At 47.2% G+C, this 70,025-nt stretch overlaps 5 protein-coding genes across 6 annotated transcripts; 3 read left to right on the top strand and 2 right to left on the bottom strand.

Annotated features, from left to right (window-relative positions):
• Window positions 1-2,089: 2,089 nt before the first annotated feature.
• zgc:194930 (uncharacterized protein LOC557813 homolog) lies at window positions 2,090-14,607 on the top strand. The gene is made up of 4 exons (XM_067261136.1): window positions 2,090-2,332; window positions 8,057-8,109; window positions 11,143-11,593; window positions 11,646-14,607. Exons 2-4 carry the CDS (start codon window positions 8,078-8,080, stop codon window positions 11,949-11,951), a joined length of 789 nt encoding a protein of 262 aa, XP_067117237.1. The 5' UTR covers window positions 2,090-2,332; window positions 8,057-8,077; the 3' UTR covers window positions 11,952-14,607.
• A 2,271-nt stretch (window positions 14,608-16,878) lies between these two features.
• rell1 (RELT like 1) lies at window positions 16,879-32,883 on the bottom strand. The gene is made up of 8 exons (XM_067261369.1): window positions 32,740-32,883; window positions 26,791-26,985; window positions 24,092-24,166; window positions 22,456-22,510; window positions 19,647-19,919; window positions 18,863-18,992; window positions 18,590-18,620; window positions 16,879-18,470 (listed from the first exon to the last, which is right to left on the bottom strand). Exons 1-7 carry the CDS (start codon window positions 32,768-32,770, stop codon window positions 18,597-18,599), a joined length of 783 nt encoding a protein of 260 aa, XP_067117470.1. The 5' UTR covers window positions 32,771-32,883; the 3' UTR covers window positions 16,879-18,470; window positions 18,590-18,596.
• Window positions 32,884-34,674: 1,791 nt separating this feature from the next.
• Window positions 34,675-50,748, top strand: per1b (period circadian clock 1b). Of its 2 annotated transcripts, XM_067261170.1 has the most exons (19): window positions 34,675-34,817; window positions 39,998-40,896; window positions 41,471-41,724; window positions 41,864-41,985; window positions 42,115-42,316; window positions 42,554-42,748; window positions 42,918-42,996; window positions 43,168-43,274; window positions 43,412-43,565; window positions 43,734-44,001; window positions 44,148-44,256; window positions 44,385-44,550; window positions 44,716-44,834; window positions 45,717-45,863; window positions 46,365-46,661; window positions 46,794-47,635; window positions 47,792-47,999; window positions 48,569-48,915; window positions 49,078-50,748. In XM_067261170.1, exons 2-19 carry the CDS (start codon window positions 40,559-40,561, stop codon window positions 49,327-49,329), a joined length of 4,206 nt encoding a protein of 1,401 aa, XP_067117271.1. In that variant the 5' UTR covers window positions 34,675-34,817; window positions 39,998-40,558; the 3' UTR covers window positions 49,330-50,748. The 2 variants fall into 2 exon arrangements, with proteins under 2 accessions (XP_067117271.1, XP_067117272.1); XM_067261171.1 differs by lacking the exon at window positions 45,717-45,863.
• Window positions 50,749-51,907: 1,159 nt separating this feature from the next.
• Window positions 51,908-57,501, top strand: pcolceb (procollagen C-endopeptidase enhancer b). Its single transcript, XM_067261583.1, has 9 exons — window positions 51,908-51,999; window positions 53,713-53,821; window positions 53,998-54,256; window positions 54,386-54,510; window positions 55,182-55,318; window positions 55,427-56,088; window positions 56,212-56,292; window positions 56,838-57,008; window positions 57,100-57,501. Exons 1-9 carry the CDS (start codon window positions 51,908-51,910, stop codon window positions 57,228-57,230), a joined length of 1,767 nt encoding a protein of 588 aa, XP_067117684.1. The 3' UTR covers window positions 57,231-57,501.
• Window positions 57,502-61,120: 3,619 nt separating this feature from the next.
• paqr9 (progestin and adipoQ receptor family member 9) lies at window positions 61,121-62,597 on the bottom strand. Its single transcript, XM_067261584.1, has one exon. It carries the CDS (start codon window positions 62,438-62,440, stop codon window positions 61,250-61,252), a length of 1,191 nt encoding a protein of 396 aa, XP_067117685.1. The 5' UTR covers window positions 62,441-62,597; the 3' UTR covers window positions 61,121-61,249.
• Window positions 62,598-70,025: the final 7,428 nt, after the last annotated feature.

Below are 70,025 nucleotides of genomic sequence, written 5' to 3'. Positions count from 1 at the left end.
ACCCTGGTAATTGAAAGATAACCGGAATGAAATCTGGCCCAATTCTTCCTCTGAAGTGAAGCAGGCTGAGGAAAAGGGAAAGTGATATCTGGTGCCTGTTGAGTTGCCTCTCTATAGAGCTTCATCAGTATTTGGTATATTGCTTTGATTCTAGGCAAGACATTGGAACTGGTTGTCTGTGATAGTTTAAGCACATTACTGGAGGTGGTATGTTGTGGAAATGTGAAAACAGTACCTAGAGACATTGAGATTTTTTTGCTATTTGAATTTTTTGTATAATAAATCACTCACTGTAGAAAAAATAAATGGATGTATCACATGCTGATTTTTCTCCTGATAAAATAAGCAAGAGTACACAGCCTATAAAAGTAGGATTGTTTGAAAAACAGATCAATATTAAGATATGATGATCATGGTCATGTACTATGGCCTAAGTGCTGATTACAAGACACGATGGCTTTCACCAACAAAGACTCCTGACAAAGTCAATTTGAACACCAAGGTTGGGTCGGGTGGAGGTAAAGTTGACAGACTTGTCATGAAACAATCAAATAACGTACAGTCGCGACATCACTGTGGGAGTAGGTGACTAAGCGTTCTATTGTGTTTTACGTGCATTCCATATTTACTTACTCCATCAGTCTCATAGCCCTCCCTTGCATGATTTGACTGCACATGCATGACTATAGTTTTTTGGGTCAGGCCTACGCTGAACATAATTGTCATACTTCTAATTTAAATTCATTTGAGGCTTGAAAAAAACTCAAATCGACTGCATTTGAGGAGGTCTTGTTTATTTTGAGCAGGGAACAAGATCACAGATGTAACTGGGTCAGAGGAGTCAGACAGTGCTATGGGACTAAGAAATCCTGGCCCACCCTATGTGGCTCTGACCCTGGTCTGGTTTTAGCCACAGGTCTGATGCACAGTAGACCCCTGGGGATCGTTGGATCCGTTTTCTGCTCAATATCTTTGATTTCTTTATTTTAATTTGGTCAAACAGAGGACGTTTATGGTACATTTTCTTTGCACTTCTATCTTTTTCTGTTTCTCCATCCCTCTCTCTCTCTCCCTCTCTCTCTCTATTTCTCCCTCTCTCTCTTTTTCCTCCTCCTCCTTTCTTTCTGGCGCTCTGACAGTCTTTGTTTTCATTCTCAGAGGAACCTTAGAACATGGCTCTGTGGGTAAAGTAACAGAACACAAGGAAGAGAGGAGAGGAGGTGAGAAGAAGGAGGCCCGCCATGTCTTTTTAAGATGCAGAAAGGGGTGCTGGTTTTGCATCTCACATGTCTGCTTGTTGTCATATCTTGTGTCTGGGCCAAGACACCCAGCCTCAGACTGCTGAGTCTGAGTGGAAAAAAACATCTCTGGTTTCACACTTTTCAGTTTAATGGTGTTTTATACGATTAAACACACACACACACATATTGTCACATTTATGCATATGTTCACATAATGTTCAACAATACACTCTCTCACACACACATAAACATGCACATAAAGCCACACACTCACCCAAACTGATTCCTAATGCCTCGTAATGCCTTTGGGTGCCTTGTAATTCCTTGGGTGTAACGCCTGGATGTAAGATGACTCGGGTAAAGTAAAATATATGTGCAAAACCTATCCAGATATAGGGCTATCATGTATCCTTATCAAAACAAAAGAACCGGTTCTGAGACAGGTGTATCGCTGTGCCAACTACAGTACTATATATCTCTTCTCTTGGTATGTCATATGTGACAAAAATATAATTATGTTCAACAGTAGGCTAGACGAACAAAAACTAAAAAAGTGTAAAGGCATAAAAGACATCGTTAATCTTTAGCCTATAGTTTTTATTTATATATGTGAAGATCATATAGCCTACACGTATTTAAAGTATTATCAAATCCACATAATCATTTTACTGAAGATCGGGAGTAAAGCAGTTAAACAGTGAGAGGTGTGTTCTCAAGTTCTCTGATCCCCAACTAAGGTCACATGATTAGTCATTAACGCCATGCAAACGGAGGGCAGCCCAGGCCCTGAAGCACATACTAGGCTAAACATCAGATATTCAAATAAACTAGGCAAACCCTGCCGGAGACATGGGACTCAGGAGTCACGGGGGACGTTCCCTTATCCACGACACACTGCCAACTGAGGGAAACGAGCTACTCTACTCTACTTCAAGATGAAACAAGATGCTTCCTTCAGTTTTCGCGATGGTTTTAACTGTTTAATGAGATTTGTTTCGCGTCTGATCTGCGAAATAAATGACAGCTGAAGTTATCCTGGAATTTCTAATACCAACGGCGAACAGGTGCCACACCTTCGTTTAGTGCAACAGGTAGGCGAAAAGCATCATTCTCCCTCTCCTTCTCTCTGTTTCTTATTAAAACGGTATCTTTAACACGGTGCCATGTATTCGAAAAGGGAAGTTGGCTAGACAACAAAGAATAAGGAATTAAATACCAAGCTGTATGTTTACAACTAACAAACTTGACTAATAACAACAGCATTTGTCTTGCCGAACAGGAGCGCCTTTCAGAGTAAACACACGTTATACAACTCGAGCATCTACTTCAGCATAATGATGACGACTTAAGAATGGATAACTTAAAGCCACAAACTTCCCTTGCTTTGATATGTCTACGGAAGATAGGTTGCTGCTCAAAATGTAAGAAGTTAGCCTTCTTACTGGAATGGGGATTAAATAAAATATTAAGTTGACAATATGTAGGCTTATATCTTAAGCATGGTTTTGTGAAATGTAACAGGCATCAAATGCACAATAAACACCTTTCCAACTGTAGCCTACGTCATTGCCTTTCGGGTGTAAACACAGAGGTAGACTTGTGACATATGGCTACCCGAACAAGCTTAAAGTTACCACTACTCACCACACCAACAGTTGGCAAATGGACAGCTCTTTTTTCTGCAGTTAATGAAGTTAATAAGTGAATGGTATTGGCTAGGTATATTCCCTACCTCCCAGGGGTGCAGTGTTTGTTCTTCCAACGTATCTTCAATCTTGGACTAGTCAACTGTTGCTCATTTCATACTTAGCCTTCACAATTTGGTAGATTTTGGCATAGGTTGTTTTGTGTATATTATGTAGGCCTAACCTTAGACAGCTAAGGTTTCAGTCAGTCTGATGGAGTGGCTAAAGTATTCAAATTGCCCTGAACTCTTCTGTTGTTGAAACGTGAAGACACTTTTGAGACGTGATGTCATGTGTGCTGTAGCTTGTCAACCCAGGGTCAATAAATACTTTGCCCTAACAGACAATTTGGCCCATAGAAGTATTGTTTGTGGGATGCAGGTTAAAGGAACTGTTTATCACATTTTGTGGGAAAACATACACTGGGTATGGAGTTTTTTAAAATGTACTACCTACCAGCCTCAGGCTATTTGAATTGTGTTTGGGGAATATACACACTTATACACAGATAATATCCCCATTGAGATGATATTTTACTTGAGCTTTTTGCATTCTCTGTCAGTACCAAAGGGTAGACTATTTGTTGTAACTTAGTGATAAACTGAGCAAATTGACATGCACTGTCAGTTCCTGTTTTCAATGTTGTGGAAGTTCAATATTTAAGTCTCTCTGTTGTGCACATGATGCCTAATGAGAGGATTATTGTATCTCATGGGGCCAAATTCTGTGTACTTTAGTCGTCATGACTAGTTGCCATGGTGAAAGGCACCAAGGCAACTCCTTCCGGCCTCACCTAGCTTATTCAAATCAACTTTGTATTGCAGTGTCATTGTATGCACATTGCTGACATCCTATCAAAGCAATCTGTTCAATTCACTGTCATTGATACCGAGTTAAAACTTGAGCACTCATTCTTAAGGCCACAGAAATGTATATTGGCCAACATAAAAAAAAAATTCCGCAAAGTATTTACCAAGTACAGTCATCTTACTGGAAATCGTTATAAAGATCGGATAAATCCATAAAAAATTATTTCCTGGAATTGCTACTACATCTGATAACAAAGTATTCTTATCTGGTTTACAGTGAAGGTTAATGGAGAAGCAGAAAGAAGGTTGATTGAAAACCACAGTGAGGGTCTTAAAATTACAGTAACTACTCCTCTGTTCATAAGATGTGTCCTAGATGTCTTGTCAAGGAGGTTCTGTTAAACTGTTTTATATAATACAGACTTGAAAGAAGTTTAAGAGGGAGAAATAGATAGAGAATTAAAAGATGGATGCACATGGATAAATACACAAAAATAGATAAGAATGAGAGAGGAGAGGGATGTTAGACCAGTTTTCCCACTCCTCCCAATCACCACACCCTTCCAAGTCACCAATATAAACCTGATCTCCCCTCTCACTGTCCCTTTGTACTCACATACACAAACACACACACCAGCTGTCAAAAAAGAATGTTGTCAGTACCTTACCATACCTTACATAAGCTGACCTTTCTTTAGATCTAAAGGTCTATAGAAGACACAAGGATGTACCAGTGAGATTGTTCACACTTTCTGTGTTAAACATGGGAGTCCCATCTCCACTTTAGGTGGCTTAGAACTAGCTTTGGCATTAGAGAAATTAATCTTAAAATTGACGTTTCTCAGTTTAGGTCCAGTGCAGTTTGACGATATTTAGGTTCAATTGTCTGTAGTCAACAAGGGTTGTATAAGAGAAAAGAATTACAGTATACGATTGTTGTGTATTGTATTGTGTAAAGAAATAAAGAAAACATAAACAATAACAGCAACGTTTTAGGGCCTCTGGTCTTGTTTTATACAGTTTGTCATGTACCTGTATCTGATGCTTGTTTGGTGTGGTTTTGTGTTTGGACCATCAACACTAACCTGCAGTGTGACATATGCTGACTGAATATCAGCTAGTCATGACAACTATAACAGAAAAACTTCATAGCTGACATTGCGGTTACAATACAGCCATTTTCAATATACAGTAGATGGCATCTGTGTCTTAACTTGCATTTACTACACTTTTTTTGTTAAGAGATTCTCAAGCCAAGCGGATTTTTCTATCTGAGAAGGCCCACCCTCATTTTTCATCTGTAGATTAACCAAATGGACATTCAGTGGAAAAAAAACCTTCACTTTTGAGTCCTTTATTCTTAGATTTATTTTAAAAAAACTCAACCACTCTCTGCTTTTTGTCCGAATGGATCTGATTAGGATTGCATTGTGTTTTCGCCTACTTCAGATGCTTAGGGAACAATGTGTAGCAATCCAACTTTCTTATTGCAATCCCCTCTCTTTCTTGGGGGAAACATTTCTATTTGCGCCTTCAGGGACTGAAAGTGACCAGGACCTGGTCCTGGAAGGGTTTCCTCCCTTTTCTACAATCTTGTTTCCATCTCTTTTTCAGGAGAAACAGTTGCTACATAATGGAATCGGGTTGGGACACGGTATAGTGTTATTACCTTGCTGTGAACAATAACCCCCATACATGGAATCAATGGTAGTCGTCTGACACGCAGATTGAATTCTCAACCCTGTTTTGTGATTTGAGATTCTCTCATCGAGGGAGATGATTGGTCATTTGGATGCTCAGATGCATCTCAGAATCTGATATTGTTGGTTACTGGGGAGCATATGTGGTAGGATATTTAAGTTTTGTGAAATTACTCTATTGACAAAATTGCTTTTATCTTAACTGACAGGTTACTTAGAATTCCCTTAATCATCCACTTTCTGATAGTCTCAACTGTGAAGATTTCTTAAAATAAATCTCTAAATGTCACCTTAGAGTAATCGTGGCCTGTTTTGAGTACCTTCATTAGGAAATCAACCTGATGACCTTGTTGAGAACAGCCAAAGCTGTCATCCAGTAAGCGTCCTCCAGCCTTCTTGGAGCCCAACTAACAACTTGAATCTTGAAACAAAGCTACTTAGGTTTCCTCGAAACACTTACTTCAGAATGTCATGAGAGTGGTCTGTCCTGTCCTATGCTAATGCTGTTTAACTAGCGGAGAGTTGGTCCAATTGCAATTTTCTTCCCCGAATCCCTCGTGCTCAGTGAAGCAACGTATCCCCGAGGCTAGTCTGGCTAATGCTAACATTCTGTCGTTACCCCCAGGAACAGACATGAACACAACAGACCCCCCATAGCGTCACAGCGTGACCCTGTGTTGTTCCAACTGACCCAAGGTAGAATGACGTGACTTGCGGCGCTCTCCTACAACACTGGAAACACATTGTCAGAGCTCACTCAACGAAAACAGTAGTTTTGATTTGCAAATGTCTCCAGGCCTGAACTAGTTTCCAATGTGAACCTGCTTACTTTCCTATACATTTTTTGTCAACCATTTGCAGGGTGTGGGTGATTGTCTAGCCGTTGGACCGTGCTCTTGGCTGGTGTGGCATACAGACATACGGTTTTAGCATGCTCTGATTAATGTAGTTTTGGTTCATGTTACCGAGAGCAATGACCCAACAGTGGACTGCACTTAGCATCGAGATGCAAAGAGAGGCCTGGATTGGTACTTGTCTCTTCTCAATTGGATGAAAAGTATTATAAAAAAATATAGGATTTCTTTTTTAAGTGATATCATTTTGGAAATAAGTTTTGACATAATTCACATTCAAGTGCAAAACTTTTTCCAATTGGGCATTAGTGAAATAATTCCCATGAGAGTAAAGAAATAGTCTCTCAAAATACACTCACCCCTCTCCTCTATCTATGCCTTTCTCCTGCTACTGTCTCTCTCTTTCTCTCTCTCACACACACACACACACACACACATATTAAAGTGTTCCAGTGCTTTTGATCCTAGCAACTGATGTGTTTTGTGGAATGTTTGTTCCAGCCCTGCTTGACTTTGCACTGTGGTCTAGCTGTGTGAAGATGGTATTTTTTCAATAAAAACATAGGCCTCTGGCTTTGGAGTCTACAGACTATTGATAGGGAAACACACAGCAGCCCTCCAGCAGCACAGAAAGCTCATCTCAACAACAGCATGAAGACTCAAATAAAAGTCGCTATTGTGTAGATATTGCCACTGTAAAATTATATATCTTGTCCCATGGTTGAATGTAATCGATACACCCTTTATCGATTCAGTGTGAAGTTGTGTTCAAGAATTTCTGAACTGTGTTTATCATCTCAGCTGTACCAAATAAAAGTTACGACTGAAATTCTATCAGTTACATCCAGACAACAACGGCAAAAGTTGAAAGTTCAGATGGTAGGAAAGTTTGGCTTGTCCTGAATGGTCTGTACTTTTTCCTCTGTCTACGTTTGCAGTTTGGAAGTCTCAGGGTCGTCTTACAGTCGGGACCTGCAATGTGTTTGTTGCTTGTGAGTGTGCATTTTCCCTCCGTCACTGTGTGAACACCAAAGTTAGGGAGAAAGAGACCGTGTCCTTGCCCTCTCCCACCTCGCTTTTCCTCCCCAGCAGACGAGCCCATTTGAGACCGGACGATTAATTATTTACTCAGGCAAAGACATGCCAAAGCCTGGGGAAACACAGTCAGGAGAGAAAAGGTCACCCTCATTCACTGACGCACACACACATTTACACACACACACACACTCACACACACCCAAGCATCCAAACAAGCATGCAGAAACAGACATATTGATATACTCCACACCTCATGCATTAATAGATCCCCAAGTACACAAACACATATACACACACTCATAGTGATGAATAAATAAAGATTTATCGGTGCTCCAGACAAGCTCTGGATCATCCTTAGAACATCACATTCAGGCGTCACCATGGAGACAGAGGCCAAGCCTGAGCAGACCAATGGGTTTAGAACAGAAAGGTCGCTCATATGTCACAGGTGTCGAGCAATTTGGATCAATAACAGAAAAAGACTGGTGTGTTTGTGTGTGTGCGTGTGTACATGTGCGATTAAGCATTTGTCGAGGAGACAGGTTTGAAGGGAGCGTTTTCATCATGGGGACAAGGGGTCTAATATGCACTAAAGTAAAATGCCATCCGGTCGGAGAAGTGCCAAGCTTGTTTCAGATTGTAGTGGCCAACTACTGTGTCAGACAAATGTCCGGAAGTTTCCGTTGTGAATAACGGCCACTCACTCTCTCTCTCTGTGTCTTCTCACAGCGTCAAAACACAACTGGCCAAATGGGGTGCCAATGCTGTCGGATGATAAAAAGGTAAGGATAGTGAGTATGTTATGCAGTGTGTGTGTGTGTGTGTGTGTGCCAATGTGTGTGTTGGCCTTTGTTTCTGAGGCTTTTTGCCAGATAACTCTAAGCATGGCTTGAGCTAACTCTATAGCACGTACTAAAACCTTGAATTTTCAAGGCCTGCATTTCCAATATCAGCATGTGCACCCATTGTACATTTCCAGCAGTCTCTTATCTATCAGCAGCCTATTGAATTAGGCTGCAGTTTTTCCTGAATGTCAGACTATACTCTTCTAGCTCCCATAATGATTTCCTGTTCTCTGGTTCATGTAGATAGGAAGAGGTACATTATAAGTGTCTGATCCCACAGTGCCCTAACATTGGCTTTCTGTATAAACAATGGGTCAATATGCCAATACTCATCACCTCTTGTTAGTGTGGGTCTTTAAAGACTGCTGTCTCCTTGCTTTTATCCACCCTGTCTCTTTTGCAAGTACTCTCTATCTGTCTATCTCTCTTGTATGCACACACCTATACATACACACAAGCAAACACTCACAGAAATGTGTACTATTTCTTTCTCTGTTCCTATCTCTTGCTCAGACACACACTGACCTACAGAAATACACACACCATTTTCACTCCCACATAACTCCCTGTAATTGTTCACATTTCCAAATTTTTTCCTTCTTCACATTTCTGAGCTTAGCCGTCTCTGGTCCCCGGAGATTACAGGAGATTTGGCAGTGTGACCGTTCTAGGTCACTGGGTCACTGCCCGGCAGGAAGTTACACCTTTTAAAATCTAGTGATCACACCTCCAGCTCAAGTTTCACACTACTTGTGAAACTTGACATGAGATGGATTTAAAGCCATATTTTGCTCTCTGAATCTCCAACGTTAAAAAAAAAACAATGATGAATGAAGGCATGAACAACGGAATGTACCGGAATCCGTTATTGAGCCAACTGCTGAAAGTTTTTTTAGCCTTACTGGTGGAAAAAGTATGAATACAATGTTTGTATACTGCGTTCCCATGAGCTCTTCCTAAAACTCCACTGTAGTCCCGTTTCTGTGTGGTGCCTGTGGTGTGCCAACTATGTCAATCTATCTGCCCCATCCAAGTCTGATCCCATCTTCCTTCACTCCTAGTTCAACTATTACCTACTAGTCCCTTGTGTCTTCCTACAGTGAAAATACTAGTTATGAAACAATCAAATAATCCATAATAGCATTTACAAATCACTCTTAAAAACACAGCGATCCACAGTGGCCAGTTGTTTTTTTTTTACGTTTTTTTTTAGAAAAACCACAGGGTGTAGGGTTTTGTTGAGGAAATCCAATCTTTCTTTTTACCCTAGTAAGCTTTTTGTCCTGGAATTTCCAACAACACTCTCCTCCATAAATGAGTGTTCTCGTTGGTAAACAGCTTGTGTCTAGCGCTCTTAGAAATAAGCCTGAAATTCTACCTTTGCAGACACAGCGGTGGGGCTGAGTGCCGGGTAGGGAGAAATAGAAAACATTCATTTTCCAGACTCAGCTAGGAGGTGGGTGAAGGAGAGGAAGAGAGACAGAGAGGGGAGCAATGATTGGAGGAAGCAAAGCAAGCACAAATATAGGAAGAAGGCAGGGGGAGATATAATGAGAGAGAGAGAGAGAGAGAGAGAGAGAGAGAGAGAGAGAGAGAGAGAGAGAGAGAGAGAGAGAGAGAGAGAGAGAGAGAGAGAGAGAGAGAGAGAGAGAGAGAGAGAGAGAGAGAGAGAGAGAGAGAGAGAGAGAGAGAGAGAGAGAGAGAGAGAGAGAGAGAGAGAGAGAGAGAGAGAGAGAGAGAGAGAGAGAGAGAGAGAGAGAGAGAGAGAGAGAGAGAGAGAGAGAGAGAGAGAGAGAGTAGGAAACAGTGTAGGTGTAAGGAGAGGAGGGGGAGAAAGGCATGGTTGAGAAAAGAGGGGAATCGGTCAAACAGGGCTCCGGTAGAGAGAGACCTTGAGAGGTGTGAAATGAGACAAGAGCAGAGGACGGAGCAAGACAGGGAAGGAGGGAAGAGGGGAAGAGTGTAAACCGCACGAGGTGCAGCGGGAAGTGTCTGACAGTGTGTTATACCGTCCATAAATAAAGGGTGGCCCTGCTGACAACCCAGGTGTGTGGGTGTGTACACTTTCTCATTTGTCTCACTCTCTCTTACTGTGTTCCCAAGCCTGTTTTCTAGAAAATTTGCAAACAGTCTGCATGCCTAACCACCCATTGACATCCTATACTTTGGAAAAGACTCAGTTTGTTCACCTTTCGAAGCGCACCCCCCCCCCCCCAACCAAAAGCCAACACAATCAGGAATCAGAAATCAGAATGGGATTTATTCGCCATTTGCACAGACAAGGAATTTGCTTTGGCAGGAAGGTGCATACAATAAACATATACCTAAAATGTAAATATGTGGACTAACTATACTAAGGGTACATAAACTAGCAGTACTAAGTGGGATTAGAATAGAATTAAATATACAATAAAATATAAGTTGCCGTAAATTACAATATAAAAATACAATAGCTGTCCAAAGAGAGTGCTCTGCACATGCAGCACCAGGTGCACCAGACACCTGGGGTGAGCATGTCGTTGTGTTGACGCTGCTCAGTTGGAGCTATTGATAGCAGAGTCTTCGATTTCCTGGGGAAATACATGACACCTGGAGTCTGTGTGTTCTAAGTACCTCAGTAGTCTGCGGCTCTCTCTCAGAAGCTCACTTTGGAGAAACAAAGAAAGTCAAGTGTGGCTCATCGCTGTTGTTTCTGCAAGTGTCGAAGGATACAAAAAGAACACTTTGAAATCCTAATGTCATATAAACTGTAGAAAAATGTGTTGCCCCTTGTAAAAATAAGAAGTTACATATTCATATGTATTCAGAAATAAGATGGTAAACATCAATTTCTGCAATTCCCATAGGGGTTGAATAAAGTATCTATTGATCTATCTATTGTATCTATCCATCTATGTATCTAGCTATCTATCAGCAATAATATATTACAATTCAATATGTGAACAAAAAAAATTTTCTCTGTGTCATCAGCTACATCTATGATCCCTCTGATCCGGTGGATGTCCAGAAGTCGGACCCAGCGGGCAGCACGCTGTACCAGTCTCACCCGCTCCCCGGCGATGTGGCGCCGCGCAGCGCCCACAACCCTGCCAAGAAGGGCTTCCACAACCTGGGCTACATCACCAGCAATGCCAAGCACAACGACGGCACCCTCAAACTGGAGGCGGACAACAACCACATCAACAGGCTGCGCGCCGCGGAGCCCGGCCCCCAGAACGTGCAGGGGTGGCAGGGTAAGGCTCGGTCCGGAGAGGGGGGACCCTACATCATCCAGCCCCAGGGTCCTGGTAACAGATGGGGGGTCCCGCTCGGGGGCACCCCCAGCCAGGTACCAGTGTACCCCAACATCCACTCCCTGGAGCACCAGAGGGAATCGGCGTACGAGAACTCGGACACGCTCGACGGGAGGGGCGGGGGGAGGGCGAGGCGCGCCTCGGAGCACTCGCTGGCGGAGGGGGGGGTGCGGCGGGGAGAGCTCCTCGGTGGACGAGGGGGTGGGGGGCACCCCGGACTACCCGTGCGACACGGGCGACGAGGAGGAGAGCGTGCTCTCCGGGGACGTGCACACCAGCACCACCAGCCTGTCGTCCGCCGACGGCAAAGACGAGCGGCGTCCCAGGACGGCCACGCCGGAGAGGGGCTTCGCCGGGACTAAGAGCGAGGACGAGGGGGAGGGAGGGGAGGAGGACGGGGGGGACGCGCAGAGCGTGACAGACTCCATGGTGGCGGAGGCGCTGGCGGCGTTGGATTCGGCAACCGCCGGGGAGGACTACGATTGACACATTCCAAAGAGTTCCCCCCCCCCCCCCAACAGTTCCCGGAGCGTCCCGTGAATTTATGACAGAAACATTGGTCACGGTCCCGCGCTGTCACGGTCCCCTAACAGACTTTTCGAACTTCCCAAATATGATTTCAGGAACCATGTGTGAGAGGCCTCCACCCAACTGAAATGGAACACAATGTGTTCTCACTATGATTTTGAATCCCATTGATCTTTAATGAACTGTAGGAAAGAAAGAAACTAGTTTACAAAAAGAATAGTTTTTTAACTGAAGTCACCAATATTTTTCTAATAAGGTCACGTGACACATCCTGTACCTGACTGGCTGAGGGAAGACATGATCCAGTGCCACAGAATGTGCAACATCACTGTAAACTCCCAGACGTGAGGGAAGATACTTCTGGTTTGTACTCGGTGAATCTCACAAATAAGTGAAATCCAGAATCCCAATCCACGTGACTGAATCATTGTGTCCTGCGCTCCACTTCCACCACCAAAGGCTCTATCGACAATATCTGTTTCTATATTATTTTCTGTGTTAGCTAGACTCAACTCGGTGGCTATGGCTGCAGTATGTGCCAGAGCTTTGAATCTTCAGGGAAGCTCGCTCCATGGTACGAACACACTAATGAGGTCATGTTGAGCTTCTTTTTTTTTTATTGTATCAACAATCTCACCTTTGTTTGTATTTTTATCTGTGTTCTGGTGTTATTTATATCTGAACTGGTTAAGCAGGATTGTGCTGGGTGAAGAGTTGTTATCTGTACTGGCCCAGAACTTGCTGGCATGAAGTAGTCAAGGAACCATTTAGTAGGACAGAATGGTATGGGGGGGGGGGGCATGCAAATGTTAGTGTTGTTGGTCAAACCAGTGACGTAAATCTAGTTTGCTTCCTCGTTCAGGAATAATCCAGTAATCCATGGTGAAGCTTGCTGGACATTCTGAGGATAGACAATACATGAAACATCAGTATACGACCACTACTGATACCGTAACAGGTATAACTACAAAACTGATATACTGGATCACCTGAGCCTGAACCAAGTGTAGAGCTACATTTGTATCGGCCTGTTTCAATGAAGGACTTGATAGAAGGAGTGCTTCTTACTATGACAGGGATGTGGCCTCAACTGAACACCTGAGTTTTGAGAGCGACTTTGCCTTGAGCATGATGAACTTTTTGTTCAGATGAAGAACACCTGAGTTATTTTAAGACTTACACATCATTTCCTACCTGGGCCAGATTAGCTTTATCCCACACCTAACCTGAGACTGTATCAGATTTGAGGTTCACAAGACTGTGACTTGGTCTTGAAACTGTACTGTGACTGTTCGTTTTAAGTCATTGTTTGTTTTGCCAAAATCATTTCTATTGTAATTTGTTTGTAACATTCAGAAAAGCATTAAGACATTTAATTTGCGATAATAATGTTCTGCCAAGTAGCCTTATAATGATTCTGAATCAATGCACATACCATTTCAGGGGCACACTGAAGAAATATATCAGCCAATTATATTTGCTTTCTAGTTTATAGTACAACAACTATTCTATTTTCCCTTTCAGGCACCCATCACTCTTTTTCTTTCATTTTGTTTTCCATGTTCTCCAGGATGTGCATACAACCGGTAAAACAAAGCATGTGACTGTATATTTGTTATGTGTGTGTTTACTTTCCCACAAGTGCTCTCAGGTACTCCCAGAATCTCCAGAGTGTGTGTTCTGGGAGCAGATGCTGAATCATAGCTGTGACAGCACACTGACAATCTTTACCACTAGAGGGTCCATGGGGAAGACTGCTTCACAACCTCTTCTACACACACACACACACAAATACACACATAAACTCTCTCTCACACACACACAAACACACAAACTCACACACCAGCATCATTCAGACCACAATACTTGCAAATACTTCTCACACATACACACCCCAGGCATCATTCAGAACACACTACACACACACACACACACGCACGCAAGGGCTGCAGACTCTCTAACTTTGGCTGGAACCACATGATGTCCATTAGGCTGTCTGTCCCACTGTCTCCTCACAGGGAGAGCGTGGCCCTGATGATACTTTTTAAGAAAAGACTGAAACACCCCCCTGTCTTGTGACCGTCCGTTATCGCTTCAGCTCTCTGTCTCTCCCTCCTCCTGCGTTTCTTCCCTCTCCCCCGGTTGGTCGTCCATCTTGGGCTGCTAATCTGCAGATCCCCTCAACAAGGTCGTTGTTTTCCCTTCGTTTGAAAGGAAGGTTTTTCTCAGCTCACCTCTGCCCTTCTGGTCAAGACAGGGTTGTGTGGCTTTCCTCAGGGGTCTCTGGCCTTTGTCCAGGTTTGACTCGTACAGATGACACGCGCACACACACACACAGTTATTTTTTCTTGAACCAAGAACATGCCTATGCTATTGCTTTCAAATGTTTTGTCGATACGTGAGAAGAAATGGACGCATACTGTAGGCTGAAACTGTACCTCAGCGTGCCTGTTCTATATAACGCAACACTGCATCTCGGGAAAGCACACACACACACACCTGAAAGCTCAACCAGACGCTAGCGGACGAAGGAAGATGTATTTTCATATGTGTGTACTTTATAGGAATATGTCACTGTTATTAATCCATGCAATTAAACGGCCATGAAAATGTTTGTCGCTGTCGGTGTATGTTTAATTTCCCTCCATTAGGTGGTGTGGGTTTGTGTACATTGCTAGGTGTGTTGGGGATTCATTTCAAACCAGTTTGTTTTAACTGTAGTTTGCCGGGAATTTGATGTCAAGGGTCTGTGTGTTTACTTCCTGGTGTTGTTCAAAAGTTAGACATATAATTATACAATAACTAGTTTCAACAGTCTTGACAGAGAAAAAGCAAAGCAAACAAAGCAATTCGTTCATGCTTAAGTTTGCATATGAACACCTTGCTCCTAGAATACCTTGCTCCAAAAACAACAGACGTAACAAAGAATTTCCTCCAATACCCTGTGCTAGAAATAAGAAAGACTGATGTATTGTAGTTCTTGAGTGGTATTAAACGTTATACACCGTTCATATCGCTGAGTGTATAGAATTCATCATTGGGAATGAGTCAATTACAAGTCCATAGACTAAATCGTTTATAGTATGTTGCATTGTTTTTCCAATAGAGATAAAAACATATGTTACATTCACTAAGGGTTTTGTCTCATTTAAGCACAAGTGCAGAAGTGTAAAGTAAAGCAAAGCAGTCTTATACCTTAGCATTACCATGGCACCATAGGGCAGAGGGAAGAAATTCATTGTTACGTCTGTTGCTTTGGCTCTTGGCCTATCCTCTGAACAACAGAAAACCTCAATGTGGTAGCAGGATAAAACAACCTTTATTTCGGGGCACAAGATCTTTTTCTCAGTGGACAGAACCGCAGGAGCCCAGTCAACAGAGAAGAAGAGACCGTGAGAGAGCAGGATACTCGGTCTGTGTTTCAAGAATGGCAAGAAGCCAGTCCACTGCAAGGTCACTGCGGTTACTGACGCTGTTGGACAGTTTTACAATATGTAAATCATTGACGCTTAGACTGTTAGGCCACGCCCACTCTCCACAGTGCTTTTGTAAAGCTCTGTCGTGTCAGGGCTTATGCATCCTTCCTCTTGGCTAAAGGCCAGCTACAGAGATGGAGGCAAGGAACCGAACATGGCCCTGACAAGCAAGGGTGGTGTCCACCTGTATAGCAACCAGGACAGGTCACAGCAACTGCCGTCTAGCGTACGGTCGATACACATACTAAATCAAAGACAGAGAGGAATGCATAGACATACTTGGGAAATAAAGGCAATTTCCATTTAATTGATGTGATGTCTTTCCATTATATATTATGGTGATTTTATGTTAAATATGTCATCCCATTTTATGCATTAAAATCTTATGGAATTGAGAGAGTGCACATCGCGTGGATGATGGGAAGGACAGGCAGAGAGATAGCCTATTAACAGACGAAGAGAAAGAACGAGAAAGGTTTATCTTACAAGCAATGACTGTGGGTGTCACCATTTTGTCCGTGGTATAGGCTACAGCAAACGCACAAAGACCTACGAAATAGTGTCAATATTTGCAGCATGTCATCCTGTTAGCTATAACGTTCTTTATCATCAGTCCTTTCTTTTCAAAGTGTTTATGTGTGTGAAAGAGAATCAGAGGCAGAGGCCAAGCACTGATGACATGGGCTAATATCAGGTAAATAGTCAGAGATCGGATGACATCATTTAGTGTTAAGAGAACTTTTTCCATCGCGTCCAAATGATCCGCTGCTGTCCACACCAGGACACGTGATCCTACCTCTGCCACCTTCACATGAGACGCGAGTAAACACGGGGAATGACAACCACCGGGAAACCGTGTTCACAACATCACCCCCTGTTGTTCAACTGGTGAATCTACCCTGGGTAGCGTACGTTACTTAATTATATAACAGTCATACTACATCAAATGGGATTCCCGTCTTTAAAATCAGCGGAATCGCAATGTGTGATCGAAACGGGTACTTAGGCCAACATCGTGTGTGTCTTAAGGCGGAGGCGAGTCTGATTGCATTTGTAAGGTCAGGACCAAAATTGCGGTCGAGGGTAATCTCTAATATTAAATGTCGGCGCCAAACACCTCTCCTTTCCACCTCTCATCCAGCTGACGTTAATAATGACATCAAGAGTAGAGAGGCAGAAAGAGAGAGAGAGAGATGTAGGGAGAGGAAATATTTGACTGACTGACTCCATATTCAAAATTAATATGATAGATCATCTCATTTTATTACTTCATATTAAAAAGAAAGGGAGGAGAGCAGGATATAGCCAGGACGGAACGAGGGGAAAGATGGAAATGAGAAAAAGAAGCTGCTGAATATTGAATAGTAAAGGAATGATAATGAAGAATGGATGGATGGACGGACAGGAGATTGTTTCCGAACACGGACTGTATCAATTTATTATAGAATCAATTCATTACACACTGCATAGATCTATAAAGAACTTGTTACAACACTGGCTATATAAACGTCCTCTCTTTGGACTTGAATTAAATACATCAAAATACTTTTATTAGTGTCAACATTCATTTCTTTTATGAAGTTAGGCATATTTTGTCTTTTTAAATACACCCCTGTAAAAAACATGACATTAAAAAATTGGGAAATGTGGAAAACTGATGTGATCATTCAGAGCTGAGGTTCGGAAAGCAATACAGTCAATATAATCATATGCATATCATAAATAGGCACATGGAATGAAATAAAGATCATGAACTCATACCAACACGTTTTTCTAAAATCTTTGTGAGATGGAACATAGCTTCAGTATGAGAGTCCAGGAAAGCTTAGAGAAATGTACTGACTAGAGGTATTTTGGTTTGGAAAGACCAAAATAGAATATTGTCATAGATATATGTACGTATGTTATACTTTGGAGTATGCAAGGACACTTTGTAGAGGTAACGTCCATGTTCTGGACATAAAAATAAAAATAATTTCAACATGAAACACGCATTTGGTGACGTGCATGTCACTAGTCTAATGAGACAAATACAGATGCGCACACACACACACACACATCATTCTGGGATGACACTGATCAAACTAAAGGCATTTTGGGTTCCCACATCCAGTAAAAACAAAATTCACAGAACTGAATCCACACAGTTAAAATGTAAATTTAGGCTGATCGTATCAATTTCCTTATATAAATACGTCTACAAGATAAGGCATTGGCACAGCTAATCAACAGATCCTCCGTAAAATGTGGGATCCAGAATCTTGCAAATAGGCACAGAGTCAGAGAAAAAAAAAAACATTTGTCTGTATGGGGTATAAATATCAAAACCTCATAGTAGGTTCCTGTTAAACATACAAAATCATCCATTCACCGTCACATCACCAGGGGGAATCAGAGATGTCTGCTTGTAGGGAGGACATGAAACCCATAGTCTGCAGGGCCGTCGCCATTAAAACTAGCTCGAGATTGTACCTGGGAAGGATGTGCTTTGGTATAAAGTTCGGACTCAAAGTGCACTTGGCTCTCATATGAACTACATTTACTAATGCAGCGTCGACACCCTGGACACAAGCCCAGGGAGTCACATGACCAGCCCAGGGAGTCACATGACCACCGAGGGATCCTCAGCGGAGTGTGGGAAAATGAACTCTAGTTTCCCAAAGATTTGGTCTGTTTTGATGACGGCTGCTTATTTGGGAAGGGTATATGGGCCCTCATGACACACACGCACGCACACACACCTCCTTAGGAAGGTATAACATTGGCAGAATGGCTAAGACTTTGACTTGGCTCTTCCTCCTCCCCATTGTCAACATCACCGTTCTCTCAACTCATCCGGCTGCAGAAGGGAAGGGGCGTGGAGGGGGGAGGGACCGACCCCCGGACTGACATGGCTGCCGTCCAATGACGACCCTCCGGCACGGACACGTCATTCTGCCACTTGGTTTTGAAAGTGTCTAATTTGATTCCCAATTTCTGTTGTTTCTGCCGACCTAGGAGACTAAGAGGACGTGATGAGGGTTTTGAACGAGAGAGAGAGAGAGAGAGAGAGAGAGAGAGAGAGAGAGAGAGAGAGAGAGAGAGAGAGAGAGAGAGAGAGTGAAGATAAATAGGTCTCACCTTGCCTTCACTTTGTGTTGGCTTCTTGCGCCTGAGACGGAGAGAGACGAGAAGAAAAAAAATAAAAATCAATGAACTTCAGTTTGATGAAAGACGAGCGTTAACCTACCAGCGCGCGCTGCCGACAAACACAGACCGGCTACTTAAAAATCGGGAGAATTTATATCAAATTCCTCCAAAAACATCAACAAATAACTCCAGTCGTCATGACATTCCAGAAATTCCCCTTTTTGGATTACCCAGTGTCGGACGGAAGAGCGCTCTAGGACTGACCTGTGACTCGGAGGTGGTCCTGCTGGGAGGCCCCGCCTCCACGGAGGACGGGGGCATGCTCCCATTGGAGTCCGCGATCAGCAGGGTCCGCCTCTCCCGGGCGGGCTTGTCACACTTGGTCACCCGAAACCTGAGGGCGACAGGCACCATCACACCGGTCACCAACACGACGATAACGGGGACCCAACACCCGAGGACACGCAACGCCCAATCAAACCATCAGTGGAAATAAGTGATGTTCATAAACGTTGATCTATATGGTCAGGTTGAATCAGGGAATCAGGGGGGGGGTTTGAAACACGACTAGGGGCATGCTGCTGAAACTCAGATGACCGGCGTCCTGCTCTTGGTTAATCAGTCTGGCGGGAGGATGGGAGATGGATTTCCCCTGGCACGGAGCCTGTGGTGCACTCAGGGAGGAACGCACACTTCACTCTGTACGACACGCGTACGTGCGCACGCATCACTCTCTCAATCTCTCTTAAACACTCCCGTATCACTCTCTCCTCCTATCACACACACACGCGCGCTCTCTCACCACACAGATGTAATTTAATCAGTGAATGAATATTCCCTCCTAGGTCGGGGCGACCCCAGACACCTCCATTCATCTGGATGAGCAAATTAAAACGGTGGCTCTCTGCATTCAGATCAGCCCTCCAGGGTTGGGGGGGGGGGGGGGGAGGACACACACTCACAGCGATAAGGTAGCATGGGCAAGCTGGGCCATCCCTTCCCACAATGCTCTCTCTCTCTCTCTCCGCCTCACACACACACACCTCACCTGCCCACCGCCAGCACCGTGACCTCCCCGTAGCTCCGGCGGTCTGCCTTCCTGTTGGAGGCTCTCCTCAGCAGCGGCCAGCCCTTCTTGAGGTTGCAGCGGTTACAGATGTTCTGGTTGGCGCCCACGCCCCCGATGGTGTGCAGGTGGTTACAGGTGTGCTTGGGCTTGTCTGCCGCCGCCGCCGGGGGCCGCCGGGGGACAGTGGGCGTCGCCTGGAAGGTGGGCATCGCCGGGGAGGTGGGCGTGACGGGGGAGGTGGGTGTGACCGGGCTGGAGGAGGATTATGGGAGTTGTGGTTAGAACTGCACACCGGGCTGGATGATACAGACCTGTAGGCAGGTCAATGCCACATTTTTCTATGAGATATCATGAACACACATTTGGGTTTACACGGCTAGATTTGGCTGCTTTAGAATAGTTCAAATGATGTGTGAATGTGTGTGTGTGCGTACATATGTAGGCCCAGGGCTAAGACGTGAGTGTTTATACACAGCAGCTACCTGGTCATGCTGTGTGTACAGTTTTCTCTGTGCCTGTGTGTGTGTGATAGAGAGAGAGACTGTCCTCATACAGTTCAGAGAGAAGTGGTGTAATGACTTAAGTGGTGGCAGGGCTGTATGCAGTGGCTCAGGGTGTGTGCGTGTGCGAATCAGAGCACTTTGCCTTTACTTGTCTCCATTACCCGCAGGGACACCATGGAAATGGGCTGGCAAGATTGGAGAGTGCGTGCATGTGTGTGTGTCGCAGTTAGGATAAGAGATGAAGAGAGGAATGAAAGATGCACGCACAGCAGTAGAAAGAAAGAAAAGTGATGAGTGGAAAAGCGGGCCCCGTAGATGAAGGGTGAAGAACAGAGCGTGCAGAGAGGGGGGCGGTAAGAGGCAGCCGAGAGGGGGGGATGAGCGCTTAAGGAGGAAACTGAGGTTATGGATTAATGGCGTGGACAGCCCCACTGCGGCGAGGAGGACTAAACTCCTGCATCCAGAGAGAGAGAGAGAGAGAGAGAGAGAGAGAGGAGATCCAACCAACACGCTAAACACACCCTGCCAAGTCTTATTCCAAACCCTGCGACACACACACACACGCAACCCCCTAGTGAGTCATAAATTACCCTCCACCCCCTCGGTCACCCCCTTTAGGGGCCGCTCCAGCACCCCTAAGTGTTCTACTGGCAGACTGCCCACCCAGGCTGAGAGAGAGAGAGAGAGAGAGAGAGAGAGAGAGAGAGAGAGAGAGAGAGGGAGAGAGGGGTTCAAGAAGTTGAAGTGAGAGAGAGAAAATTAGGGAGAGCGACAGAAATGCAGAAAGAGAGGGAGGAAAGGAGCAAGAAGGAGGGAGAGAGAGAGATATGTGGGAAAAACGATTGGCGCCGTGCAGACTTTTCCAGAATAACCAATGTCTTGCCATACCTCATCCTGCTTCGCCACCCAGCCCTCCGGCAGCGATTTATACCCTTACTCTTTGTCACTCGGGCCGATATGTAAAAATATCTCCACTCTCCCTTTTCCTCTCTTCCTGCCTCCCACCCACCCTCCCTCCCTCCCCTCACGGTCATTCCTCTTATGCCTCCTCAAGGTCGAGACGCCTCACCCCGCCCCTCTTCGGCTGAACGAAGGCAGCAAGTGAAGACGTCTCGTCACAGGTTCCTAGCCTTCATGTTCCGCACTTTGATGTAGCACCGCTGGCTGCCCTCAGTCACTGCCTCTCCCGCGAGGGGCGGCCGAGGTAAAGGCCAGGCCACGTCGCAAGCCAACCTTTTGTTCCGGCACCTCGCCTAGACTGTAGTCAGTGGTGATGAATACCACACTGCCACCCGTTAATCAATGCGATATCCGCATAATGGGCCAAGTGTTTCAACGTCTACCACTGACTGGCTAGCGAGAAGAAGAAACCTTTATTCATCTCACAATTGTGGAACACGCACACGTGCAGGGAGTCAGAACTCACACACAGGCATGCCAGTGGCGTGCGCCGGAGAAATATGCCTCTGCCTTTATCCCCATCCTGCTGTCCTTCCTCCAGGGAAGTCAGGAGGAGCGAGGAGCCATGGCAGCGAAGCCTAGCGGCCGATCCAAGTGCTCAACCATGTTCTATGCAGAGAAACCCCCCTTCCACGTGAACGTGGGGAGAACATGCACACTCCATGCAGAAAGGTCCAGTAGAAAGCCCACCTCAGCACCGATCAGTGCCCCATGGGGAATCGAAACCAGGACCTTCTTGCCGTGAGGCGTGGCCACTGTGCCGCACTAAAGTAAAGTGGTTAGGGCGTTTGAGGGATGAAAAAGTTAAATTTGTTCGTCGGCAGTGACTCGGGGGCGTTCGAAGCACGCCAATATGGCCAGGAAACTGGACAGGACTGCAATAGGACCTGAAAACTTTTTGTTTCAGGTCAAATCCAAACAAACTTGGATGTTTCATTTGATCAATGTCAGAGACAACACTGCCATCTAGTGGCTAGAAAGAGGATCACACCCAGGTCACTCCCAACAACTTTGATGTTCAGTTACTGATCCATACTACATCAAGGCCGTAAACATAATACATATTGGCGGACACACATCCCCCCCCCCCCCCCCCCCCCCCCCACGCTACGACAGGCAACCACCAATGCTGTCCAAAATTATCATACACACTTAAAAGCCTAGTAAACTATTAAAACCTGCCGTTTTAAACTGGATGCAAGGCTTACAGGTTTAGTGTAGCTAGACTTTGATTCGAGAGATCATTTCACATTAGTGCGTGTTTGTAGGAGGGCAGGGGTGTCATTAGAGCTGGCGAGCATGAACCGTAAACAAAGTCTACTTACCCATCTGAGTCAATGCTGTTTTCATGAACCATGGCTTTGAGAGCATCTGAATTTGCTGAAGACAAGAAGGGAGAAGGAACAAAGTCAGAGGAGGAGAGCTCAAACTGAGGCAGGAGCACAGGGAGAGAGAGGATTGACACTTCATAGAGGCAGCCTTTATTGAAAGATGGGGGCTGCTGATAAGTCCCCCTAACACACTGAACTGCCGCATGCCATTACTGTGACCACTACAGCATAACCTGGGCTGATATGATATCTCAATGTGGGGGGGGGGGGGGGGGGGGGGGGCTATAAAATTAAAACTATAAATAACATCCATTTCCATTGGTTAGACAAAAAAGATAACAAACATGGTAGGCTAAATTCAAAGTGAGTTTTTTCACATTTGTGCTTTGAGGTGAGGCATTCTAACAAAGAAGCGTTTACTCTGTTATACCCACATGACCACTCCCCTGACCTCCAATTGAGAACACTAATGTTTTCTAACGCACTAACCCCAAACAACGGAATCGAATCGGTATCGAAGGCAGTAAAAGGTATTGTGCTGGTTTACGACACCTCGTAAATCCACTGAATGGAACCAACCCCATGTGCCCTTCCCTGAGTGCAATTATTTTCCACGTCCAGTTATCATCCGTATTAACACGTCAGGTCTGATTATCACTACAATGACTCCTCCTCCTCTTCTTACCCTTCAGACAGAGCACACTCAGCATGTGTGTGACCAACAGGTGTTTATGACAAACATGTTAAGCTGGGGGGGGGGGGAAGAGAGACAGGAAGAGAGAGAGACAGAGGGAAGAGCGCTTAAGGAGGAAACTGAGGTTATGGATTAATGGCGTGGACAGCCCCACTGCGGCGAGGAGGACTAGACTCCTGCATCGAGAGAGAGAGAGAGAGAGAGAGAGAGAGAGAGAGAGAGAGAGAAAAAAGAAGAAGGTGCATTTCATGGAGGACATTATGCTCGGGTCGGGTGTATGGCCGTGTCTGCCTATTCGTCAGTCTTCTCCACAACACACTACACAGCGTCAGCTCGACTCCCAGGTCACCTGAGTCGTGGCCTCAATAGAGGAAACGAGGCCACACTACTAAGCACTGTGACTCACCCTCCTGAGTAGGAAACTTCACAGTCAATAAGATCATGACAGGAAATGTTTACTACAGTAGGCTAATCTGGGGAACCTGACAAGGCGAGGGAGGGTAGGGAGCTAGGGCTAAATCATTGACAGCATGGAGGTGAGGAACATAATCGGTCACCGTGTGTGTGTGTCACTAGAGTCTCTATCCAGGAATACAAGGTTTACATAACGAGGATGAGTTTACTAGTTAAATATATTCGCTATCCAAGGACTCAATTCTCTGGATGTTGTCACTGGTATTTTTAGTGTAGGACGGCCACAATGAGAATGTTCTAATTAAAGTCCTCGAAGCATGGGAATTGAGCAGAGGGATACAGTAGAGGGAGCAGAGGGTTTGCTTTCAGTGGCAGCAATTTGAGTATAGCCAGCAAGGGTCTGACATGGGGAAACCCCACTTTAGATTTTCTTTTCTTGATGTGTAAAAGGCCATTCAAATTCTTCACTTGCTTGATCTCCCGCGCACACACACACACACCTAAAGGGGTTTGACGTCTTACCTTCATTCTTCATGATATAATGAACAATCTGTCCAACGGTGTCATTGTTGCTTTCGCTGTAGGTATCGTTTAAGTCTGAAAAACACACACGCATGATAGAATTCAAACACAAACCAACCACATTCCCCAATTGTTTCCGTGAAAGGTAGGGTCAATCCTAAGAAAGCTTGAACAAAAAAAAACAAAGAAAATACTTGTCTGTCCAGTTTTGGTTCAGCCAACATGCATTTTTATCTGAGCATTTCCATTCAGACACAGACAAACACTATGTTGCCCGACCTGGGTTCAGATGGCTGAGCAGTTAGGGAATCGGGCTAGTAATCAGAAGGTTGCTGGTTCGACTCCTGCCCATACCAAATGACGTTGTGTCCTTGGGCAAGGCACCTCGGGGGATGTCCCTGTACTCACTGTAAGTCACTCTGGATAAGAGCGTCTGCTAAATGAATACATGGAAATGTTAAAGATACAAATGGAGGCTATGGATGGCCTGTTAACCCTCTTAACTAAGAATACCTCCTGTTAGAATGCTGATGTGTGAAAGCTGTAATGTATACACAACTACAGTCTCACAAAAAGTTTCAATTAACCCAACCTGGAGGTTCATTCTATTCTTTGCTGTGTAATGGCCTTTAATTAGATGGTCGAACTAGTTTTCAAAAGAGGTATTCTGGAATGCCTGCCCCTCCTTACACACACACACACACACACACCTCCTTCCTCCCACACACACCTCCTTCCTCCCAAAGTTATGCAACCTCCGGGCATCTGAGACACACTTCCTAGTACTTCCTGTGGGCTTCTGGTTTTGTTAACTTCTGGTAAGTGAGTAACTACAAGCAGTCTGGTTCTCATTAATACTATTGTAGCAAAGTCTCAATTTGTGCAATGCCCATACAATATATTTCAGACTGTGCCTGGTTGATAGTTTTTCCTAGTTAAACAGACAGAATGTGCTTTCTCCTGTACATTTCCCTATTTCTAATCAAATAATTAGCTGAATAGTGCCAACATCCCCCTTCGTACAGTGCCCGGTTCTCGAGATAATCCCTGACGCATTCGACACACAAAGATTCCAGGAATCCACTGAAACTGTTCAACCAGCCAGGGTAGCTCAATAACTGGGCTGGAAAGGTCCTCCAGGAAGACAAAATGAAGAGGGACTAGCTAAACAATGTAGGGGGAGATGGCAACATGATAGCGCTGAATAGAAGGGCAGCCCGATTCGGGTGAACCAGCGCACAAACAGCGTGCTATTCAAATCCTTTCATCTCAACACAATACAGGATTGGAGGGATGGAGAGAGGGGAGAGACATTAGACAGGACACACACAGTTAGGTCTCTGCAAGGAGAACCCAAATGGAGACTCCACTCTTGGAGGGGTAGAATAACCTCCCTTCTTTCTCTGATGGCGAGATAAACAAGAGTTTACAAACAGGAGACATAATGCTACACGTCTGTCCTGCCATGTTGGGAACACGGTAGGTCACTATTCGGTTCCTAATTTTGTTTTCTTTTTGAAGGAGAGCAATATAGGGGGAGAGAGAGCAACAACGAAGTGCGGAGAGAGAGAGTGAGTACGAGACAGCATTCCACCCAAGTGCTCCATAGCATGTCCAAGTTCAGAACGAGCATGCAGCAAGCTGTGACATAACCACAGGAAACCGAGCTCAAGTTCAAACATGAGGATCCCTCCGTGTTCTGACACCGCCATCGCAGCAGACAAACCGTGCACGATCACGGTCAATCCGGTTCGAATCAGCTGCCGCGATTTCCGCTGTGAGACTTGGATTTGGAATACTTGAATGTTGAACTTTTAACGTTACAGCTAGGCAGTTTACAGAGCGACGGTATTTGTTTTTATACAAGCATGTCAAACCCTGCTCTGAAGATTATTTGGTTGTTTTGGTTTCGTAGTGAGTTATACACAGTTAAGAGCTACAGAGATGGTGTAGTAGGTTTATTAAGCACCCATAAAGAACTTCTTTAGCTCCCTTTCCATTTCCTTTTTTCTTCAGTATTCCCTGGTCCGCCTTCTCCTGCTTCTCTGTACTTCCCCAAACAGTCTTTGAGTATAGCAGAACATGGCCTTTGACCTACCTATTCTTATCAGAGAAATGGTCGCAAAACTGATATTTCTTGTTTATCAGCAGCTTAAAGTCGTTCCAAGCAGTGGCAGGAAATGCTGTTAAGTTAAGAAAGCTGTTCTTATCTTTAATTATATGATGTGGCTTAGGGTCAGATGACCTCATGTTGGTCAAGTACGGAAAGAACATGTCAATTGATTACATATAGGCTAGACTCACAGTAACAGACTATAACAAGCCTAAATTGACAACTTGTTAGACTGTGGAGAATGAGTAGTTTGTTGAGGCATTTGTGAGAAAGCAAAATCCGAAGCGTGCACTCTCCAATCAACCCTTGTTCTGGAGGTTTAAAGCACAAAAACATCCAAATATAACATAATAGAACACTCATGTCAGGAGAGAAAAAAAAAGACAAAAAAAAGAAAGTATTTCCTTCTCTCAACAGGGCCCAATTCCTATTCCAACACGTGCCCTCCCTCCCTCCCTCTCCTGTGCGCTCTACCAGGTACAACACTTCAAGTTCATGACCTTATCCCATCCTCTTACATTCCTTCTCTCTTACCTCCCCCTCCATTTCCTCCTTCACCCCCCCCCCCCTACTCCTCCTGGCTCACCTGCTCCTTGTTCCAGGTCTTTCTCCTCCTCCTTCACCTCCTCTTCCTCCGCCTCGGTGGTGCAGCGGTAGCCCTTCCTCTGCAGCACGTGACAGATGAGCACTCCCAGAAGGCCGAGCAGGAAGAAGACAGGCACCAGGACGTAGGCTATGTACAACGGGTTGCTTTCCCCCGCCGGGCCAGGGGTCTGACTCGCTGAAGAGAGGGGGGGAAGAGACAGAAGGGGGGGGGGGGCGCAAAGGGATATGGGGTGAGGATGAGCAAAGATAGAGGGGGGAGGGGGATGTGAGTGAAAGATGAGGTTAAGGGTGGACATAAAAGGCCAAGAGGAAGTGGAGAGAAGGGGGTGGGGGGGGGGGAGTACAGGAAGAGTAAGAACATTAGTGGACTGACCATGACATGTTATGCGTGTGGTTAAGAACACAGCAAGTACCGACGGCATTGTTTCAATCGCGAGGCAACGGAGGCAACTGTACGGCACGCAACTAAGTGCAGTCTTGATACCCTGAAGTGGAAGGAGATGAGCCATCAAAAGCCCCAGGATGCACGAGCGAGAGAGAGAGAGAGAGAGAGAGAGAGAGAGAGAAGGGAGAAAAGGAGCTTGGTAATTGACATGGGTCGTGTCTCTGCGAGAGAGGCCATACACTGGAGCAACTGTCAAGCTGGGCAGGAGCAGACTGGAGGGAAATATAGCAAGTCTGTCATGTCTCCTTGGCAACTACCAAGCGTGGTCCCATGACTCCCTCCTTTTCTTCACCACAGTCTCCAGCGACTGCTGGCAAGGAGAGAGGGTAAGAGAGAGAGAGAGAGAGAGGACTGTCATTTGCACTGACAGGCCCTTGAAAGAGCCAAGAGAAGAGAGAGAGGAGGGAGGAGAGAGGGAGAGCGTGAGGAAGCAGGCAGCCTAGAGATGCAAAACAGGGACAGGGAGAGAAAGCGAGACAGCAACTGTCATTGTCATCACACAGAGCCAAGCTGACTCATACGTGATTGTCGTCCCCTTTAATGTTCCATGCTCCATCCCCTCCCTCTCTCTCTCTCTCTCTAATAATTAGGACTGTCTCCCCCTCCTTCACCTGCTCCTCCTTTCTCTCCCTCCTTCTCTCTCACCCTCCTTCTCCCTCACCCTCCTTTCCCCTCACCCTCCTTGTCCCTCACCCTCCTTCTCCCTCACCCTCCTTCTCCCTCACCCTCCTTGTCCCTCACCCTCCTTGTCCCTCACCCTCCTTGTCCCTCACCCTCCTTCTCCCTCACCCTCCTTCTCCCTCACCCTCCTTGTCCCTCACCCTCCTTCTCCCTCACCCTCCTTGTCCCTCACCCTCCTTGTCCCTCACCCTCCTTGTCCCTCACCCTCCTTCTCCCTCACCCTCCTTCTCCCTCACCCTCCTTCTCCCTCACCCTCCTTGTCCCTCACCCTCCTTGTCCCTCACCCTCCTTGTCCCTCACCCTCCTTCTCCCTCACCCTCCTTGTCCCTCACCCTCCTTGTCCCTCACCCTCCTTGTCCCTCACCCTCTGGAAGCTTTTGGAGAAGGACATGAGAGAGGATGGGGTCTGGGGGCAATGAGGTTAGTTGATGGCTTTAGTTCAATTTAATGGGTCCCCAAATGGCTGTTGTCCTTGACAACGGAGGCCATCCTTGTGCCACCAGGAGGAGTGACTCATGCACTTACCAACGAACAAGCACAATACACATGCGCAAAAAAAAAAAACACACAAAAACGGCTTCTACGCTGCTAAAAGCATTTAACGCTAGGTCTGGTCGGCGTCACAGAGAGTTAGTACCACTCAGCCCCCTGTTCCCTCCATTTCCCAACACACCCCACTGGCAGGCTCCTGCCCAATAACAGAGTGCAGTACTCAATTCCATTCCCATTTACTCATATTGAAACCCTTGATCGCTGCACTGCTCGAACACAAACAAAGCACTCCCACTGATATAAACATAAATACGGCTACTTGAGCCCGACTCCTTGTTCACACACAGGACTTTAGATCCATTCGTGTACAGAACAAAAAGGAAAACATTAGACTCGTTAGCCTTCATCTCCAGCGTCACAGTCCTAGGACAATATCAGAGGGGGGATGGGGGTAGCTGGGATAGGTAGGGGGAAGGTCAACGGTCACTGTCAAAGTCCACAGTTTGCTCTGTCAGACCCGACTCCTGATGCACCCTCACCACGTGAGGCATTCCAGCCAGAGTCTACGCAACCAGACAATGAGGCTTTTGTCTGTCGTCCCCCCGTCCCCCCGTCCCCCGCGCGGGTGACCAGAGACACATAAGGCATGCCTATGTGTCTGCTGTATGTGTAGTAGTGGACAAGCCTGCCTATGTCCGCATAGCTATTTCCCTCCATGTCGGTGCCTTTCTCTGCTGTTTGCATTGTCCCACGCCTGGCATGCGTGGGGCTGGCCACGGTCATTAACGCCATTGACCGCTTTCTGACCGCTCTCGGACAAGCCAATCACCAGCCAAGCTGCACCTCAAGTCTAGCCAATGACAAAAAGACAGGAATTTGGACAAGCCCTCCTCCAGTGAACCATGGTTAATGACAGGCCAATTAATATTTTGGTGTTGGCACACATCCACCAGAGAAACGAGTGTCTGCTTTGGGCCCATCCTGCTGCTCTTCCTCCCAGAGCAGCCAGGAGCAGTGGGCAGCCACGCCTGGGGCCAAGTCCAAGTGCTCTGGGCCAGGTACATGGGCAGGAGAGCAGTCTTATGTTAGGGTGTTGTGCGGCCAAAAATGCGAGCACGAGGAGAACATGCAAACTCCATACAAGGTAGGCCCGAGAGATAGCCCACCTGAGCAACGATCAGTTCCCCATGTGGGAATTGAACCCAGGACCTACTTGGTGGGAGCAAGGCAGCTTTTACCATGACTTTAAACTGCCTTGGAAATCTGCTAATTCCCATAAATGGATGACGAATACCTACGAGTCAGCAAAATGAAGTGGACACCTCATTAACTAATTACAAAAGGCCAAGGTTATTTCCTAAAACCTATTTGGGAGTCATTGGGTGAAACGCTAGCAAAATGGTCAGTGTCAGCACTTTTCTGAGGGATTCATTTTCCGACTGAGTAACACAAGCCCCCCCTACATAATGATTTTTGCTCCAGAATAGAAACGTCTCCTGCACCACATGAATAGGTACGGTTTCCGAGATGACGTGAAATCAATTTTTTTGTACCCCACTCTGATATTTCACTCAGAAAAACACCTCAGTGAGTTTTAATTTCACAAAAGAGCACCTAACATTATGGGTGCAGCTCATTGCTGGGTAGTTGTCCATTGTTGTAGAATCTCTGTCTTCTCTCCAACATCTCTGCCCCAACTGGTTCTTTGCATTCCTTCTTTGGAATTGTGACTCAAAGATGAGCCATCAAGCAACACAAGGCAGGTGACAATGTCTTTTGTTAGCAATGAAGAAGCCAGCACGTCACCCTTATCTCATCTGAGGTTTATAGAATACACTTACATTTAGTCATTTAGCAGACGCTCTTATCCAGAGCGACTTACAGTAAGTACAGGGACATTCCCCCGAGGCAAGTAGGGTGAAGTGCCTTGCCCAAGGACACAACGTCAGTTGGCATGACCGGGAATCGAACTGGCAACCTTCGGATTACTAGCCCGATTCCCTCACCGCTCAGCCACCTGACTCCTGAATACCTTCCTCCCTTCTGTCTAAGATAGAAAGAGAGCGCGAGATTGCGCAAGAGTTTGAGAAAGAGACAATCAGAGAGGACGAGTAAAGATCAAGATCGCAAGAGAACGTGTCGAAACGAGCACCTCTGATCGCGACCAATAAGAAGGACTCCTGTCCAATGTCAGAGGGATTTAATGATGACCTGAATAAACGTTTGTGTTGTGCTGCGCAGCCCGATTCAGTATGACCTTCCATGTTAGACTTGCTGCACTATGACACTGGCTCCATGAAAGGAATGTCCTTTCATGTAATTGCAAGTAGATGGCAGATTCATTGGAAGGACTCCCAAGCTTCAGTGTGAATATTAAGATTGGTAAAAGGTACTGGATATCTAGACACTGGCAATTCCACCAGGCTTGTCATTAGAAGAGATTCAGAACTCCTCAAATAAGGTCTGATCAAATCTATGTAACCTGGCCACATCTTGTATATTGTACACAAAAGGAGTCACTAAGATACCAGTTGGATATGCCTACTGTAAATAAGGAAGAGGAACTGAGAAAGTGACGCACAGGAATCCTTCCTAAATGATCCAAGACATGGTGTGTCAACATGGAGCAATTGAATCATTTCCAAATGGACATAAAGGAAATTACTGAGCAAGGTCCAAACCTACTTGTTTCAGACACTATAGGATACATCCTAGCCAAAGCCAGAAAGGAGCTTCCTGCAAAACCAGGAGAGAGGATGTTTAGAAAGGATGTTCCCCTGAATAATGCTGCTAGCCTTTACATAATCCAGACTCATCTCTTATTTATTAGGCTGGTTGTAACAAAGGCTAAATCTTAGCATAGCTTGTTTCAACAAATTCTAAATTGAGGCTAAACGTGGCACTTCCACAAAACCTGAACTAAGGCCATAGTGTGCCAAGAGCCTATTCCTCCTGGGGAAAGAAGTCTGTTGCCTTTATACCAATGTCTGCAACAAGGAAGGAGCGACCAGACATGCTGTCTTTGAATCCACACTGTGTGTGTGTGTGTGTGTGTGTGTGTGTGTGTGTGTGTGTGTGTGTGTGTGTGTGTGTGTGTGTGTGTGTGTGTGTGTGTGTGTGTGTGTGTGTGTGTGTGTGTGTGTGTGTGTGTGTGTGTGTGTGTGTGTGTGTGTGTGTGAACACAGACATTCTTCAGTCTGTGCTTCCGTATGTATTTTAAAACCTGGAATAATTGAATTACATTTGGGCCTTTTGCTGAGACCAGGCAGCAGCTGGCATGACAGGGGAAGGGAGGGGAGGGGCAGGGCGGGACAGTCACAGGGAGAGATACCCGCCAAATTATAAAAGGTCAACTCTCGCTTGTTGTTGTACACCAGAAAGCCTGACAGTGAAGGCACACAATGTTAAACTGAAACAGGAAACTACTGTTATTAGAGCGAATTCTTGGCAACGGCTTGATGGCTTCTCCCTGTTATAACCGGACTTGTGATTTTACATTGGAATGTAGGCTACTTTGTTTAAAACTTGTGGAAATTCTTCTTTTTTTCAACAACAGAATGTATGTGTGTTTTTGTGTGTGAAGCTGCAACATCATATACTAAATGGGCTATATTGCCGCGATAATATCAAATAGTTCCAAATCAGATCAAAAGACAACACGTGTTGCAGTACTGTCAAGAAACATATCTTGATAATTGGTGTTCCGTATGAAAGGTGCTTTCACAATGGGTGACAACGTTTATCGACTGCATACTGTTGTCTGTTCATACCGTCTGTCAAAGCACTGGGGTCCATTCTTGTGCTCGATGTCAGAGTTTGTCTACACTAAATAAGACTACCAACTAAAAAGACAGAAGACAGCACGAGCAGGGGAGCGTCAGTGAGAAGGGAGCACTGGAAAGGCTGTCACAGGTGAGCGACTGATGAATACCCTAATGGTTATTCAGTTGAAGGACAAAATATCAAGTTTAGACTTGTGTTTCTATCAATGCATCCATGTATAGCTTGCATTCTATTGCTGAGTGAAAATAATTTGCATTTTAACTTCAGTTAAGCGTCTCACAACTAAATACACAACGAAAACTTTCTGGGAAAATACAACTTGGCACCGTATTAACAAATCGACAGAGAAACTTTGCAGAAAGTCAACTTTCAAACTAACGTTATAAGTAGGCTGCAAGCGCTAACACCTACAAAAAATACTACATAATCATAAAAATTGATTACTGATTACTTCAATGTGACCAGTGGAAAGTGTAAATACAGAGAAAATGCTCATCAAACAAACAAACTCAACGTTCATCAACTTACGCGTAACTCGGTTCCCCGTTGTGTCTGCCATTGAAGGTCAGTCCTTCAGTCGTCCGGTCAACTAAAGGTTTATTACTTCTAACTATGTCTAACCTCAACTACTGAGTTCCAAATCGAAATAAATACCCGTTGAGAGGTACGTTTAGTATATTTCCTCATGCTGTGGGCTTGGATGGAATAAGGAACACCCTTCTCTTAAAGGCACACTCTATAATATGTGCACAGCGTCTACCGACATGAATAGGCTATGCGATCCATAACGTTTATTTTACAACATTTGTGATATGTAATGCGTTAAGTTTTCGACGGAAAGTCAGCTCTTCTTCTGCCAGGTTATCTTTGGAAATGACCTTAATTGTCTTCATTGTTTATATTTATCGAATCCATATTTTAAACATGGTATTCCTGAGGATTAAGAAGACATTTTCTCCCGTGAGAATATCGCTGAACACACAACAGTGGCCTAAACGAACTCTACAGTGCAACACTGTGCCCTAGTCCACCACTAGACATTGGCCGGGTTACCCAGATTCGTCTTAACGAATCTGGGAAACCCGGCCATTGTCTGAATTAGGCATGATCCCACATATTTCAACAAACCCCTACTCTTCGGGCACAGAAGCATAGGCATATATCTCGTGATAAAACTACGGAGACCAAATTCTAGCATTCTTCACAACCAGTTGTGAGACCACCATCTAGTGGAGGTTTATATAGAATATATCCACAAGACTCATTTTGACAGCTACGCTCTAAACTTTTCCTCCACACCTAGAAAGTTAACTACCGCCTATCTACAATTAAACACTGTCACGAATGTCATCTTTTATGAAATATTATTTTATAGAACTGTGTGTTCAGATTATGAGGATTCATTCCATAACTCATTAGATGGCCAGCAAGACTAGCAAGAAACTCACATACACAGAGAAAGAGAGAGAGGAAGGGAGAGAGAGAATGAGGTGTGAGAACTATCATGCAGACTCCATCCAGCAACTCCAGTCTTTTGCATATGAGAGGTAGTAGCAGGGGTGTCTGCCAGCCAAGCCTACACTTCTATCATTTCAATATGCACATGGTATTCTTGCATATTTTCCACAAATTATTCGAATCATTGCAGTGGTTTACATTAAATGTCCTTTTTTTTAAATCTCAGAACACCTATACAATTTTGCATATTTTTCTTTGAATGTATGCTTGGTTTAATTAAGCGATATTATGGTAATAATAACGTGCATTTTTTTCCCTTCACATATATGCCATGCCCTACTCGAATTGCCCTAGATTCAGCTATGTTTACCAGGTCTCTATCAACCACTCCGCCAGCCGCGTGAGATTTCAGTGGGCTGGCCTAGGAAGAACAATCAACGTCACCAGCTCAGTCCTGCAGAGGCACGTTGAATTGTGCATGCAGTCTTGCTGCAGCCGAAATCTTTCATGTATAGGCATAACACAAATTGAGAGTGCACCCATTTCAGGCTTCAGACCAATAACAGTATGTGGTTTGATATCGTATGATACCATCGTATGATACCATCGTATGATACCTTCGCATGATACTTTAATATTTGCAGTTAATTGATGTATTAAATGTTGTCAAACGGTCGAAAGCTTCGTTTGTGCGTGTGTACTATGGGGATTACGGTTGATAGACCTACCAATAGTACACTGCGTCCCTATGTTGCCTTCTGGTTTGAGCTCAGGAGCAGGCATGTTGCAACGTGACAGCAGGGCCCCGTGCAGCACATCCACGCCCCCCTCGACCAATGAGAGTATTTGTGGGCGGACCCAGGTGGAGTTGTTGTTCACTGCCAGCCAATGGGATTGGTTACTTACAAATTCAGAGGAGAAGAGACAGAGGCACGTGTACCTCTCCGTGTTGACTGGGGTGCGGAGAACCGAAATGTGTGTCATAGAATAGATCTGAAACGGACCCACTGTTGACGGTCGACAATCGTGCTTTGGGTAGTCCTTGATGTGAAACATTTACTTTTAAATCTTAACTTTAATATAGATTCATATCGTTCGTTTGGTCGGAATATCAGCAATCCCAAGCGTCAACGCGAAAGAATTCTGAGGTAATTGTCGTCTCTTGAGTGATATGTATTTGTCTGACTGTTAGGATTTTTGATGCATTTGTTTAGGAAGTTCATACAAATGTGTTTGTACATTCTGTAATAGTTATCCATAACATTGGAATCGCCTAGCTTTGTTCCTTAGCTTCGTGCATTTGCTTCAGTCACGGCAAACCTGAGCCTAAACTTGACATGTTAGTAACAACGTTTTTAGGAAAATAATGTGAAGTCCGATACATGTAATAGGCCTAAGTTATATACTTGTTGTTACATGGAAAGTACTTGGAAAATACACACGACGGTTCACGAGGCAAATGTGCAGCCATAGTATTTTAGTATTTCACCATTAATGCATGACGTATTCGTTCGAAAGATTACTGTATGTGCGGAAATAACATTTTATTCAGCAAGTCTGCTGTACAGCAGGACTTTATAACTGTAATGGATGGACTAAAAATATTTTATTAGGAGAAACTTGAGATTGACCTTCGCAGTGTAGGCTATCTACAATCATGACAAGCTATGAGGAATTCATCATTAAACTGGTTAAGCACTTGCACTACTGTACACGCCCACATGAGAGGGCTGTTAAGTTACTGCTAAATTATGCTCAACGATATAAAATGTAAATACAAAAAATGACTTTGCAGTTTTAGATTGTTGTCATATAATGTGTAGCAGAGGAGTGCCTTGATCATGTAAACTAATATACTCTTTTGCATACAAATTAGCAGATACCATTGCGTGCATAGACACCTTTCAAGTTAATTGGCCATTCTTGAGTTGGTCACAAGTAAAAAATTCCAGTTCCCTAAGTGATTTTGGTAATCTGAGCAAAGTGTGCTAGTTTGTCCATTGGTAATTGTTGGCAGTCTTCTGTCAAACTAATGTGAGATCATTGGAACAGGGCAGCTGACAGGGCTGTAGACCAAGGGAGGTAGGCAGGCAATTGTCCCTTAAGTGACAGACATCCACATGCATCAAGAGAATGTGTCAGGCTCAATGTGTCTCATGGTGAGGTGACTCAAGGTATTGCAGTTTCGCTTCACACTCTGCTTCGCACTCGCATACACACATGCACAATCACACACACTCACTGAGTGTGAAAGGCAGAGGGCTTGAAAGCAGTAGCATGGATGCTAAACCCATGATAACCTGTCGTGACTTGAACTACCTGCCTGACCCATACTGAGCAGACAAAGGGGCAGCAAATCAAGCGTCTGGAAGTAAAAAGAAAAAGGACAATAAGTATTCGTGAGAGCTCGGGGAAAGAGCTGACGTACACAGAGATAACCATCCTCTCGTCACAGTAAAAAAAAAAAAAACATACAAAGGCAATTTCCTCAGACTGTTACCTGTAATAGCCAACCAGCTTTGGAAGGGCCTTGGGTTTCATTTAGAATCCCTAGGTGTATTTTAAAATGGGAAAGGTCCTATTGGTCAGGGCACCGTTTCCGGAAAGACCATGACGGAAATATCATGCTGGTATTATGTAAGAGAGAGGTGAGTTATTGGGGTTAAGCAGTGTGACGCCAGGAAACACATGTTTGTCCATGTTCATACTACATCAAGGCTGTGTACATTTGGACCACATGGAGCAAGTGAGTGGCATATCTTTGGCTAATGATCAAAAGATCTAATAAAGGTCTGTGCTAGGTATCGAACAGAAATGTTAGCAAGGTCTTCTAGACTCAAATCAGACTTATCTGCTCCAGTTAGCAGTAGTTTCTGAGTTGGAGGCAGCTACATGTTTGGTTCCCAACTGAGGTATTAGAGTTAGTAAGTCATTGTTCCCAAATTAAATGAATCCTCTGTTATTATTAAAAGGCCTCATAGGATGAGGGCGTAGAAGGAAACACGCAGTTACGTTCTAGGGAAATGGCATTGACGTTAACCATAATTGCACTCAACATGGGCCCTAGATAAGCTCAACTAGTTGTTTTACAAATGTCCAATATGCATGTGTAACACATGTGTAGCACCTACTGCTGCATGAGACTATTGTCACACTAATACCTGCAATGCTGTAGACTCATTCACTCTACTGCTAAGTACAGACGGCCCAAAGTTGGAAACCGTGTCAAGGGATCCACACAGTCTACATTTTGCTCTGACTTCACCCATGTGGATTTCTTTATCTCAAGGTAGCTTGTAGACAGGCCTATTATAGGCTACTTTTTCCCTACCAGACTATGACGTGGGCTGTCTTGGCGTTGTGTTGTTACTGAATTTAGTGGGTTACTTGGTATCAGCTTTTTTCGTCCCCACTTGGTTACAACTGATATATTGGTCATCTTAAGGTAGCCTGCTCATTTGTCAAGTCTTAAATAATTTGAGTAGAATGGATACATCAGAGATCAACAACCTATTGGATTTCATTTTGGTGCCCAAACAAATGAAATTTATGCATACACATAGCCTATATATGAATTAGAGTGCTGTGTCCCTGTCGGACCAGCCCAGCCCCTAGCATGCTGCTAGCAGTAGGAAGCGTCCTTCATTGGCCAGAAGGTTTGTCCAATGAGGGGCCGAGAAGGCTTGCGGGAAGCACATCCTAGAACACGTGCATCATCTGAGCAGAGAGCTGAGATTGGGAAGGGACTGCAATGAGCCAGCTCCACGCAGGTTTTTTACGCAGTAAACACATTTTTTCTGTCGTTGCGGACGTGAGAAAAACTGATGAACATTCTTAACTACAACGGAAAGTGATGTTCAAGCTGGCTGGCATCTCATAAAAGCTACTGATAAACGGATCGCAGTGCTTTTGTTGCAACCCGAGACTTTGCTCTTTGCATCGTCCCATCTGTAAATCGCGGTAGGGAATGCATTTGTCAGCGTTAACTTATTCGCAGTGATGTATTTAGCAGATGCTTTTCTCCAAAGCAACATAAATGGGGGATTTGAACATGCGATCCTTAGATATGCAGCCAAATTATCTACCACTGAGCTAAACTCAATGCCCGATTGTATTTTAACGATCCTGTCTTCTCTATTCCCTACGACAAAATCGAATGGTTTTGCGTGAAGCATACTGTTACTGTCAAGTTTTATTATGTCAACAAAAAATGCACATAGAAGTTTTAAATTGTATTTGTTTAAACACAAATAACAAGTCAGTTTCTCTGAATAACTACATGTTGCAAGACTGTATGACTGTCAAAAACGTGTTTGGAAAGGTCGGCTACAACGTAGCCATGCTTTAATGTGGTGTGCATGCTGGCTGTTTTCATTACTCAGATTGACACTGTTTTTCGATATGGCAACGCCTCGTTTACTAATAGGTGTGTTCGACTTTATGCAGCACCGGCGGCGCCGACAGCCGCCTGCAGCCGTCTGCCTTGAAGTTGAGAATGCCATTGGCTGCTTCAAGTCAGCCGGGCTGCAGGCGACGCCGGCGCTGCATGAAGTCGAACGCACCTAATAATTCCTCCTCCTCTCTGGCAGTTCTGTGTCATTACACTGCATGAGCTTATCATGTTCAATATATATTTTTTTTGCCAACTCGGCCTACAGGCAAGCCCTTTAACCATACCTAACCCAAGATGGGCCAGCTCCATATTGAATATTTGAAGCAACGAAGGTTAATTACTTCACGCTCACCAGTTTCATTGTGGTCTTAGCAGAGGATACATGTGACTTTGTTAGATTTACTCCTATTTGAATGAAGTTGCTTTTTTTATTCCATGTTTGTCCATTTGCAGAGATTTTTTTTTTTATTGTATTTTTTTTTTTAACCAGTTTAAACACAAACCGTCTTGCCAAATTAGAATGACTTGATAATTGACGAAGGCTGCATCTCAGTGACCTGTCATTGTAATCTGCACCATAAAGCAGGCTTTCTAAATTGTTATTCCCCCCGCAAATAGATTTTGCTTTAAATGCCTGTCTATGCTCGTCATCCAGCACACTTAGACAGCACACGCGTATTTCGTTCAAGTCTTAAGGATTGGCCTCTGCAGTGTCCAGCTAGGGCCCAACTGGCAAGCAGTCTTCTGCCTGACCCTGAGCCTCATCAGCCTTAGAGACTCAGGCTTCAACCCCCCCCACACACACACACACACACACACACACACACACACACACACTAACACACCACCACCCCACGTCAGACAAAGTTGTTTTAGTCCACCTCCAGCTGCCTAAGGCCTCTGGCACTGTGTCCATGTATGTGCACTTACTGTGGGATTACTGGATTACCGGTGAGTAACTCCAGGGCGTAAATAGGGAAGGACACTACCTGCGTAGATGGGTGACCTGTTGGGTCACTTGAAATAACCCAGGCAGCCTTAATTGTCCCAACGGGTCTGCGCTTAAGGGCAGTTTGGGGCGAGTGTTTGCTGGGCTTATCAGTGTTTTGGACTGCTTGTCTGCTGGAGTCTTACCTATGACGAGGGTTGCATTTGGGCTGTGCATGCAAATGGCCCATTTGGGGATTTTCGGTTAATCCACCCCGTGCACAGTTTACCTAGGCACTTGTTGCATGTAGCTGGACTGGGAGTTGTTTTTCTTTGAGAAGGTTTCTGGAGGAGGAGGACTGGTTTGAACCAGATCTCCGGGAACTGGACCAATAGTTGGGTGCATGAACACACACAAACACAGATGCGCGCACACACACACATCTACAAACCCTGTTCCCCGCTGAGCGATCGTGCACCGAAATAAAGTCCATGTTGCTGAGAGTCAGTCACAGCGGAGTCCGGGGAGGAGAGGAGCTACGGGCCGCCACAGATGGAGGGAGACGGGCACTGACAGAAGGGAGAGAGGGGGGAGAGAGGGGGGAGAGAGGGGGAGACGATAGATTGGAAACAAACTCCTACAAAGATGCGCAGTAAACAACCGAGCAGTCGCAGGTGTATGTGTGAGGGTGCACGTGTGCCGGTGCACACACACACACACACACACACTTTATAATAATTCCCTTTGGCTTTCAACTTCAAAGGTTGCCTCCCTTTGAGGTGTTTAGGGGCAAATGAGTGGGCCATGAACCCCTTTGAGGTCCGGCAAGGGGGGGGGAGACTGGGGGGGGGGGGGGGTAATACTAAGTTGGTTTGCAAAAGAAAAGTGCAACAAATTGCAGGGAAGATAAATGTCATAGAAGATATGCCACACTGGAGAAAGCAGGATGCATTGTAACTCTTTGTTCTGTCTCCCCCCCCCCCCCCTTCTCTCTCTCTCTCCTCCAGGTGGTTCGACACCCAGCAGCACGGCCCCAGAGAGCAAGAAGACGCAGCGCAGATTGAGAAGAATAAATGAGTTCACACTCTTTTTTTCTCTCATTTTTCCTCTCTCTCCTCCGAGCAGCAGGCAGAGACACTGTCACAGCCCATCTGTCACAGTGCCACCAGCCAAGGCTGTTTCATAACACGTCGTTTTCCTTTGTCCCTAAGATTACCACAGAGTAATACTTGTTTACGTGACTGGACTTTCGAAGATACGCGTTAAGTGTTGGAGCTGGAGTTTTTTTGTTCTCACTCTCTCTTTCCACACCTCCGTTTCTCAACCCAGAAGGCGGGTTTGCATAAGCAGCACCTTGTCTGTTTTCGGAGCTGTTCTCCCAGGGGAAACCATGGTCTTCTCTCCTAAGTGTTAACCAACCAACATCAACCATGATTCACATGTGCTGTCATAGTAGTCCAACCTAAAAGCTGGAAAAAGACACGCACGCACAAAAGTTTCTCCATTATTTTCACTTGGCTGAGAGCGCGCGTCTCAACCAAGCTTTACCAGCCTCGTCCTAAACTAGCATGAGTTATGACAACTCAAACTCCGCCCCAGGAAGTGACAGTCGGGGGCGGCTGGGCAGGTCAGAGGAAGTGGAGGAGCGGGAGGCGGGACCAGGAGGCAACCCCCTGAACAACAACGGCGACGCGTCCGCTTCGGAGGGAACCAACCGGGAGCGAGGATCGTCGCCCGGCAGCGGGGGGTCCTCCGGTGGGGACCCGAGGGGCCCAAACTCAGACGACACGGACGGGCTGTCGAGCGGGAACGACTCCCGGGGGCGCCCGTCCACCCGGAGCTCCCACGGCTCCTCCAATGGCAAGGACTCGGCCATGCTGCTGGAGACCACAGACAGCAACAAGAGGTAAACCACTCCCATGCATTATGATTCAAAGCCACATGCAAACGGTGCGGCCGAGAACCGAGGCACCAGAAGTTCACAGTTCTAACAGCATTACAGTGGTTAGTGCCAAGTGGTGTGTTATTTAGACGGGTTAACTGCAGCATCAATCCGTGGATAAGAAATCGAAGCTTATTATTTACTGGGGCAGAATTCTCCCAAACTTAGTTCGTAACCGGGCGCTAAACCTTTGACATGGGATTACGGTGACAATTGTGTGTGTTTATTAATAGTTGGGAGCGAGGGGGTCCAGGTGGAGGTCCAAGGTCCCTCTGGCAGACGGTTATGCATTGTGCAGATTGGGCGACAATATGGCTGCCATTCTTGAAACAAAAGGGCTGTGGAAGGGTGGGGGGCCTACAGATGGCCAAGACCACATAACGGGTCAGGTCAGAAGAAGGTCGTCGTGTTAGCTCATAGCCTTCAGACTTGGCCGGCAGCACCGGAAAGTGATCTTGCCCCAACTCATCCCTCTCTCTCTCTCCCTCCCATCTCCTCCGCCCTCCCCCTTCGACGTCGTCTCCGCGGTTCCTCGCAGCTCCACCTCCCAGATCCCCTCCCCCCCCAGCAGCTCGCTGGCGTACAGCCTGCTGAGCGGCAGCTCCGAGCAGGACCCCCCCTCCACCTCCGGCTGCAGCAGCGACCAGTCGGCGCGCGTCCGCACCCAGAAGGAGCTGATGAAGGCCCTTCGGGAGCTGAAGATCCGCCTGCCGGCCGAGCGCCGCGGCAAGGGCCACTCGAGCACGCTGGAGGCCCTGAAGTACGCCCTCAACTGCGTCAAACAAGTCCGAGGTGAGTCCAGGGGGAGGCTGCGAGAGGGGAGGGGGGGGGAGGATGTTCCGGGTGACACCCCGTTTTGAGGGACGACAGCCTGTTGGGGCGCGATTGGCTTTTAGTTTTGTGACTTGACCTCTGACCCTGACCTCCTCAGCCAACCAGGAGTACTACCACCAGTGGAGCGTGGAGGAGTGTCACGACTGCAGCCTGGACCTGTCCACCTTCACCATTGAGGAGCTGGACAACATCACCTCCGAGTACACACTCAAAAACACTGTAAGTCTCACACACACACATCAACGAAAATACAAAAAGAATGTCAATAAAGAAGAGACTAATCCTGTTGTCCCACTCGCTCACTTTTCTTTCTGTCATCCTTCCCTCCTCGCCCCTCCTCGCCCACAGGACACGTTCTCCATGGCGGTGTCGTTCCTGTCGGGGAAGGTGGTGTACATCTCCCCGCAGGGCTCGTCCCTGCTGCGCTGCAAGCCCGAGCGGCTCCAGAGCACCATCTTCTCTGAGCTGCTGGCCCCCCAGGACGTGTCCACCTTCTACAGCAGCACGGCCCCCTGCCGCCTGCCCGCCTGGGCCGCCTGCATCGGCTCCGGTGAGGAGAGGGAGAGGGGAACCGTGGAAGAACCTGAGGGGGGAGGAATGGGTTGGAGGGAGGAGGGGAGGAAATGGAACATTTGAGGTCTGGGGGGAGGGGTGTTCAGATTGAGGAAGGAATAGAGGGAATGTTGGAAGTTAGGAAAGCATGGGGTCTGTTTTTCACTGGGAATCTGAATTAAGTGCACAAGTGCTCCTTCGGCCCTCTAACCCCTTCTCTCTCCCCCCCCCCCAGTGTCCCCCTCGGTGGAGTGCACCCAGGAGAAGTCCATGTTCTGCCGGATCAGTGCCGACCGGGCGCACGGCGGCGAGATGCGCTACTACCCCTTCCGGCTCACGCCCTACCAGCTGACCCTGAGGGACTCGGACTCCTCCGAGCCCCAGCCCTGCTGCCTGCTCATCGCCGAGAGGGTCCACTCTGGATACGAGGGTACGGGGTCCCGCGCAACACATTTCAAATGTCTTAAATAACATTTAAAAAAAAAACATCTTTCATTTATAACAGACTCATTTGCGAGCACGTGCAAAGTCATGGCGTCATTAGAATCTAACCTCTTATTTTGACTTGGTTTTTTTCTCCCCATCTTCCCTCCCCTCAGCTCCCCGCATCCCCACAGACAAGAGGATCTTCACCACCAGTCACACTCCCAGCTGTCTGTTCCAGGAGGTGGATGAGAGGTCAGTACCCCAGCATTCCGAATCACCACCAGGCTTCCCGATGATGTAACCTCTTGGGGCTGCTGTCACACTGAGGATGTCGAGTTAACATTGCGTGGACGTCAAGAGGGTCAGGGTTGGGTGACCTGGGCATCGCGATAACGTTGCATTGTGGTTGTTGTTGTTGTGCAGGGCGGTGCCTCTGCTGGGCTACCTGCCCCAGGACCTGGTGGGGACCCCAGTCCTGCTTTACCTGCACCCAGAGGACAGGCCCATCATGGTGGCCATCCACAAAAAGAGTGAGTTTCCCATATTTGGTTTATCCTCTCTCTCTCTCTCTCTCTCTCTCTCTCTCTCTCTCTCCATAATATTCATGTACAGAAGACTGCGTTCTAACCCAGGGACGCCCCCCCCCCCTTTTCTCCCCTCCCTCCAGTCCTCCAGTTTGCAGGCCAGCCGTTCGACCACGCTCCCCTGAGGATGTGCGCCCGCAGCGGGGAGTACCTGACCATCGACACCTCCTGGTCGTCCTTCGTCAACCCCTGGAGCAGGAAGGTGGCCTTCATCGTGGGCCGTCACAAAGTCAGGACGTAAGTCACAACTCCACACGCATCTCTCTCTCTCCGGTTTAGTCATTTTTCGACTTCGACATGAACTATTATTTCACAATTCTTTTTCTTAATACTATAAATGATATGTAAACCCAGAAAGCATGCCGACCACCCCTCCTCACTCCCTCCCCCCGTCCCTCCCTCCAGGAGCCCCCTGAACGAGGACGTGTTCACCCCACCGCGCGGCTGCGACCCGCGGGCCGTCACCCCGGAGGTGGTGCAGCTGAGCGAGCAGATCCACCGCCTGCTGGTGCAGCCGGTGCACAGCGGCAGCTCCCAGGGCTACAGCAGCCTGGGCTCCAGCGCGTCCCGGGGCTCCCGCTCTCACGAGCGCCCGCACCTCAGCGCCGCCTCCTCCAGCGACAGCAACGGCCCCGCCGACGCCAAGGTCGCCGCGGTCGCCGCGCACAACCCCGTGAGTCGGAGCTGGACGGGTTTAACCCCTCGCACGCCTGCCATTGTGGCTATTGCGGCCGCGCTTTGAAGACGCAGGGATCTAAAAAAGTGTGGGAAGGAAGGAGAGCGTGCCGATGACTAAAACCCTCCCTGTCTCTCCTCCAGATGACGTTTCAGCAGATCTGCAAGGACGTGCACATGGTCAAGACCAACGGGCAGCAGGTCTTCATCGAGTCCCGCAACCGAGCGCCACTACGAAAGCACGCCGCCACAGGTGAGAACCAACCACGTCCCGAGAGGTCTAGTACCTGACTAGAAAGGAGGGACCAGTGTCGCCTCCCATGCACCGACAGGAAGTCAAAACAGTGTCTGACAATCCCCCCCCTCCTTTCTTCCCCTCAGGAGCGGTCGGCGGTCTCAGAGCCATCGGGGGCACTGACCCCATCAAGGACCTGATAGCAGATGTAGCTGGGCTTCCCAAGAACCCCCCCCCCACCGAGCAGGTCCGGAAAGAGCCCCCCAGCAACTACTCCTACCAGCAGATCAACTGTCTGGACAGCATCATAAGGTGTGTGTGTGTGTGTGTGTGTCCTGGGTCAAACAGCTCCACTTTCAGAAGCCAAGTACACGTGTTCAAAGCGTGACATCTGAACCTAGAACGTTGGTGTCCTGCCCTGATGCCGCCATGCCAGCTGGTACGCCTTCTCATGACATCACTTCCTGCCCCTCTCAGGTACCTAGACAGCTGCAACGTTCCCAACACGGTCAAGAGGAAGTGCGGCTCGTCCTCCTGCACCGCCTCGTCCACGTCGGACGACGACAAGAAGCAGGAGACTTCCAGCACCGCCAAAGGTACACACTCACACACACTCACACACACACTCACTTTTGGAGAAAAACAGTGGGCATGTAAAATAAAAAGTAAAAATAAATGGTAAAAAATAGAATTTCTGGTCACATTTCTGCCGTAGTCCAAGCGTGGATACTAATTAAAGACAGCAGTGGAGGACTGGGGAGTAGGACAGACTCATCGCAGTCTGCCATGAGCTTATTGCAGTTCCCCTGTTTTACCACAAGCTGCTAGAATCCATCTGCCAGTGAAAGCAGGGGGCTGAGGTCTCCGGACAAACAAACAAAATTGAGACCAAATCACTGAAATGACGCTCCTAACTTTTGAAAGATCAAAGGTTTTTCACTAGTTTGGGTCACTGATTGCACAGGGACTATGTACAATTTATATTGAATTATGATGTATTAACTTGGAAAAATATTTTGAAGAGGAACTATTGGATGATTTTGCCAATTGGAACGAGCACCCCCCCCCCCATTTCTGTGTATATATATCCAGCTTGTCCCTGCAGTACCACACACAAACCAGCACCAGAGGCAGTCTGTTCACTTGCCAACGAAGGAGCGAGTGTGTGTGTGTGTGTGTGTGAGTGCGTGCGAGAAAGTGAGAGAGCTAGGATAAGCCCCTCCAAAGAAGCCCGTCCCTCAAATCCGTTTCCAGTTGGCTGACTCTTCCAGGACTGCTTGTTGACATACTTGTGTTGAAAGGGGCGGGGTTTCTGAGATCATTCCGAACAATGACTCACCGAGGTCTGTCTGTGTCTGTGTGTGTGTGTGTGTGTTGCGTGCGTGGCGTGCAAACGGGTGTGTGTACGTACCTCCGGTACTCGCACACGTGTGAATTGCGTCGTGCGTGCGTGCGTGTGTGTGTGTGTGGCGCTGCAGGTCCGGCTGTCTCCTTGGTAGGGGACTCGGCTCCGATGCCGCCCCTGGCCATGCACAGTAAGGCCGCGAGCGTAGCGTCAGTCACCTCCCAGTGTAGCTTCAGCAGCACCATCGTCCACGTGGGAGACAAGAAGCCCCCCGAGTCAGGTGACAAAACACACAAAACTCTCGAGCCCACTCTGGGGGGGGCAGGGGGGGGGCGCGCACTCGCTTAACTGTCTGTCGGGGCATCTCTCGCTCTCTTCCTCCTGCTCTCGCTCGCCTCGCTCACTCCCTCTCCCGTCTCTACCTCTCTTTTTCTCTGTCCGTTTGTGACTTGACCTCTCTGTCTTCCGTGTCGCTTTATCTCTCTGTGTCCACGCATACTTTCTATCACCGTGTCCTCACGTCCAGTTGTCCATCTAGTCACCGTTCAGCTGAAGTCGGTGTCGTGTAGTGGCTTTTGTTGTCCGTGTTTGCCCTTCGTCCTAATCGTTGTCTTTTTCCCCTCCCTCTTTATTAACCTCTTTCTCTCCACCCCGTCTCTCGTTAGTCCTCAAGTGTTTTCTTAACCAAGCGTCTTCACTTATCAAAACCCTTCTGTCTGTGTTATCTTCATATAAGTCTCCCTTTGATAACACCCCCTCCCCTTCTGTTTCTCTTCTGCAGACATCGTCATGGAGGAAGCCCCGCCCACTCCGACGCCAGCCCCTCCCCCCGCCGCCCCAGCCCCCCCGGCTCCGCCCGCCGTGGCCGTGGCCCCGCCCAGCCCGGCGGCCCAGCCCGAGAGGGAGGGCGCTCGGCGAGGGGGCCGCTTCGGCCTGACCAAGGAGGTGCTGTCGGCCCACACGCAGCAGGAGGAGCAGGCCTTCCTCTGCCGCTTCCGAGACCTCAGCCAGCTGAGGGTGTTCGACCCCGCCTCCGCCCTGCGCTGCCCGCCCACCGCCACCAGTCCCTTAGCCAGAGGTGAGACGCCCGACGGCACCCCTCTTGATGTATCGAAGTTGTATTTTTCAGTTATAAAAAAGGGTCTTATGTTCATTCCATGTTAACTCTCCCTCCTCCTCTCCCTCCTCCTCCTCCCGTTGTCTCCTCCAGGGGCACGTTGTTCCCGTGACTACCCAGCAGCAGGGGGCAGTAGTGGCCGGCGGCGTGGCCGGGGAGGCAAGAGGCTGAAGCACCAGGAGAGCAGCGACCAGAGAACCCCCCTCCGGGGCCCCAGCGCCGCCAACGCATGCCCCTCCACCTACCCCCTGCCCATGCCCCTGGGCGCCCCCACCACCTCCTCCTCCTGGCCCACCTCAGTGGCCTCCCAGGCCAGCCTTCCCTCGGTGCCCTACCCCCCCGGCATGCTGCCCATCTACCCCATTTACCCCCCGCTCTCCCAGCCCGTCCCAGTCCCCGACCCCTCCCTGGCCGTGGGGCTCCGCTTCCCCGCCCTCCAGACCCCCCAAATAATGCCCCCCATGATGACCCTGGTGCTGCCCAACTACATGTTCCCCCAGCTCAACCCCTCCATACCCCAGATGGCGGGGCCCATGGCCCAGCCCGGCGCCGCCGTCATGCCCCCGGGCCACCAGCACTTCTACAACCCCAACGCCGCCTTCCCCTTCGCCGCCCCCATGGCCCAGCCCCTCCCCATGCCGGCCGGCGTGCCCGTCCAGGGCCCGCGGGCCCCGTCCCGCTCCAGCACGCCGCAGTCCTGCGGGCAGGCGCAGGCCGAGCGCGAGGGCGCCGACTCGCCCCTCTTCCAATCGCGCTGCTCCTCCCCCCTCAACCTGCTGCAGCTGGAGGAGTCGCCGAGCAACCGGCTGGAGGTCGCCACGGCACTGGTCGCCACGGCGCTGGCCGCCGCGCCCTCCGCGCAAGGGGCCGGGGCCGGAAGCGAAGGCTCCTCCAACCAGAGGAGCTCCGAAGACCACTCCAAGGAGAACGAGAATGTAAGTTCAGAGAGAGAGAGAGAGAGAGAGAGAGAGAGAGAGAGAGTTACACCCACACCCAGTTGAGGTTGTCAAAACACGACCAGCTCTCATCCATTTCTCTGGACGAGGACAAAAAGAGGTTCTCCCTCTCATCCCTTCCCTCCGACTCTCCAGGGGGAGACCAACGAGTCCAACCAGGACGTCATGTCCACTTCCAGCGACCTGCTGGACCTGCTCCTCCAGGAGGACTCTCGCTCTGGCTCCGGCTCCCTGGGGACGGGGTCCTCGGGGTCCGGCTCGGGGTCCGGCTCGGGGTCCTCCGGGTCCGGCTCGGGGTCCGGCTCGGGTTCCAACGGCTGCAGCTCCTCGGGCAGTGGCACCAGTAAGTAGCGCTCCCCACACACACACCCACACCTCCTGGCTGGAGTTATCGACAGATAGGGGAATCCAGTGGGAGTCGCTGATGTTGTAGCCAATACCGCCTACACAAACCATCAACTGCAGCCTGGCTGACAGACATAAATGCAACTTGGTTGCCAACAAATTGCTGTTTCGTGTTAGTATGTTTGGTGGGTCAACCAGAGAGAGAAGCCCATTAACCCCTTAGATGAGCGTGAGTTCTAAATATTTCCGCTCCCACCAGACTGAGTTATTTTTCCGAAACGGAAGCTAGCCAGCTTTAGTTAGCTTCCGTTACCTAGCAAGCTAGCATAATACTCGTAGCAATGCTACTACCTGCTAGGGTTACTTGTTAGCTTCTTCATTGTACATGTTGAAGCCGTACTATAGCGCTTGTCACGTAGTTTTTGTCTATCGGAAAATAGTCAGTTGGAATGTTCGAAATCACATATGTGCGACGCTACTCCTTAATGGGTTAAGAGAACTTAGAAAGCATAGCGAGGATCTAACCTTCGACCCCCCCCCCCCCTCCCCCCCCCCCCCCTTCCCCAGGGAGCAGCCAGAGCAGCCACACCAGCAAGTACTTCGGCAGCATCGACTCGTCGGAGAACGACCACTCCCGCAAGCCGCCTGCGGGGGGCGCCAGCGGCGACGAGCAGTTCATCAAGTCGGTCCTGCAGGACCCCATCTGGCTGCTGATGGCCAACACCAACGACACGGTCATGATGACCTACCAGATGCCCGTCAGGGACATGGAGGCGGTGCTCCGGCAGGACCGCGAGGCCCTGCGGCCCATGCAGAAGCACCAGCCTCGCTTCACCGAGGAGCAGAAGAGAGAGCTGAGCCAGGTGCACCCCTGGATCCGCACGGGGCGCCTGCCCCGCACCATCAACGTCTCGGTCAGTTTCCCGCAGGCGCACACACATGCACGCACACCGATAAAGCCAGACACAAACTTAAGATATAGCTTTACCTGTAGCTATATATATCGCAGACACTCATGAGCCACGGTTGCGCTTCTGTTTCTAACCCCGTCCGCCTTTCTTCCGCCCGTCCTCCAGGCCTGTATGGGGTGCAAGTCTCCCCCCCTGGCCGCCCCTTACGACGTGGAGACCCACGAGATGGAGCTGGGCGGCGTCCTGGAGGCGACCGAAGAGGGCGCCGCTCAGGAGAAGGCCAAGGCCCAGCCCGACGCCGCCATGGACGAGGGCGAGGCCTCTCACGGCAAAACCCAAGGAAACGACCAGGAAATGACCACAGAGGAACAGGAAGTGACCTCGCAAAAGGCGGTTGCCACTGTTATGACCCACTGAGGAGGAGGTGGTTACAGAAGAACGAGAACTTTGTTAGGTTTTGTTACCTTCCTACCTGGACGGCAGCCATCTGAGAAATGTGCACCTCGGGGTCAAAGAGTTGAACGCCACGTCGATATGAGGGTTTTGATTGGTTGAGTCAGTACGAAGGTTTTAATTGGTTCTCAGGGCATTGAGGGTAACTGAAGTGCGTTTGTGCCGGGACAACTGCCGTTATTTAATCGTCCTCATTGGCTGGCCTCCGAATCAATCATCCCTCTGGGTCCAATCAGTAACTTTGTTCTCTCTAGTATTGTATCTATCAGTATCCCTTGATGGTCAACTCCAGCAACACAACACACTCGGTTTTTAAGAGTGAGACATTGCATTGTGCACATTTTGTTGTTTTTCTTATTTAATTTATTTGTAATATAATGGTGAAAAACACTACAAAGAAAGACAAAGATGTGAAAAGACATTGAATGTGTTTCGAAATTGCCAATTTCTTTAAGATGGTGTGTTTCACTGCAGTCTACCCCTGTCTTGAGATATATTGGGCTCTACTGTACAGTTCAGAGCCCAGTTGGGTGAACTCACATCATATAAAATGGGGGAGTTCAGCTGCTAATCCCTCCTGTTTTGAGTTTCTTTTTGTTCAAATGTTTTCAGATCATGAGAAGGTATATTTTCTTCTCCATCTTGTTTTCTTGTTTGGAAGTGGTTATTTTCTTCACTTACACAAATGCCAGTCGTTTAGACCAAATGTACATGATAAACCTGGTTTACTTTTACTCTAAGCGGTAATGTATATTTTTATACTTAAAATGACTAAAGTCGGTCCAAAATGAAGTTGACGGGTGTTTTATTTTATTTGAGTCAAAAGTGATTTTTTTTTAACAAGCTTTTGGCGGGTCTTTATTAAGAGAGTTTGTCGATGAATGCTCTGGAAGAGAGTAGAGGCTGGTTGTTTCTGTGGCGACACAATCATGTCACTCACAACACTGAGTGACAGTTGGACTTCTGGGACTGGGTATCCATGGTCAGGTGACCTCAGTTCCCACTTCTCATTGGGTGGGCATTATTCTGTGTGATCTCTTTACAATGAGAAATTGTCAGACAGGATATGGTTCAAACTGACAACTGACATTTATGCAAGGATTCTGGTTGGACAATCCCACAAGGCTTGGAAGTATGGACGCTCTGATTGGCTGCTTTATGGGCAGTTGAATCACATTGGTTGAAAGAAGTTCGAACAACAGGAAACACGGAAGTTGCAGCACCAAGAGAGCTTCAACAGTATTTTTCTCTTTGTCTCTCCCCTCTTCACTGTGGCACTGTTACTGGTGATGTATCATTCTCCTTTGTCCAGTCGGTGGTTTCTGCAACAGTTTGTAATTATTTTTGTGAATTTCTTTGTATAAAAATGGACAAAATAAAATGAAATGAAATATTTTCTTGTTTGCTCAGGACTTCTTTGATTTTTGTCATGATCCGACTGCTAACAAGCTTCTGTTTCCAGGGCTCTGAAGTCCTTTTCCTCAACAGTTGTGCTGGAATCCAGAGAGAAGGAGAAGCAGGACATCGGTTTTATTCTGAACCACATTCTTTTATACACTCACTGTGGTTTCCACCCAAAGTGACCACCAGAGCCCAAAAAAGACCCAAGGAATGCCCTGCAAGTGGCACCACTCCTCTGCACCAACACACATCCACTCACACACACACACATTCAGACACATTTGATTATGAAGTCATTTCACTCTGATGATAAAGATTAAGATAATTGCCACAAGAAAGAATTGGTTCTCCCATAACGAAGGGGTTCAAAGAAGACTACATAAATATGTTGAAGAATGCACTGTATTTAGGCATCTAGTAATTTCCCTCTGTAAGTTAAACTATAATGATTTACCTGGAAAGAACCCATTCCTTTTTGACAGAATGATCTATGTGTATCATGTCCAAAGAAGTTTAATGTTCCCCCCATTTTACCATGAAAACATTTCCCTGGTCCCATAACCTTCCTCCATACTATGACTGCATGCTCTACAGAAGGTTGTGTGTGGTTTCAGCGGCTTACAATTTTTTCTTTTCAGGTTGGTGTGCCCTACCTGTAGCCAACAGTTTAGTGAAGTGCTCATTATACATAAGACACTGTCTCTCTGTCTGTAACACTCTCTTGCACACGTCTTGGCATGGTCCATTACTGTGCATATGTAACTAGAACATCAGAGCTTTCATCCAAGTTTTCAGTTTTCATCAGAAAAAGCTAACTTCTTTTTAAGTAGTTGTGTAGAAATCGATCTGCCTATTCCACAATTCAAATGGCTGTCTGAATTGTTAAAAATAAAACTGGAACAAAATATTGTTAAAAACAATAGAAGTATATCTGAAAAATGAAACAAATAAAACCTAACACAACGTTTACATATACAAAACAAGAAGTAAATGAAACCAAATGAAAAACTCCCACCACTATAATGACCCTCCTCTTTCTCCCAGCTCCTGCTCTCAGACTCCCTCCCTTCTCCTTGCCTCCTCTCTTCCCTCTCCCTCTTTCTCTGGATAGATCTCTCTCTGGGACTAGGAGGACGCCAGGATGGGGTTGAGTGTGTGTGTGTGGAGCATTTGTTATCTTCTAACCCTGACTGTGAGATGGACCCAAGCACAAGGTCAGACCAACTTCACCAGGTGAGTCTTGTTGCGTGTTGCTCTTGTTTGAAGACTATTGACATCCTGCCTCTATGTACCAAGGTGTCTCAGTGTGTGTGTGTGTGTGTGTGATGTGCTTTAACCTCAGTGTTTTCATTCTGCACATAATGCCAGAGTCTACTTTTCACCCCTTTTCAAGTGTTACCCCTTCTCTGAAGATATGTTACATAATTCGATTTTTCTCTAAATAACAATACAAAAGAAGAAGAACTTGTGGTGGTCCATGAGAAATAATGGTTTCTAGTCTTGTGGACAGAGAGCAGTGACATGCCCTAGTTTCACATATCATTGGCATCAAATGCCCTCCTTAAGCCTGGTGTTCAGTTACCCTGACGTCGCAAAGCTTTCCAAGTCTTGTGATTCTCTGAACTCTTGTCCGAGTGGGATTAGATCTTCTGGAAGGTTGAAAGATTACTAGGTTATAATTCCACGTTAGATTAGACATAAACAAACACAACAGACCAAACAGTAGTTTGTGAGCTGCGTAGGTCGCCAGCAGTAGATGACCAGAGAGGGCCCCAGAACCACAGACATGTTTGGGATTTTGGACCACTGTTGGTTTTCAACACCACAATCACCCCAAAGCAATGTTGTCTGGATCTGTGGAGCCTGTGTGTATGAGCGTGTAGCATGTGCTCGACATCTTGTGTGTTCTCTATGTACCGAGGCATCTTTGTGTGTGTGAACATGCGTCATGTTCCACTTGTCAACCCTTCTCAAGGTCATCTGAAGATCTGTCCTCTAATGGGGGGTTTAGAAATAGATTTTGGACAGAAGAAAAAAAAGAAGGGTTTAAATATACAGGCAAGGCAGCAGAGGAGGAGTGTGTGTCTGTGTGTGTGTGTGTGTGTGTGTGTGTGTGTGTGTGTGTGTGTGTGTGTGTGTACATGTGTGTGTGTGTGTGTGTGTGTGTGTGTGCGTGTGTGTGTGTGCTCACTATCAGACAACACAGCACTCTAACCCACAGTTGCCTACAAGCTTTGAGCTTATTTGGTTTTTAACCATTAAATCTTTATTCTTAGGCAAAAGCTGCATTAACAAGTCTGGGGACCTGTTGTAAAGTTTCAGAGAGTGTGCCATAGCTTTCATCAATGTGGGTCTTTTTTTGTGTGAGCACATGCATGTTTGTGTGTTTGTTTCCTAAACAGGGTTATATAACTACGCATGTGTGCTTTCTGTGTTCCAAGCTTTCAGACTGCACCCATGTACTCCATGATAATGCCCATATGTCATATTCACTTCCTAAATGTGCTCGGTCTGGCTACAGTGTTCATATGGCAAACTTTGAGGGCATGTGTGTGTACTGTACATGTGTGTGTGTTTTGTACAATCCACAACGCGCAATATACATATTTTGTGTTACAACCCTGGATTGAATCAACCTTTACAAAAACATTTCCTTGCTCATAGTTTGTAGGCCCTTCTCAGAATCAGAGAACAGACCCCAACTGTGTGTGTGTGTGTGCGTGTGTGTGTGTTTGTATAGGCTTCTTCCACAAAATGTCTGCAGCTGCTATTCCACAAAATAAACGTGTCAAATCATCAGCAGGGCACTGATTTGCAAGATCCTTCGATCATTTGACCTCTCCATCACATCTCTCTCTCTCTTTCTCTCTCTCTCTCTCTCTCTCTCTCTCTCTCTCTCTCTCTCTCTCTCTCTCTCTCTCTCTCTCTCACCCTCCCTCCCTCCAGGCCTATCTTCCTCTGTGGGGGCCACTTGGTGACAGACTCAGGCTTTGTGGGCAGCGAGGGTTTCCCCAGCCAGTACAAACCCAACAGCAAGTGTACCTGGTACATAACTGTGAGTCAGGACAATATGCTGCCCTCCTCCTTCTAACAGACAGGCCACTGAAACACAACAACACAACGAATACCATTAACACTGATAGACCCTGACCTTTCGACTCCCACACCCCAGTCTCAGCCCTTTCTCCTCCACCCTCCTTCCCCCCAAACACCCCATAATAACCCCTGCAGGTCCCCGAAGGCCACGTGGTCATGCTCTCCTTCCGCCTCTTCGACCTGGAGGCCGACCCCACGTGTCGCTACGACTACCTGGACGTCTACAACGGCCACTCCCACACGGTGCAGAAGCTGGGCCGCTTCTGCGGAACGTTCCGGCCGGGGGCGCTCCTCTCCACCTCCAACACCATGATGCTGGAGATGGTGTCTGACGCCAGCTCCGGGGGGAGGGGCTTTGTGGCTTATTTCAGCGGGGGGAAGCCTCATGTGGACGGTGAGGAGTCAGTCCTGTCTTCGGTTTGGGCTCCCTTTATCCTCTGTTTTGGTTTCTGTGTGGTCAATGTTGGTACCTCTTTCAACCCTCATCTCTCTGTCTCTCTTCATCCCCCCTCTCTGACCCCAGAGGACCAGTTCTGTGGAGGGAGACTGACAAAGTCGCAGGGATCCGTCAAGACTCCAAACTGGCCCAACTCGGATTACCCAGCAGGCATCAGCTGCTCCTGGCACATCTCCGTGGAGCCCAGCAACGTCAGGCATCAACCAATCCAATTCTATTGTGCAGCTCCAATATCAATGTTGAACCAATCAAAACACAGCTTTACAGCTCACATCTCTCTGTTAGACCAATCCTAACGCAGTATGTATGCACGCCTGTCGCCGCCTCATACAACAACTAGTGCATTGAAACAAGATGTAATTCGTAAATATTTTCAGGCCTTGTTGTGCCAGAAAAATTAATTGATCTTTAAGGCCTTGTTGAATCAGGTGTGTTTGGGACAGAAGAGAGAGGAGAGGGAGAGAAACATAAACACTGGTATAGGGGCCTTTCACGAGGAAATGTTCTGGAAGGTCCAGTCTTGGGTTACCGTGTGTGTGTGGGTGTATGTGTGTGCTTACTCGCCTTTTGACTGCAGCGCTGTGATGGAAGTATTAATGAAAGACCTTATTGAGGGAGATGGGTGTGCGAGGGAGAGAAGGAAAGAGAGAGAAATGGGGGAGGGGGTAAAGTGAGAGGGTGAAAGCCCCTCTGTATTCCAGAAATCAGACTCAACTAGGGTCAAACATATTACTGTAAAACTATTACACGTGCTTCCCTTAACTTCCCTTACCTCACCATACATGTCCACCGTACACTGCTGATTGGCCATGCGGTAAACATGTCACGTGTGTCAAGAGTTTGAGCTTGTCGTGTCTTTCAGGTGATCGAGGTCAAATTTCAGAAGCTTGACATAGAGGCCGACACTTACTGTCGCTATGACTACGTGGCCTTCTTCAACGGGGGGGAGAGGGACGACTCCCGACGCATTGGGAAGTACTGTGGAGACCGGGTCCCAGGGTAACAACCCCCCCCCCCCCCCCTCACACACACACACTGTGGTAACATGGTGCATGTTTTTTCTCTGAAGAACTTTCCCTTCCTTTACTTTCCGTCTCTCTCTCCCAGAACCATTGTGACCAATGGGAACGAGCTCCTGGTCCAGTTTGTCTCTGACCTCAGTGTTACCTCAGATGGGTTCATGGCCCACTATTCCAGCGTTCCCCGGGGGTCCCGGACCCCCACGGCCGGGGGGGACACCCTCCACGGGCCTCAATCCGGCTCCCATATCCAGAAACCCGTCTCCAAGCCCACCAAACCAACCCCCAAACCCAAAACAGGCCTCCGGGTGAAACCTACCCCAAAACTGGCCACCAGGCCAGGGGTGAGAACACCAGTAAAGCCCCCTCTTGGTAAACCTACAGCCAGACCTGGTGTTAGGCCTACCCCTAAGCCCAAACCAGTTAAACCCGGAGTAAAGCCAACAACTAAACCTGGTGCCAGGTCTAACCCAACCTCTAAGCCTAGCACCAAGACCAAACCCACGCCTAAACCTGGAGTGAAGGCTAAAGCCAAGCCCACGGCCAAACCTGGGGGGAAGCCACCTCTAAAGCCTGGAGTTAAACCTGGTGTCAAGCCTACACCCAGAACAGGGATGAAACCTACTCCTAAACCAAAGACCAAACCTAAAGTGACAGCCAAACCTGGGAAGAACAAGACGATTACCAAGAAACCTGTTGCCAAGAAACCTGTTGCCAAGAAACCAGTTGCCAAGAAACCAGTTGCCAAACGTGAGTGTTATGACGTCACGTTTTCTTCTTTTATTTTGGTCAATGTCACACATTTGTTCATGTGTTCCTGAGCTAATGGTGTGTGTGTTTGTGTGTGTGTGTGTGTGTGCATGGTGTTTTCAGCCCTACCAGTAAACCCGCTGTGTACACAGGCCTGTAAGCGGACTGGCACTTTACAGTCCAACTTCTGCCCAAACGATTTTGGTGAGGCTCTTTCTCTCTCTCTCTCAACCTCTTTTCACGTATCCGACTTTCCATCCCTCCCCTCCTTTTCCACAATCACCTATCTATCACTCTCTCTGCTGACACTCTTTCTCCAATCTTTCTCTTTTTCTCTCCCACTCGCGTGCCATTTTTCGATGGCGCAGCCAACGCTCGAGTTGTTCTCGAGCGTTGCCATTGCTACAGAGCCCTTCTCTCTGCGTGAAGAGACAGAGGGGACATTACATAGACAGTGGCAGTCCGCCCATTCTCAAAAGATGGTCTCACCCAACCATGGGGAGCCATCCGTTTGGACGTATTAAAGTTAATGGAGCGTTTTACTGTCATTTTACACCATCAAAAGATGTTGCTGTGTCATACGTATTAAAGAATGTGTCACCTGTGTTTATCTGACTCACAGAAACAGGAAGTGCAGTGACGATAATGTGCAGGTGCCTTTCTTTCTTTCCGCTCATCCCTCTTTCTTTTCGCTCTCTTTCTTTCCGTCTTTCTTGACCTCTCTTTTTCTTTCCCCCCCCCTCTTCCAGTGATCACAGGTAAGGTGACATCCATTCTTCCTGGTGAGAGGGGCAGCGTGACAGTGGAAGTGGCCCTCATCAAGGCTTACAAGACTGGTCGCTTGCCTGTCACCCAATCAGGACCGCTTTCGTCGGTTACGGTGACCTCCACCTGCAAGAAATGCCCTGGTCTACGCAAGGGTAAGGACGCAATCCCAAACACACACACACGTCCATCCTGAATTCACACGTACACACACACAACATTTGATTGGTCGCTCTGTTCTTGCAGGAGCCAATTACGTGTTGATGGGTCAGGTGGATGCGGAGGGGCGTGGCCTTCTTAACCCCTCCAGCTTTTCCCTTCTGTACAAGGCGGTCCACGCCAAAACACTGGCTAGTCTCGCGCGCAAACCTTGCTGACCTCACAGTCAAGTCCAGCAGCCACAGCGGGGGGTGATCTGACACCTCATACTCCTCCTACCAAGCAGAAACACTATCAAAAACAGCAGCAAGAAAAAAGAAATGTGAGTCTTAATTGGCCAAACTTATAAAAGGGACAGGTTGATAACATAACCTCATGTAAAAAAAAGAAGAAAACATGAATTTGTTCTTGTATTTTCTATTTTCCCTTTTTTACACTCAGATATGGAAATTTGGATGTGTATATAAATGATATTTCTGTGATTAAAGGATGTATAACTGAAAAACGACCCTCCTAGAGACTCAAAAAGTGAACATCTACCCCTGGTGGTGAACTTTTGTATGGCAAACAAACCGAAAACGCACTTTTGCAACCACTACAAATGTGGTGTGTCGCCACCTAGTGGTATGTTTGGGTTTGGCTTCTCCCTCTTGTTAAGTCACTCCTGGCAAGAGAGGAAGTTCTGGCATAGGAGGGATACACACACACACACAGAGAGCTGGACGGATGCCATGATGAAAGGCTGTGAGACTACCTGCTCATGTCCCTCTCTTATTTATTCTTCATCACCCGCTCCTCCGCTGCAACTGTGTCTATTTTTGTCCTCTGTCGATCGCCCCTGTTTGTGCACCCATCTCATGTTACGCAGATCAGTTGCCTTCGGCAAGGCAGATGGAGAGAGGGAGCTTGATAGAGGGTGAGAAAGAGAGAAAGAGAGATAGAGAGATAGCGAAAGAGAGAGACAGAGATAAAGAGAGGGACTAATGGAAAAAGGCAGAGTGGGAGTGGAGAGAGTATGTGTGTGGGTATGAGTTTGTGTGTGTATGTGTGTGTGTGTGTGTGTGTGTGACACAACACCATAATGGCCAGCTGCTCCTGCAGTTCCCTAGCACTGACACAGCAGAAAACACCTATGTACACTCACACAAAGCCTGAAGGCAGGCTAACCTGGGCACTGTACCTGCAAATCTGGGCTTAAACATTTGCATCAAAATTTTAATAATTCAAAACTGCCAGACTGTCTGCCAAAGCTTCACTGGCTAACATTTAAATTAGTGTTACTTTCACTGCCTTGACACAAACACACAGAGGAATACAGGACACATTTATTTGGACGTTACTTTATTCAATTAGCTTCATCCAATCAATTAATTGATTTGCAAGGACTTTTTAAGCCACTGGAAAGGGAAATTAATCATTGTAATTCTTGTGCAAGGGATAAAGCAATGCTTGTTAACATCACAAGCTAATGAAAAATATAAATATACATTTGAATCATTAGAATGTATAAATCACAGGTCTTTCTCAGGTCTTGCTCACCTGAGAACATTAGTAGCCTATACAGGTAGTCTGTAGTTTAAACATAGTTCAACATTACAGCAACGTTTATAGGCTAGACTAGACATACCAACTGACTGCTTTAACATCTGATTTCATTCAAGTCTACGAGTCTTGACAGACTGTAAAATAAATGGCAACGACGGGGAAAGAGTCAACATTTCCCTTTGACTTGATACATTTACATTTAGTCATTTTTTACATTTAGTCATTTAGCAGACGCTCTTATCCAGAGCGACTTACAGTAAGTACAGGGACATTCCCCCCGAGGCAAGTAGGGTGAAATGCCTTGCCCAAGGACACAACATCATTTGGTTGGCATAGCCGGGAATCAAACTAGCAACCTTCTGATTACTAGCCCGATTCCCTCACCACTCAGCCATCTGACTCCCCGATACGATTGCCTGAATGCATGAAACTTCTGGCATGAACCCCACTCTGAGTGAAGTAGGTTCATGGAAAGCACTGACGTTCCGCACATGCTGTGGTGTTGTGATGTGGCGGGAAACCATGACAACACAGACACCTTACGACGAGGAAAAAGCTTTGATCGGGAACAGTACCGACTTTTATTCTTTGACCTCACGATTAGAAAATGGTTAGAAAGTATTTTCTCTATGCGCAATAAGTGCTTTGAAAACTCACAGATATAGGCCTATTATAGCCACATCGAGTCGGATTTTTACCAAAAAGGGAACCGGAAAAGGACAGGCTTTAGAAACAGCTAAAACAGGCCTTCGTGTAATTACACTACATACAGTAGGCTGGAGCAGATTCAGTTAAACACTCTAACAAAGTACACACAACATAAAACAATTACGTGACATGACAAAATATCCACATTGTCTCAATGGGTTTTTTCTCCACATTATAATATATTTGACAATGCTTTAATCTCTTTTATATGAGACTGACCTGGTCCACTATGCAAACAAACCTGGAGTGTGAGACAAGCCCAACACTCTCAAGGACAAACACACAAATCAAGTTCAGCAACCTTAGAATAGATCTAGTCCATTCCAGAGAAACTCCAGTCAAAATGCGGCCAATTTCAGAGTCAAGGTGGTGACAGTTTTGTGTAACTCTACTTGCTCTTTTAGAAAGACACCTGGTCACAATCTTGCACAATTTTACACATGATCAAGCTCACTTAAAGACAGATCTTAAAACTCTTAATGATTACAGTGGAAAATACTGTAAATATCTTCTTGCCATGACAGAAAAATACCAACAAACACGACAGCAGTTTCTACAATTAAGTGCTTAGAGGAAACCCAAACATATTTGGGCAGATTAGAATATAATGTTGAGTCAAAAAAAACTCACATGTAATAGCAACAGAGTTTCAAGTCAAGTCTAAATAAACCACTTTAGTGATTATATTCCTATTAAAAATACAGAAAAGTATTGATTAATTCATGCAGATGTGAGACGGTCTCATTAATCAATAGACCTGTGGGTTGGTTTTCGGTATCTCCACAGCAACACCTGAATGAAACCTTACATGTTGTGTCCAAATCTATCCAGGAAGCCCCTGGCGTTATATCGCACTGTCTGCATTTTAACGACCTTAATCAGTAATGGCTTCGTATAAAAGGCCTCCATACTCTACTATGGCTTCTGTTCTACACAGACATCCTACTATGTGGAGTCCTAAACATGGGAAAGGGTCCACTTCCTTTCCGCTTGTCATCCTCCTAAAGAAAGTACAGAGAGAGTTCGGCGTCGAGAGTACAGTGCTATTCATGCGTTACAATAATCTGTGGGGTTTAGATCGCAAGAAAAACCTGAGGTTTAGGTTTGGAAAATCAAAGGTCAACTTGATAACACGTGTAGTATGTAATAATGCATGTCATAATTGTACGTGGAATAGCATGCTTTACAGTACGTCACTGTACAGTACATTACGTTCGGAGGACAACTGAATGGCTGTGAAGACAGAAAAAACCCACCGTGAATTTGAAGGAGAGGGGAAGATTCTATGGAGTGCATTTATGTAAGACAGGTCTAAGTCTGTGGTGTTGACTGGGCTTAGTTAAGCTTCCCCACTTCCTGATATAACCGTTCATGTGAAACAGACAGGAAATGAGCATGTATGTGTGTGCGTTTGACAGAGAAGAAGTCAGAGAGAGAGAAAGATATGAAGAGCAATGCTGAACTACAGTACTGAGAAGGAGAGAACAGAGAGAGAGAAAAAGGTGTGCGAACACAAAAGGCTGAAATTTAACCACCATTGTTCACAGGTTGTTATGTAAGAATCAGGCGTCTCCAAGGGATTTCTGTACAGGTCTGCTCTCCTCCAACCTAAAGGAAGCCCTTAGGGAAGGTATTGTTCCTCTGCTCTACAAAACACTATCATTTCACAACCCCTAGAGGAAGAGAAACTTCCAAGACAGTTCTGCAGTATACACCTAGCAAAGCAGCTATCCTGCGGTAAACCTGACCAAGCACCTGACACGAAATTCTCTCTATTGACTTGCTTGAGCATTGGGGGGGGGGGGGGGGAACAGCGAACGTAGTTACAATTGGGAGACAACAGCCAACATCCACATCAAAGAAAAAACATAAGTCTTCTTTTAATCGTATTTGTGCGTTTCCATCATCTATCGCTCTACTAAGTGCAAAGTCATCACCAAAAAAAACAAACATTCGATCCACAAACGTCAGAACGCATCGAAGCTCAATGGCACTTCTTGTCGCCGCCCTCCTTCACACGCTGCTCCTCCTCCAAACGGTCCCTCTCCGGCCCGTAGATGCGACTGGCCCCCCAGGAGAACCAGGCGATGATGGAGGCGATGGTGACCTGCAGCAGGACCATCACCCCGTAGGTGGAGACGACGGTGGGGCCGGGCAGGCGTGGCGGCACGGCGGGGCTCAGCACCAGGGACGGGTGGAGCAGGACGGCCCTCAGCTCGGCCTTGATCATGTGCAGCTCGTCCAGGATGGAGAGGAAGGTGCAGCAGTGGAACCACTGGTGGCTGTGGCCCCAGATGTCGAAGAGCCCCGGCGACAGCCGCTCGGGGATCTTGCTCATGTTGAACAGCGCCGACACCACCAGCCACAGGCAGTGGCGGTAGAAGTACAGCGCCGTGGAGGCCGAGGAGGCGAAGGAGGAGGACGCCACGGGGTACGGCGAGTCGGCGAGGAGGCGGTAGAAGATGGGGGTGGAGGAGACCAGGAAGGGGAGGAGGAAGACCAGGGTGCGGATGACGTAGCGGTAGGTCCTCCAGTGCTGGCGCGTGTTGCAGCACGCTAGGACGCAGATGATGGCGACCACACACGAGCCCGGGATGTAGAGGACCTCAAAGAACACGGTGAACTCGGGCAGAGCGATCCACGCGGGCGCCGAGGGGGAGGACGAAGAGGACGTTGGAAGGCGGGCAGACGTTTCGTTGAGTCCTGCGACGCCCAAATCCAATATCCCTGCTCTGGGATGGATGTAGTAGTAGTACGCCAGCGATGACCCGACGGTGTAGGCACTGATAGTACCGTAATCCACGAAGAAGCATACTTCTCGAATCACCAGAGACATTGAGTTCAGCAGGTGGGCCATGCTGCTGGTCATGAGCAGACAGAACACCCCAATGAAGTAGCTCCACAGCGGGTAGAAGAAGGGGCTGTCCCCTGGGGGGGCACCCTCCCAACCAAACGGTTCGGCAAAGTAAAAGGCAAACACAAACACGGGCAGGAAGTGGGTCCAGAAGTTCCCGGTCTCGTTGGTGGGCCGGAAGGCTGACTTGAGGCAGTCCCAGAAGCTGTAGTTGGGGAAGCGGTAGCCGGAGAGGATGAAGGACTCTGTCACGCGGTGAGGCACGTCTGTGTGCCTCAGGAGAGGCAGAGATTGACCAGAATGGCCACAGTTGAGGAACATGATGATTGGTCAAAAGGCAGGACGGTCTTGATTAGTTGGCTTCAGTAAATGTATTTGAAATGTTTACCTAATGCAGTTATTACACTGTAGTTATCTGTTTATTGCTTGACTACATAATGTTCGGTGTAACAGGTGGTGACTATTGATTAGATAAGGAAAAGACTGCTCGTTACGCTTTTGTCCTGTTCTTAGAGCCTTAGAGCTCAACTGCAGTGCTAAGGGCTTCTTACTGTGCATGCTCCATAAACTGTCACCTGTAAAGCCCCACCAAAGGCCCTGTCATTATTCAAAGTATTCCCTGAGTTAGCTGAAGTTTAATGTCAAACTGTACAGAGAAATGTGACAGGGTATACGGGATGCCAGGAAATAGGGAAAGGTCGATCTCTTTACTTGTACTAATTTTTCCATTCAGTTGCCCCCTTGGCCTTAGGCAGAATAGTACAAAAGGTCAACAGCACATCCAACAACAACTGGGTTAATATTTCATCCTGTTTTGCAGCCCTGTGGCACATGGTGGTTTTTAACATAGTGTAGATAAGGTTAACTATCTTACATTACATGCCTACAATAAAGCCAGTTTTTAAATATTTTTTCCGATAGGCAACGGACAAAACGGACATCTAAGAACAGAGACAAGGCTACTTCTCCACGTCATTCAAGTTCATCTGTACTTCACACCTCAGTTGTTTCCTGTACTACGCAGCGGTCGGGTCCTCGAGAGAACATCCTAGCGAAGCTTCTCTCCGTCAAAGTAGGTCATGTGGGCCACGCATACGCGTGGGGCTATCTGAGGAACTCCGAACAACTCAGACCACTGTTATTCATAGTCCTTTACTCTTGAATTCACATGTCATATCCATTTACTAACCTCGGCTTTCACAAGGCTGTGGACTGCTGAATGGATTCCCTTATAATATGTGTGTAGAGACGGATTAGAGGCAGGCTATGCTAGCCCGTAGTCCAGTAAAACGGTCACGTTCGTTTTAAGCAGGTTGACCTAAATGAAAAGCATGAACAGAGTCGGCAAATAGTGCGTTCATATTTGATCCTCTTGGTAACAATGGTTGTAGCAAAAAGCATTCACCGAACGTTATTCTACCTATCTCACTAGTCCCGTGCCACCGGCCGGCTTTTTCTGTTCCACGAGCCGGTTGGTTACTCTGAAAGCACTGAGATATGTGCGGGTCTATACAACAGACCACAATAACTCAGCGAGTCAGCACACACTACTCGTTTCTCTGTATTTCTAAATGTCTGCTTCTCTATTTTCTGTTCCTCTTCGTCCTTGACAGGCGCGCAAAATACGATCAGAGCAAGATAGCTGCATTGGAATGACGTGCACAGTAGCCTATTTGTATCCCATGTCAGTCAACATTGTTCTTGAGAAATAATTGTCCCGTTACACTTCAGTCTCAAACACCGCCGTTATCTGTTTAAAATGCGCAGTACATCGGCATTAGGTAATCCCGGTGCCGTTTGTGTGTAGCCTACCCCTCTCTGCACTGTTCTCTCGCCGCTGTGTGTGGCTGCGAGCCAAACGCACACTTGCTCACTGACACGAAAGCTGAACAGCAGCACTTTTTTTTCCATTTGGAAGCTCTGACGTCAGCGCCTTTAGGTCCTCAGGACCTATAATCAATATAAACGTATTACAAAAGCTCCAACAGATCATTTGTGTTTATGAATAATTGCCAAACTGTTTTTCCAAAGTAACTTCCCCTACAGTGGCAAGTGTTGGGAAGTGAGACAGACAGCTTCTATCTACTTGAATGCTTTAGACTGGACACATGAATATGGTTTGCTTCTTTCTTTCAAAATAAATGGTCTTGTGATTCCAGAGAAACTCTTGAGAGAAATGGCCCTCAGGGTTTAGATGCATGTCTGGGCAAAGATAGTCATAAAATATTGCAACAATCTAATAAAGAACCAACGTGTATGATCGTGTATATAAACAAGCCAAGACTGCTATTGGAATTATAACGGAGTCACTTTTTAATAAAAATGATACAATCTTTCATCAACGACCCTGAAGTTTCTGTGTACGCGCATTTCATTTGCGCTTACGAGGCAGGTAGCGAGCCGCGTGCTTCCTCTCCTTGCGCGTCATCTTCGGAGGATTCTCCTGCAGCCGATTGGCTGGCTCATCCTGTGGGGGTGGGTTTTCAGAATTGGCTGCCATGGGCCGCTGTAAGAAGCTAGCAATAGGCTTATACACAAGATGAAAGATAAATGCATTGGAATACCTGAAAGAGAGGGAAAGAGAGGGGGACAGAGAGATGGAGAGAGAGAGATAAGACACTTGTTTCACCCGCAACTGTGACCGAACTTTTACCATTAACTAGAGAGTAAAGCTGTTCACCAAGGGAGCATGTTGTCCCCTCCAGTGATGCGCAGAGGGCAGTGGAAGGGGTTGATGTGAGGTGTGGAGACAGCGCCCCCAGTGGCCTGGCTCATCACCTGCAGGCTGCACTCACAGCTCAGCTCGCTGACCTCGCTGAAGTAGGCCGGCACCCGCAGAGACTGAAACACAGTGGAGAGCTGGTTGGGATGGTTCCTGTTGGACGTCTGTGTGCGTGTGTTTCCCCTTTGTGTGTGTGTGTGTTTGTGTGCTACCTGTAGCCTTGGGAGAGTGCTGAGCCAAGACTCATGAAGCGGGATCATAGGTCTGAAGCCTGGGGAATAGACACACACACACACGCACACACACACACACACTATGTGAGTCAGTGTCCTCACTGTGAGTCAGTCACTTCATACACTCGTCCCTGCCTTTGTCCATCTCATCACTCCAGTCGTCTTGAGAAACACTTCCCTGCTTTCCGGGAGATCATACAGTCCCCGTGGAACAACAACGACCTCCAGTTCAGGGAGGGGAACCGCAGCTTCCTTCCCTCTATTCAACAGCCGACAATGACCGTAACAAAGTCGGAGATCAGTAACGCCACGTACACATGTACTTTCCATAAAACACATCCGAAGGCACCGACTGCCACGTACACACGCCTGGCGAACACACGTGAAAATCCTGTTCGCAACATTCCATACGAATATCCACACACGCTTTGCCTAACATTGTCCTCACCTATCACCAGGTCTGGTTTAGGCCCTTGCAGCATGTGATAGGCCCGGCGGTAACCTCTGACCCGGAGGCTCCGCCTGTCAACCTTTTCGTCTGGAGTCAAGCTGGGGTTCACGAATGTCACCGTGCCATTCTGGACCAATCACAACACAGTGTCAGAAGTCAAACAGGAACTTCTGTGTCGTATGTAACCTCTATTGGCTGCTTCAGTTCATGGGGACCAGTTTATTTTGCTTCTATTGATGCTATTACTCACAGTAGGTAAACAAATATTTGTGTGTGTGTGTGTGGGAGAGAGAGCGAGAGAGAGAGAGAGAGAGAGCGAGAGAGAGAGAGAGAGAGAGAGAGAGAGAGAGGGGGGGGGGGGGTTGCTCACCTTCTTTTGTAGAAAGAGCTGCACCTCATCACTCTCAGCGGGAAGGCCTTCCCCAATGAACACCAGTTCAAAGGTCATGTGTGGCAGGAGCATGAAGAGTTCCTATTGGAAAAGACAGTTTAGGGGAAGAAAGATTAAGGGGTATGATTGGCTATTTGCGTTCCAAGGGGTTGGTTTTGTCATCTGTGTATTTACTGCCCAGATTGGTGCTCGGGCAAGATAGTTGGCCACACAGGAAGATCAAAGTTGAAAAGGCACACACACACATTCAATGAAAGAAAAAGTAGAAACAGTTATTCAGCGAATGGAAGCTAAAACACACACACACACATGCATACATACACACATTGACTAATTTAGGGAGAAGTGCTCTAATGTCCTGAGCAGAGCCATGACAGCTTTGTAGTCTCACCCAGAACACCACAAGAGAGTGAAACTCCCTGTAGGACTCGATGATATGAATCTTTAGAGACTGCTTCTTCAGAATATTCAGCTCCGGAACTGGGGGGAGAGGGCGATGGTACACAGTTATGGAATGTGTCTTCAAATCATGTCTCAAAATATTTCTACCCGTTGAAATACTGAGGTAAAAAAATACAGATATTGGCATTTCTCTTAAATGTCCACAACACACACACACACAGACATACAGACCCACACACTCACAATGTTTGGGCACCAGTGAGGTGATGATGTAGTAGATGGAGAGAGGGGAACTTAGCAGAGGAGCAACGAGAGACGACAGGCCTAGTCCTCTCCAATCACAGTACTGACGCCATGACACTGAGTACAGACAGAAAGAAAGGCAGACAGCGATGGAGTGATAGGGAGACCACATGTGAGTTCAGACCAAATATTCGTGTTTTAAAGTTAAAGACCCAATTATTGATCCCGTGTGATAACCTCCTCTGTGCCTTACCCAGTGGTTTGGTGAGACTGGGAGCACGTGGGGCTGGGTTACAAAGCAAGATCTCTCCTTCCCTAATCAACGGTCCATAGGGTTCCCTGTGACCTGCTCGGCCCACATAACATAACACATCAAATTACACTAGTACTACGACACACTGTAATCGCTGCTTGGGGACTGTTGGCTACTGGGGCGTACCAACCTGCGAGCCACTGGGGGTATGGGTCTTTGGACTGTTCCACTCTGTGGTGGAGCTCGTAGCGGGGGGAGCGCACCAGCAGACTCCAGTGGACCCAGTAACCACAGTCCAGCTTGTTCTTAAACAGGAAGTGCTCCAGGTCAAAGTCATGAGCCGCCACCTCTGTGGAACCAAGGGAGGGTGCCAAGATAAGGGAAACAAGGGAGATAAAAGGGGGAGATGCAAATTTAAACCAACTACACTTTTACAAGCAAGACCCATATAGTTTAGCACAGTCAGCCGTACCTTCAGCATAGGTGAATGGGCTGTCTGTCAACAGGGGCCCATTGGCCATGAATGTGGCCAGCTTGCCACACCAGTGCTCGTGACTAGTATCGTCTGGGCAACGGGTCCGGTCTGAGTGGGCACATTGATCGGAGCAGTACAGGACCGCCTTGCACTGAGAGCTGTTGGATACGGGGAGGGAGGGGCACAGAAAACAAGAGAAGAGGGTGGAAAGAGCTCGGAAAGAGAGCGAAAATGTGTAAAAGACACAAAAGGAGGCAGTTGGACAGAAAAAAGAGAGACAGTGGGAAGTGTGAAAGTAATTTGTCCACCCGGAACAGGCATGTGAAAACAAGCCAAGACAGAAGGGCAGATAAATGACGGTGGAAAAAGTACGAAATAATTCAAAACAGTGTCGGGAAATGCACAAGAGATTGTTAGTGAGCACTTGATCATGAAGCAAGACACATTAACCTACTTCCTTCATTGAAACACCTCAAGAGAAAAGTGCTTACAAGCATTTTGCAATGAAAAGTGACCTTGAGTTTTAAACCCAGCCTCCCGCTGAGGGTTCATGGGAACTCTTCAGCCATCTGTTTCAACAGACCTGGCTCTGCTAATCTAAAGCCTCTTTAGCATGCTAGCACCTATGGGGTGGCCGTATAATGGGCCTGAGTAGCAGGTCTGGGCTAGTCCGGCACAGTTGGTGGGAGAGCCATGGTCAGCAAAGCTAGACTGAGATCCCCTAGAGCGCCAACGGATCCAATATTCTGAACGTTAAGGATTGGACCGGAAGGCGTGTCAAGTTGCTGACGGCTGCGTTTCAACTTAGTCTAGAGCACAATCTTTCCCTCTTTTGCTCCCTAATCTCTCTCCTTCTCTCGCTACCCCCCCCCCTCCACTCTCCCTCCCTCTCAGAATCCTGCAATAATTTCTTCTTTTTCTCCTCTCCTCCACTTTGCCTCACCATGGTTTCAGCTGACTGGGGAATGAGTGTTTCTTACACACGTGACAGTACAGCGTAGGGGGCCAGCGCATGCTAAAGGTCTCTGCCTCCGCGGCCTGCCCCCCCTCCTCCTCCACCTGGGCGGGGTCCCAGCCCCCCAGGGCATGGGGCCACAGCGCCACCTTCAGGATGGACAGGGCCTTGCCACTGCGGCTGAGCAACCTGGAGAAAAGAGAGACCACACAAGCTGTGAGGAGACGCGTGAAGGGAGACCAACACGAGGAGGGAAGAAGGGCCAACCCGTAGATCTCTCTCTTTACCTTCACACACACACACACACACACCTGTGCAGCTTCCGGTCGTTGACTCTCAGAGTGAGGGGCCTCCGGGGCAGGCCCCCGCTCATGGGGGCTTCCATGCAGCGTCGCAGCAGCCCTACCATCCTCTGGAGGGTCCCCACCATCCCCTCCCCGTCTCCCCCCGCCGCCTCGCCCCCGCCCAGGGAGCTGGCCCAGCCGCAGGGCAGAACGTCGAAGCCCAGGGGCAAGCCAGAGGCGTCGGTCACCATCAGAATACTCTCCCCGATGCTGCTCACTGATAGAGGTAGTGTTGGAAGTGGATTTATGGCTTTTAGAATTTTGTTTTAGAGCAAACCAAGTTGAGAGTTACTCCTTAACCCTAAATGTGTTGGAACCAATTTTGCAATCAAAAGCATACTTACACCTACTCAGTTCGGACGGGTCGACATTAGCTTTCTCAAGCCGATGTCTGGCGGTAGGAGGAGGTGTCGTGCAGTCTAACAGGTGCAGTATCCAGTACGGTGAGCAGTCCACGGGGTAGTGGGGAAAGCCGTAACCCCCAAATTCACCGTCCGTGTGTTTATCCCGTTTGCGTCCGTTACGTGTGGTTTGGAAGCAGCGGTACCATTGCGCCATGGCCTCCGAGAACTCAATCAAGGGGTCACGGTACCCGGACACTAACTCCATCTGAGATTGTCAATTTGAAAATAAGTTTAGTTTGTTTGTAAGACGGCATGTAGACAACATTTTTGACATTTCAACGCCCTGACAACTTGCGTGTTTGTTGTATGCCGTGTTTCAATCAACGCATTTTAATGCGCATATAGAGGCTGCTCTATATATTTATAGAGGCCCATCGCACCGAACATGTTGAGGGAAACAAAACAATTCGAAAGAAATCGCGTTTTTTGTGCTAGATGGAAACACACGACTACAACTGCATAGTAGTCCTACAGCTATATTGTGCCGTAGAAGGTTTAGCCTACCTTGGAATTTAAATATTTTAACACCTTCAAAAAAGGTGACTAGACTATCTCAGGTTAGAAAACGCAAGATTGACTAGAAAAAAAGGTCTACTACCACTATCTGATTATTACCAACACGCGTAATCTAAAATTTGAATGTAATTAAAAGGAATGTTATTTTCTGAAAGTAGATGGGACTATGGAGCAAAAGGCCTATTCCATTTGAAGATTCCAGTTGAAAAAATGTTCCTTACCTTTATATGCATGCTGTAGCCTAATGGTCTATGCTGACTAGAAAAGGATTACTGTTCTTAGTAGTTCTTTTCACTTCTTTAATATAGAGATTTGAGTTGATGAACTTAACCAGTGATCAGAGGAAAAGATAATTGAATCATTTATCTTTATCCTTTATCATTTATTTTGGATGCTGCTGTTTTCAAAAACCCACGTAATTCGTGAAATTCATGAATGTTACAAAATAAAACATATCCACTCTGGTTGAATCTGCAGAAAAGTTTTAGTTTATAGTAAAAGAACAAATAATTTGTGG

The sequence above is a fragment of the Osmerus mordax genome, chromosome 23, assembly GCF_038355195.1.
Source record: "Osmerus mordax isolate fOsmMor3 chromosome 23, fOsmMor3.pri, whole genome shotgun sequence".
NCBI lineage: Eukaryota > Metazoa > Chordata > Actinopteri > Osmeriformes > Osmeridae > Osmerus > Osmerus mordax.
This window is presented reverse-complemented; position numbering and strand designations above follow the sequence as displayed.

Excerpts from the sequence above, each read along its gene's own strand:
- zgc:194930 (XM_067261136.1), top strand. The coding sequence starts at position 8,078 with ATGGGGTGCCAATGCTGTCGGATGATAAAAAG. Across the intron at positions 8,110-11,142 it reads TGCTGTCGGATGATAAAAAG|CTACATCTATGATCCCTCTG; the intron begins GTAAGGATAGTG and ends CTGTGTCATCAG. Across the intron at positions 11,594-11,645 it reads ACGGGAGGGGCGGGGGGAGG|AGCTCCTCGGTGGACGAGGG; the intron begins GCGAGGCGCGCC and ends TGCGGCGGGGAG.
- rell1 (XM_067261369.1), bottom strand. The coding sequence starts at position 32,770 with ATGGCAGACACAACGGGGAACCGAGTTACGC. Across the intron at positions 26,986-32,739 it reads AACGGGGAACCGAGTTACGC|CGAGTCAGACCCCTGGCCCG; the intron begins GTAAGTTGATGA and ends CCCTCTCTTCAG. Across the intron at positions 22,511-24,091 it reads TTATATCATGAAGAATGAAG|CAAATTCAGATGCTCTCAAA; the intron begins GTAAGACGTCAA and ends TCTTGTCTTCAG.
- per1b (XM_067261170.1), top strand. The coding sequence starts at position 40,559 with ATGAGTTATGACAACTCAAACTCCGCCCCAGGAAGTGACAGTCGGGGG. Across the intron at positions 41,986-42,114 it reads AGTACACACTCAAAAACACT|GACACGTTCTCCATGGCGGT; the intron begins GTAAGTCTCACA and ends CCTCGCCCACAG. Across the intron at positions 42,749-42,917 it reads GGTCCACTCTGGATACGAGG|CTCCCCGCATCCCCACAGAC; the intron begins GTACGGGGTCCC and ends CCCTCCCCTCAG.
- paqr9 (XM_067261584.1), bottom strand. The coding sequence starts at position 62,440 with ATGTTCCTCAACTGTGGCCATTCTGGTCAATCTCTGCCTCTCCTGAGG.
- pcolceb (XM_067261583.1), top strand. The coding sequence starts at position 51,908 with ATGGGGTTGAGTGTGTGTGTGTGGAGCATTTGTTATCTTCTAACCCTG. Across the intron at positions 54,257-54,385 it reads GGGGAAGCCTCATGTGGACG|AGGACCAGTTCTGTGGAGGG; the intron begins GTGAGGAGTCAG and ends CTCTGACCCCAG. Across the intron at positions 57,009-57,099 it reads ATGCCCTGGTCTACGCAAGG|GAGCCAATTACGTGTTGATG; the intron begins GTAAGGACGCAA and ends CTGTTCTTGCAG.